Source organism: Engystomops pustulosus, chromosome 6, assembly GCF_040894005.1.
Source record: "Engystomops pustulosus chromosome 6, aEngPut4.maternal, whole genome shotgun sequence".
NCBI classification, from domain to species: Eukaryota; Metazoa; Chordata; class Amphibia; order Anura; family Leptodactylidae; genus Engystomops; species Engystomops pustulosus.
The window spans coordinates 31,222,140-31,283,283 of NC_092416.1; the positions used below are offsets into that span (position 1 = coordinate 31,222,140).

At 41.5% G+C, this 61,144-nt stretch overlaps 1 protein-coding gene across 5 annotated transcripts; it reads right to left on the minus strand.

Annotated features, from left to right (window-relative positions):
- Positions 1–11,228: 11,228 nt before the first annotated feature.
- LOC140134812 (serine/threonine-protein kinase SBK1-like) lies at positions 11,229–33,847 on the minus strand. 5 transcript variants are annotated; one of them, XM_072155464.1, is made up of 4 exons: positions 26,131–26,580; positions 23,796–24,011; positions 20,132–20,331; positions 11,229–13,605 (listed from the first exon to the last, which is right to left on the minus strand). In XM_072155464.1, exons 1-4 carry the CDS (start codon positions 26,270–26,272, stop codon positions 13,036–13,038), a joined length of 1,128 nt encoding a protein of 375 aa, XP_072011565.1. In that variant the 5' UTR covers positions 26,273–26,580; the 3' UTR covers positions 11,229–13,035. The 5 variants fall into 5 exon arrangements, with proteins under 5 accessions (XP_072011565.1, XP_072011568.1, XP_072011569.1 ...); XM_072155467.1 differs by lacking the exon at positions 26,131–26,580 and adding an exon at positions 33,348–33,847 and having other exon boundaries at positions 11,236–13,605; positions 23,796–24,008; XM_072155468.1 differs by lacking the exon at positions 26,131–26,580 and adding an exon at positions 26,627–26,857 and having other exon boundaries at positions 11,236–13,605; positions 23,796–24,008.
- Positions 33,848–61,144: the final 27,297 nt, after the last annotated feature.

The following is a 61,144-nucleotide window of genomic DNA, read 5'->3' on the forward strand; positions in this document are numbered from 1 at the left end:
CCGATCCACTGAATTTATTTATAATATTCAGGTATAGATTAGAAGTCTATGAAAAAACAAAGACAACCGTTTTTAAAGGAAGCTGTCTCGGAGATTTGGGGCGCTAAACCACCTACAGGTTCTTATGGTCCATAAGGCAAAAAAAACTTCTATACTTACCTTATGCCGTAAAGAAGAAAGTGCTCCAGCACACGGAGGTCCAGGATAAAAATTTTAATGTCCTTTATTGCTATTCCAAAAAAAGGAGGGCAATGTTCACCAGACACAGTGGGGGTCATTTACTAAGGGCCCGATTTGCGTTTTCTCGACATGTTACCCGAATATTTACAATTTGCGCCGATTTTCCCTGTATTGCCCCGGAATCTTGGCGCACGCGATCGGATTGTGGAGCATCGGCATGTATGCAACGGAAATCGGGGGGCGTGGCTGAACGAAAACCCGACGAATTCGGAAAAACCACCGCATTTAAAAAAAAGTGTCGCTGGACACGCGCTTACATTCACCAAGAATAGGCCGATGAACTTCAGTGCATACCGATGCTCTTCAGCGCAGCAGCAACACATGGTGGACGGCGGAGGAACTGCCTTAGTGAATCCCAGCCGGACCCGAATCCACCGCAGAGAACGCGCCGCTGGATCGCGAATGGACCTGATAAGTAAATCTGCCCCAGAGACTCCTGACCTGCATGTTTCAGGTTTAAAAAGCCTTACTCATGGTCATGGTCATGGTCATGATCCTAACAGAAATCACTTTGAGAACAGTTATTCTCAGCATTTGTAGAGGTCATTTAGTGTCTGAAATCGTCCTGTTAGAGTTCTCTCTGTGAAAGCTTACAAAAAAAATCTTTATACTTATCTAGAGAAGAGTCTGATAAGGTGCATCAGACTCAACTGTGGTGTTCCCCACACCAATGCAGTGGTGCAGCGAAGTATCTTCACTATGCATGATTCATAGTGTGAGACACTGAAGGGGTTAACTGTGGATGGGCGGTATGTTTCCCCTAGGTTTTGCTTCTATGCAAGGCCTTAGTGCTGAGGTGGGTTTGTCCAGCACCTTGGACACAGGTGATGGGAACAGCCTAATTAGCCTGGATAAAATGACTCAGCAGAGTTGAGTGGGTTGTCTCTCTGTGGAAGGAGGCTGAGAGGACACAGCTCTGACCTGTGTGTCTGGAGCAGCCACGTGATCTTTTTGTTTAGTGTGAGCTAGTGGACTAATTGTATAGTTAGCACCCTGACGGGTAGGTTTTCTTTTGTTTATTCAAATACCTGTATGTAAAGGCTGGTTTTATTTTGCTGCAATAAACGCAGGCGAGACCTGTTTGGACTGTACCCTGGTGTCCCTGTCTTGAACTGCATCCTGAAGGGATAGCAGATAAGGAACACAACAGCGCTCATAGGGTGATATCGTTTTGGTTCAGGGTATATGACGTGGTTGGACAGTCGCTTACCTGATGGAGTTGTGCTTCAAAGTAAGGCACAACTCTCTTGTTGACATGAAAGGGTTGTTTTTTAGGTCAAGGTGCAGCCGGCGTCTTATTGTTTTCCAGACACGAGTTGCTAATTCGGCTGGAGTCAGAAGGTAGGTGCAGGGAAGTCAAGAGCGGGTGGCGCACAACAAGACCAGGTAATGGTTCCAATAGGTTTTCTTTAGGTTTTCTTTTTATTTAAATCATAAAAGGTACACAGAAGACACACAACGCGTTTCGGGGATCAGTGGTCCCCTTTTTCAAGTGGATTAGTGATCTGTTAATTGACGAAGAACAAAGGTGTATACACAAGAATGAGAATTGGTATAATGGGTTATTGGTAGATGTCGGTAAAAGGAGAAGCAGAGGGATATAAGTGAGTATAAAACATTATTAAAAAATATATATCAGTATAGATAAGGATATGATATGATAGCACAAAGGGACTAATAGGTGTAAGGTTAAGAATTCGGATCACAAAATATCTGTGACCTGATGTCAATAAGGCATCATTGGTGAATGAGGTATATGTAAAAGATGTAATATATATATAAATATAAAAAATAGATACATAAAAAGATACATAAAAATACATGGGAAGAAAAAAGAAAAAAAAAAACATAAATTGTGGGATATAAATTCATTATTTAATTCATTATTAGTTGGTAATGGATAATAGACAAGTTGATGTGTGTGACAGTATAAAGCATAATAAATCACAGATGGATAGTAGGTGATGGATAGTGAATGATATAAGATACAATGGTATTTAAGGATAAAATAGGAACAGTGAAATCAGAGATGATGATTCAAAAAAACTGAATAGAAGGATAATTTCCTTCTGATAATTTCATAGATATATTATCAATAACGATTTTATAAATAAATAAATAATTAATAAAATAAATAAATAAATAAATAAATGAATGAATGGTTGATTGAAAGATCATGGCTAGAGGTAAGTAGTTTGAAAATGTGCCAGAGGAGACTAATCTTGTGATAAGGGGTCCCTCTTTGAGTGTAGATTAAGGTAAGGAGATATGACTTACCGAGCTCTGGAGATGCGTGCTGATCGCTCCAGTGCGTGTGCGCGCGAGCGCTCACATGCTGGTATATATGGCAGCGAGTCAGTGTTGGCGGGTGAATGTGCGCGGTGCGCATGCGCACTCACCTGCGGGGAGCCAAAAAGATGGCGTCCCGCATAGCGGCGTCAATATAGGATCGAAGAGCACGGGGCGATTCACTGAGATGTTAGTGAATCGGGTGCCGGTACAAGAGGGAGGTTATGGGGTCTAAAAAGTTCGGGATATGTGTTCCTACAGAAATTTAGTGGATAAACATGAGCAAATACAACATAAGTGGATGAACATTAGAATGGGATATAAACCAATTACAATTGGATAGATGAGTATATAATGATTCACAATAGATACATCAATAGATACATTATTTGGTGGCCGATATGTTATGGATATATCTATATATACTTATAAACATGAATATAAACATGATTATAAATGTGAATATAAACAAGCTCATAGTGTGAATTAAAATGAAGGAAATATAGTAATTAATCCCATATGTTCCAGTATAGGGATATACACAGACATATACGTATAAAAGGGTGGGAGGGGGGGGGGTGGTATGTTAGAAATTTTCCTCAAACATTTCGTTGAGCCCTGCTGGGTGGAGGCTGTTTAATTTAAAAATCCAATACATTTCACGTTTACGTAATTTTTGGAAACGGTCCCCGCCATCTTTTGGTATGTGTTCAATCGGTGTAAGTGTAAAAGCTGACATATTTTTATCGTGGCAAACTAGAGCATGTTTAGAAACACTGTGTTTGGTGTATCCATTTGTTATTTTGCTTCTGTGCCCGTTCATTCTAGTACGTAGAGTAAGGCAGGTACGACCTACATACTGTAGGCCGCATGTACATTCCATCAGATAGATGACATATATAGATGAACAGTTGAGAAATTGGTGAATTTTAAAAGTTTCTCCGGTTTGGTTGCTAGTGAAGGAGTTTTTTCGGTGTTGAATGCTCATACAGCATTTACAGTTCACCTGGCCACATCTATAACTTCCCGTTGTTTGTGGAAAGAATGATGTTGTTATTGTCGGATTTTTCTTTGCCCGTAATTTCGTTGGGGCTAGTATGCCTTTTAGTGTCTGTGATCGTCTGTAAATGATTTTTGGTTGTTTAGGTAGATCTTTATTGAGAAAAGGATCATTCTGAAGTATAGGCCAGTGTTTTCTAAGGATATTTACAAGAGTTGAATGGTTATTATTGTAAGTGGTGATGAATATTGGACAGTTGTTGGACGGGGGTTTCTGATTGGATTTTAGCTTTGAATTTGATGGTTGTAAGCATTCAGCTTGTGTGAGGTTATGTGCTCTGTCAAAGGCTGCTTCAACTAATGGTTTTGGAAATCCTTTTTCTTTAAATCTCTTTTTTAGAATTGAGCTCTGTTTTTTAAAAGTGTTGGTATTGGTACAGTTTTTCCGTATCCTCCTAAATTGGCTGAAGGGGATATTTCTTTTCCATTTATTATGGTGTGCGCTGCTGTAGTCAATACCTGTACCAATACCTGATCATCAAATACCTGAACAACAACAATCTGGGCTTATCCTTTACTGCCACCCACTCCTCAACTGAACTCGAATTTTTGGACCTACATTTGTCCATAGAAAACAACCAGATTGTCACCAGCACTCATTTCAAACCAGTAGACACCAATAGCTACCTTGACTACAGCAGCGCACACCATAATAAATGGAAAAGAAATATCCCCTTCAGCCAATTTAGGAGGATACGGAAAAACTGTACCAATACCAACACTTTTAAAAAACAGAGCTCAATTCTAAAAAAGAGATTTAAAGAAAAAGGATTTCCAAAACCATTAGTTGAAGCAGCCTTTGACAGAGCACATAACCTCACACAAGCTGAATGCTTACAACCATCAAATTCAAAGCTAAAATCCAATCAGAAACCCCCGTCCAACAACTGTCCAATATTCATCACCACTTACAATAATAACCATTCAACTCTTGTAAATATCCTTAGAAAACACTGGCCTATACTTCAGAATGATCCTTTTCTCAATAAAGATCTACCTAAACAACCAAAAATCATTTACAGACGATCACAGACACTAAAAGGCATACTAGCCCCAACGAAATTACGGGCAAAGAAAAATCCGACAATAACAACATCATTCTTTCCACAAACAACGGGAAGTTATAGATGTGGCCAGGTGAACTGTAAATGCTGTATGAGCATTCAACACCGAAAAAACTCCTTCACTAGCAACCAAACCGGAGAAACTTTTAAAATTCACCAATTTCTCAACTGTTCATCTATATATGTCATCTATCTGATGGAATGTACATGCGGCCTACAGTATGTAGGTCGTACCTGCCTTACTCTACGTACTAGAATGAACGGGCACAGAAGCAAAATAACAAATGGATACACCAAACACAGTGTTTCTAAACATGCTCTAGTTTGCCACGATAAAAATATGTCAGCTTTTACACTTACACCGATTGAACACATACCAAAAGATGGCGGGGACCGTTTCCAAAAATTACGTAAACGTGAAATGTATTGGATTTTTAAATTAAACAGCCTCCACCCAGCAGGGCTCAACGAAATGTTTGAGGAAAATTTCTAACATACCACCCCCCCCCCTCCCACCCTTTTATACGTATATGTCTGTGTATATCCCTATACTGGAACATATGGGATTAATTACTATATTTCCTTCATTTTAATTCACACTATGAGCTTGTTTATATTCACATTTATAATCATGTTTATATTCATGTTTATAAGTATATATAGATATATCCATAACATATCGGCCACCAAATAATGTATCTATTGATGTATCTATTGTGAATCATTATATACTCATCTATCCAATTGTAATTGGTTTATATCCCATTCTAATGTTCATCCACTTATGTTGTATTTGCTCATGTTTATCCACTAAATTTCTGTAGGAACACATATCCCGAACTTTTTAGACCCCATAACCTCCCTCTTGTACCGGCACCCGATTCACTAACATCTCAGTGAATCGCCCCGTGCTCTTCGATCCTATATTGACGCCGCTATGCGGGACGCCATCTTTTTGGCTCCCCGCAGGTGAGTGCGCATGCGCACCGCGCACATTCACCCGCCAACACTGACTCGCTGCCATATATACCAGCATGTGAGCGCTCGCGCGCACACGCACTGGAGCGATCAGCACGCATCTCCAGAGCTCGGTAAGTCATATCTCCTTACCTTAATCTACACTCAAAGAGGGACCCCTTATCACAAGATTAGTCTCCTCTGGCACATTTTCAAACTACTTACCTCTAGCCATGATCTTTCAATCAACCATTCATTCATTTATTTATTTATTTATTTATTTTATTAATTATTTATTTATTTATAAAATCGTTATTGATAATATATCTATGAAATTATCAGAAGGAAATTATCCTTCTATTCAGTTTTTTTGAATCATCATCTCTGATTTCACTGTTCCTATTTTATCCTTAAATACCATTGTATCTTATATCATTCACTATCCATCACCTACTATCCATCTGTGATTTATTATGCTTTATACTGTCACACACATCAACTTGTCTATTATCCATTACCAACTAATAATGAATTAAATAATGAATTTATATCCCACAATTTATGTTTTTTTTTTTCTTTTTTCTTCCCATGTATTTTTATGTATCTTTTTATGTATCTATTTTTTATATTTATATATATATTACATCTTTTACATATACCTCATTCACCAATGATGCCTTATTGACATCAGGTCACAGATATTTTGTGATCCGAATTCTTAACCTTACACCTATTAGTCCCTTTGTGCTATCATATCATATCCTTATCTATACTGATATATATTTTTTAATAATGTTTTATACTCACTTATATCCCTCTGCTTCTCCTTTTACCGACATCTACCAATAACCCATTATACCAATTCTCATTCTTGTGTATACACCTTTGTTCTTCGTCAATTAACAGATCACTAATCCACTTGAAAAAGGGGACCACTGATCCCCGAAACGCGTTGTGTGTCTTCTGTGTACCTTTTATGATTTAAATAAAAAGAAAACCTAAAGAAAACCTATTGGAACCATTACCTGGTCTTGTTGTGCGCCACCCGCTCTTGACTTCCCTGCACCTACCTTGAACTGCATCCTAGCACCCCGCTCCCACGGTCTCTACTGGGCCAAATCCCCACATATGGTGCTTCGGATTGCGGGCAGTTCAAAAAGACATACACCCGAAAGGCTCGCTACATCCTGCAACATTGCATGGCCTGGGTGAAAGCAGCAGGCAAATTGCAGGATACAGCCAAGATGGAGGACTTTATTAAAGCCATGCTCCAGCAGCAGGAGGAGAGATCCCGCCAGCAGCAGGAGGAGGCCAGAGCTAATCGGCAGCAGCAGCAGGAAGAGTCCCTGGCTAATCGGCAGCTGCAGCAAACCATGCTCCAGCAGCAGGAGGAGAGGTCCCGCCAGCAGCAAGCCATGTTTCAGCTGCAGGAGGAGAGGTCCCGCCAGCAGCAGGAAGAATCCCGAGCCATGTTCCAGCTGATGATGGAGAAGTTTTCTGGCATGATGGCAGCACCGCAAGCGACGACTACTGAGGGGTTCCGTACTGGTCTGCAAGGGTACCCGGTTGTCCAGCATTCCGCACGGGCTGCAGTACAAAAGGCTTTACAAAAAATGGCGACGACCGACGACGTGGAGGCGTATCTCACGGTGTTCGAACGAGTAGCTGAGCGAGAGGAGTTACCGGCTGAGCAGTGGGCAGATGTCCTGGCACCGTTCCTGACCGGCGAGTCGCAGAAGGCTTACTACGACCTGAGTGAAACGGAGGCCCGTGAGTACCCCCAGCTAAAGGCGGAGATTCTGGCTCGTCTTGGGGTCACCGTTCAGGTTCGCTCCAGCCGGGTCCACCAGTGGGCTTACTCAGAAAAATTACCCCCACGCTCCCAAATGCATGACCTGATCCATCTTGTCCGGAAGTGGCTGCAACCAGAGGACCAGATGGTAGAGAGAGTGGTCCTCGACAAATTCACCCGTTCTCTGCCCTCTCGGCTCCAGCGGTGGGTTGGACAGGCCGGTCCCACAAAAGCTGAGGATCTTGTGTCCCTTGTAGAGAGGTATCGGGCTACGGAGGACCTTCTACTTACCTCTCCGACACGAAGCAGTGCCAGTGACAGGGTCACCAAACCAGCTGGTAAGACTGCTACTGCGGAAAAGGGGAGACATGTCAGGTTGGGAGGGGGTTCATTGGGGGGCGTGGATACCCAGAAACCCAGTGAGGCTCGTGACAGAGGTCATGGCCGTATCCAGTGCTGGCGGTGCCATGAAATGGGCCATATTGCTGCCAACTGTCCACTGTCAGTGGAGCCAATGGACTGCAACCAGACCCGGCGAGTGTCACTGTTTGCCCGGCCAGTTCTGTCGGCAGAGTCAGTCACGGATGCAGAACCCCAAGTATGCATGGTCACAATCGGTGGTCACACAGTGGAAGCCTTGCTAGACTCAGGGAGTCTGGTCACCCTGGTGCGGGGAACTTTGGTTGATCCTGGACTGTACAGCGGGCGGAAAGTGGGAGTGTTGTGTATACATGGGGACACTCGCGAATATCCCACTGCTGTCATCAACCTACATACCCCTTGTGGTTCTGTTACCCATGAAGTGGGGGTGGTGGGGACCCTTTTTCATGAGGCTATTATCGGCAGAGACTTACCGGTGTTTTGGGACCTCTGGAGACGAAGACCCACCTCAGGTGCTGTTGCAGATAATGGACAACAGGTATGTCCGGCCTTGGCCCCTGAACCCTTTGAGGCCGATGTACCCACACCAGCAGTAGGGGTGACCCCATGTGATGAATTCTCTCCCCTAGAGGTCCTAGCTGGTGAGGTCGAGGGCCACGAGGAGGTGGCTGACATGCTGGACCTTGAGATTTCCCGTGACAATTTTGGGGCTGCACAGCTACAGGACCCTACCTTGGTTAAAGCACGGGAGAATGTCAAGGTGATAAATGGGGTACTCCAAATACCAGGGGCTGATAAAATATACCCCCGAATGGCGATTATTGGGGAACTGTTGTACAGGGTCGACCAGATACGGGGTGAGGAGGTTGAGCAACTTGTAGTACCCCAATCTCACCGTAGGCTGGTGCTAGAGTTGGCGCACAAACATGTGCTGGGAGGGCACTTAGGGGCTGAGAAGACCCGAGAGAGGATCCTGCAGCGATTTTTCTGGCCCGGGGTATGGGAGGAGGTAAACCGGTATTGTAGCTCCTGCCCTGAGTGTCAACTTACTGCCCCGCTCTCCCACTTCAGGAGTCCTTTGGTCCCGCTACCGATCATAGAAGTGCCCTTTGAACGGATTGCAATGGATCTGGTTGGCCCCATAGTCAAATCCTCCAGGGGGCACCAATACATCCTAGTTATCCTGGACTACGCTACGCGGTACCCCGAGGCGGTTCCACTAAGGAACACCTCCTCCAAAAATATTGCTAGGGAGCTGTTCCAGGTGTTCTCACGCACAGGCCTCCCCAAGGAAATCTTGACTGACCAGGGTACCCCATTCATGTCTAGGGTAATGAAGGAGATGTGCAAGTTACTACAGGTAAAACAGCTCCGCACCTCTGTGTATCATCCTCAGACAGATGGCCTGGTCGAGAGGTTTAATAAGACCTTGAAGGGGATGCTTAAGAGGGTGGTCAGCAAAGATGGGAAGGACTGGGATTGTTTGTTGCCCTATTTGATGTTTGCCATACGTGAAGTTCCCCAGTCCTCCACGGGTTTCTCACCCTTTGAGCTGTTATATGGCCGTTCTCCACGTGGGCTTTTGGATGTAGCCAAGGAGACCTGGGAGCAGGAGAGGACCCCCCACCGTAGTGTGATAGAACACGTCTCCCTTATGCAGGACCGCATAGCGGCGGTAATGCCCCTGGTAAAGGAGCACATGACAAGGGCACAAGAGGCCCAGTCTAGGGTCTACAATAGGTCAGCCAGACTCAGGACCTTTAACCCAGGCGACAGAGTGCTAGTTCTAGTGCCCACCGTGGAGAGCAAATTCTTGGCCAAATGGCAAGGGCCATATGAGGTCATGGAGAGAGTGGGGAAGGTAACCTACAGGGTATCTCAGCCGGGGAGGAGGAAACCCGAACAGATATACCACGTGAACCTCCTAAAGCCATGGAGGGAAAGAGAGTCCCTGATGGCCATGGGAGTAGAGAAGGCGTCTGTCTCCAAGAAGGGGACACCGGAGGTAGGTGTACCCGTTGCCAAGGTGCCTGAAGTACGGATCTCGGAGTCCCTCTCCAGGGCCCAGATTCAGGAAGCGAAGGAGTTTGTGCTCCGAAATATGGATGTGTTCTCTAAGTTACCGGGACGTACTTCAGTCATCAAGCATGACATCATAACCGAACCCCACATCCGGGTACACCAAAAACCTTACCGGGTCCCTGAAGCGCGCCGGCTTGCCATATCCGAAGAAGTCAGGCAGATGTTAGACCTGGGGGTTATCGAGGAGTCTAAAAGTGACTGGTCGAGTCCTATTGTGTTGATTCCCAAACCGGATGGTTCCCTACGGTTCTGCAATGATTTTAGGAAGTTGAACGAGGTGTCCAAATTTGATTCCTATCCCATGCCCAGGGTTGACGAGTTGATAGAACGACTTGGACAGGCTAGGTTCTTCTCCACCCTTGACCTGACGAAAGGGTATTGGCAGGTACCCCTGACTGACAGGGCTAAAGAGAAGACCGCTTTTGTTACCCCTGATGGGCTTTTTCAGTACGTGGTACTCCCCTTTGGGCTACATGGGGCTCCCGCCACATTCCAGAGGTTAATGGATCTCGTGCTAAAACCTCACCGGAGTTATGCCTCGGCCTACTTAGATGATATTATAGTCTATAGTAACGACTGGGAGAGTCATCTAGCCAAAGTACAAGCAGTGGTAGACTCCCTGAGGGCAGCAGGGCTGACAGCGAACCCCCAAAAGTGTGCACTGGGTCTGGAAGAGGCCCGTTACCTGGGGTACCGTATTGGGCGAGGGGTCATCAAACCCCAAGTAAACAAAGTAGAGGCGATCCAGCAGTGGCCACGACCTTTGAGCAAGAAGCAAGTGAGGGCTTTTTTGGGCATAGTGGGCTATTATCGCCGATTTATCCCCGATTTTGCGACAATAGCGGCACCTCTGACTGACCTGACTAAGGGTAGCAGGGCGGTGATGGTAAAGTGGAGTGAAGAGGCTGAGGGGGCGTTTCAGCGACTTAAGACGGTTTTGTGTGAGGGACCGATACTGATCACCCCTAACTTCACCAAGACCTTTATTGTGCAGACTGACGCTTCTGACGTGGGCTTGGGGGCTGTCCTGTCCCAAGTAGTGGAGGGTGAGGAACATCCTGTAACATTCCTGAGCCGCAAGCTCACACCTCCTGAAAAGAACTATAGTATAGTTGAGAGGGAGTGCTTGGCGATCAAATGGGCTCTGGAATCCCTGAGGTATTATTTGGTAGGGCGGCAGTTTACACTGGTGACCGATCACTCTCCCCTAACCTGGATGAGTCAGGCCAAGGAGAGGAACGCCAGGGTCACAAGGTGGTTCCTAATGCTCCAGAATTTTAAATTCACGGTGGAACATCGAGCAGGAAAATTGCATGGGAATGCCGATGCCCTATCCCGTACCCACTGTCTGATGGCCAAAAGTGTTCGTCCCCACAGGGTCAAACAGAGGGGGAGGGTATGTGAGACACTGAAGGGGTTAACTGTGGATGGGCGGTATGTTTCCCCTAGGTTTTGCTTCTATGCAAGGCCTTAGTGCTGAGGTGGGTTTGTCCAGCACCTTGGACACAGGTGATGGGAACAGCCTAATTAGCCTGGATAAAATGACTCAGCAGAGTTGAGTGGGTTGTCTCTCTGTGGAAGGAGGCTGAGAGGACACAGCTCTGACCTGTGTGTCTGGAGCAGCCACGTGATCTTTTTGTTTAGTGTGAGCTAGTGGACTAATTGTATAGTTAGCACCCTGACGGGTAGGTTTTCTTTTGTTTATTCAAATACCTGTATGTAAAGGCTGGTTTTATTTTGCTGCAATAAACGCAGGCGAGACCTGTTTGGACTGTACCCTGGTGTCCCTGTCTTGAACTGCATCCTAGCACCCCGCTCCCACGGTCTCTACTGGGCCAAATCCCCACAATAGGTACAGCTAAACACAATAACGGTATGGACCTGCATGTTTTTATTAAAAAATAAAAATGTCTTTAGAAAAAAAACATGGCAGCGAGTAGTTTTGTCCGTTTGTCAAAATTTGCTACATTTTTGATCTGTTTAAATTTTTTTATGCATTTTTACATTGCTGTCTAAAATTAACTTTTTTACATTTTTCTTTTACCTAAAAAATTTTTTCAAAGTGTTAGACAGAAATTAGACAGGTCAGTGCAGTTGCGACTATTTAAAAAGTCCCGGTTGTTTAGTCCAAACAGCTTGTTAGAGAAATACAACGAATCCATTGAAAAACAGTGCACCACGAGTTTTGGTGCAAATGTGGAAAAGTCACCAAAAAAGATTGTGCAAAAACGGCATTGCACAACTTTTTTGTTCTTACATTTAGAAGAAAGGTATTGACAAATCTCCCCTATTGTTTACCCCTAATATGTAAACTAGAGCCAAAATGAACATGCCACATCAATGACAAAAGTAGAATCTTTTGTGGCCCATGAAGACCACAGAAAGACCACATCTGTGAAAAAAATGGAAGTGTGAATAAGGCCTTATGCTAGGGTTTCTCAGCAACGCAGGATCAGCTGTGATACATAGTAAAATTGTGCAGTTATAAGTCATTTTAAAATTTTCCCTATATAAAAAGTTGCAAGGAAATTTTTATATGGTCAATTGGAACTTTTTTTTCTCCAAAAGTTTGAAGTCATGATTTTACCATCGTAAGTAAATCATGTGTTGCTGTGAAGCTCTAGCCTGAGCACTGATTTTCTTAAAGGGGATATTCCAAGTTAAAAAAAAAAAGATCCATAGGATGGGTGATCAATATCAGAATGTTGAGGGTCCAACAACCGGCATTCCCGCAAATGTGCTGCGGTCATGGTGCTCCTATAAGTGATGCTTCTACTTCACAGGCCGGTGAAGTCACCAGTATTCTTCACATAGTCTGTGTCCATCTCAGTCCCATTCAAGTGAACGGGGCTGATCTACAATATCAAGTATAACCGCTACACAATGTACAGTGCTGTGTTTGGTAGGAAGTGAAGAGGCCGCAACGTTCTTCCGAGCTATGAGGTCTCTTCACTGTAGTGATCCCGGAATACCCTTTTAAGTATCTTGCAAAGTAACTTATAATGTGCAAGTTAGTGGTGGTATTAGAGACAGAAGCTATCTACCTGGACAAGCTTCACTATGTTACTGGGGTATTTTAGTCTGAGAGCTGAAGAACTGGTTGGCATACTTTTCAACGCTAGTTTTCACCTTCAGAAAGTTCATGCTATCATCACACTCCTCTGGATTATTTCAGTTATCTTGTAAGTTGCTGTTATCTTTCAAGCTGTTAATTTTCCACGGGTCACTCAGATATTTTTGGACTTCAATAGCCGGGCTCCGAGTCATGGCGTTTATTGCTAGTAACTTCTGAAACATGTCTAGTGCCCGCCATGTAAACTGCTTCCATTCAGAAGGAATCTTCTGGTAGTTTCCGGTGGTTTGCCACACGACAAATTTCTCGTAATCACTGTCTTGACATATTGCTGTTTCCCAAGGGAAGTATCCAGTTGAGATACAAAATAGAAGAATACCAAATGCCCAGATGTCGAGGCTGGAGTCAAGTTCAAGAGTATCAGTTTCTTCCAAAGTACATAGTTCTGGAGGGGAATACGGAACGGTGCCTTTCAGAGGAGAAATGTGGAAACCCTCAAGCCTTGTTAATCCAAAATCAGCAAGTTTTATATGATGACAGTCTTGATCAAAAATCAGAATATTGTCTAATTTGAAATCTCGGTGAACGAGGGCTTTACTGTGCATAAAGTCCAGGGCTTCGGCCAACTGCATGGCGCATCGCTTTACTATTATATCAGGCAGACCATCCTAGAAAGTTAAAAAAACATGATATGATTTATTAATCTTGGTGAAATGTGAGATTATGCAATTAAAATTTTTTATTAAGTAGAAATAGTCCCTAGAAATATAGGCAGCATCAACTTGGAAATCGATTCTGTAATGTTGAATGAAGCTGAAAGCCCGAACTATATCCTTAAGGGCTTTTCCCATGAAGACAAGTTAGGCCCTATCCACGGGATAGGAACTAACTTACTGATCAGTGGGGGTCTCAGTGCTGAAACTCCCACAGATCGCAAAAACGAGGGGTCCGACCAACCCCTCATCAATCCATAAGAGTAATGGAGTCCGTCGGACCCCTCATTTTCGTGATCTGCAGGGATCTCAGCACTAAGACCCCACTGATCAACAAGTTAGGCCCTATCCTGTGGATAAGGCCAAACTTGTCTTCGTGGGAAAACCTCTTTAATAAAGACCTTTCACTACCTTCACCCAACTCTTTGTATCCATTAATTTGCATTGTTACACTGTTTACGGCACAGTGGAAATTTTCTCTTTAGCCTCTCTGTTCCTGAGTAATCAAATTATGATTATTTTAAGATCTCTACTGTCTGATGGGTGAAGTCAGGCTGTCTGTTTTAAGATCTCTACTGAAGGGTGGAGCCAGACTGTCTACTCCAGCCCAGGATCACCCATTTGGCTCTCTACTGTCAGATGAGAGTGGCCTTAGACTAAAGCAGGTAGCCCGGATTTCCCCATCTGACAGAAGAGATCTGAAAATAATGGCATTAGTTACTCAGGATCAGTGTAGTCTATTGAAAAAAGTTTAACTACACCGGAATCATTTTGACCCAATGGTTGGTTCCCATAGGTTGTTTGATACTAATTATCAATCTTGTATACAGGCAGTCCCCGGGTTACGTACACGATAGGTTCTGCAGGCTTGTTCTTAAGTTGAATTTGTATGCAAGTTGGAACTGTATACTTTATAATTTTAACCCCAAGAAAAAATGTTTTGGTCTCTATGACTAGTGGGTTTTAAAAATGTTGGGTTGTCATAAGAACCCGAATTAACAATAAATTTTAATTGCAGACACCTTTGATAACTGTTATAGCTATTTATTTTAGCTATAGTTATTTTAGCTTTAGTAACTAGGGGTCCTCTGTAAGTAGGGTGTTCTTAAGTAGGGGACCACCTGTAATAAGCATACTTAGTTCCATTCAGTTTTAAAAGTATAAAAAACATTATCTGGCTCCCTACCAGCAAAGAGGATTGAGTCCCGTATTATCACTGCTCTCTCAGCTCTCCCCCTTCTTTCTGCTCCCTCTTCCCACTCCCAAATGCACATGTGAGCTAAATGAAATTTGCTTGGGGTCCAGTTTCCTTCTGCATGAGGGAGGATGAGGAGAGAGGAGGACATAGATAGCTAGGAGAGCAATGATGACACACAGATTTGCAGCTTTGCACAGATGCCCCTATTACTCGATCTTCTATGCTGACTGTGAGCCAGGTAAACTTTTATAAACTTTTAAATTTGAATGGAACTAAAAATGTTGAATATAAAAATAATATTGGGAATAAGTGTTAAACAGCCTATGGGTTCTTGCATTAGATCAAAATGTAAAATCTTGATGACAGATTCCCTTAGTAACCCTGGGTTACATGTATTGATACTTGTGCAACAACCACAGGTTCTACTAAAATGTTGCCTGTTAAGGCCCGTTCCACACTTGCGAGTGTGATGCGATAAACTCGCATCACACTCGCAACGCAAGCTGCCAGGAACGCACGGCCCGAACGCTGCACCGCGGGAGTGAACTCAGCATGTCAGTTCACTCCCGCGGTGCAGCGTTCGGGCCGTGCGTTCCCGGCAGCTTGCGTTGCGAATGTGATGCGAGTTCATCGCATCACACTCGCAAGTGTGGAACGGGCCTAACAGTCTGTGTGTTCATGTTTAAATGTTACTTTAGCAATGTTTCCCAATTGGGAAAATTTTGGAAAATAAAATCTGAAATAATAAAAAAAAATGTACTTCACACCAAGTTTACTAGTGATATTTAAAGGACATCTAACCACCAGGATCAAGGATTGTAAACCAAGTACACTGACATACTGGTGTGTGACCCCTCTGGCAGGATCCACTCTTCTTTTAGCTTTTAATTCCCTTGTTTTTAAGAAAAAAAAGGCTTCAAATGAGCCTGAGGGGCTCCAGGCTCCATTAACACCTCCATTTTCATTGGTGCATGAGCAGAGCTCACCCATTGATGACGCACTGGACCAGTGGTTCTCAACCTTTCTAATGCTGTGACCCCACAATACAGTTCCTCATGTTGTGGTGACCCCAAACCATGCAACTGGCAGTAAAAACACAATAAAATTGCGTCTCCGATGGCTTTAGGCGACCGCCGGTTTTGGTTGCTCGACCCCCGCTGGGGTCCCGACCCACAGGTTGAGAACCACTGCACTGGACCATTGTTTGCGACCCGTATAAATCTGCTCTTGTGTGCAGGAAGCCTTAGAAAGTCAGAGGAGAGTGGTTTCTGGTTACAGGGGACACTAGTCCTCCTAAATCCAGCAGTAGTATCAGAGATGGTGTCACATTGGCACATAGAGGTTAACCATTGGGACAACATGGCAAGTAAGAGTTGGTGGCTGCCCCCATGACCAGCTAGGGCTAACTTGCATCTCCTGCAAGAATAGCTTTATAGGTTGCAAAAAGTTGCCTCAAATGTTTACCCAGATGTCCACAACTATGTCAGATAAGGCCTTGTCTACTAGTTGGGTTTAATACTTTAATAGAAAGTCTATTGATGACTGTGTAGGGGGTTTCAGAATAAATCCAAGGATTTGCAGATGATACTAAACTGTACAATTAACACAGAAGAAGGCAGTTTCTTATTACAGAAAGGATTTGAAGAAGTTCAAGACTTGGAAAGAGAAACGGCAAATGAAGATTAACACTTTATTAGATGTAGGGTTATGTACTGGGGACAGGAAAACAAAAGTCTTTATTACATGCTAAATGGCACAACCCTGGATAAAACTGATACCGAGATGGGACTTGGGGATATTAGAGGATAGTAAGATGAACTATAGCGACTCTGTGCCAGGTGAAAGCTGCCAATTCGAGAGGGCCATGATGGACGCGACAGAGCATTTTTTGAAATAGTTGTACTAGTTATACACAATTGGGAATTAGTAAAACAGGTCTGTTGTCAGCAAAAACATATGAATTTTTATTTTTGTGCTCTGAAACTTTTTGAAAGGTGGGTGTGGTTTAGGAAGGGCTTTTGTTACAATCCACATAGAAACTGCAGGATCGGAGTGAGTTGCGTGTAGTGGTAACTGGGAGAAATTTTGTCAGAAGTGTACGATGCAGTTCAGATTTGGGGTGGAGGTAATAGAACAAGAATGTTTGGAGGAGACAGTTCTCAAGAGCAGGAGACTGAAACAAGAGCAATGTTCCGGTTTCCATATGGATTCAAGTAGACCCAAACAGGAAACAAGGTGGCTTATATACAACACACAACCTCCATCTTTGTTAGTGAAGCATTTGAGGGGAAACACAGCAATGCTCCAGTTCTGATGAGTGGAGGTACAGCACATACAAAAACAGCCACCACTAGTTATTAGTGGGATCCTGGATGGTGTGTTCTCCCATAGTTATGAAGGATAGGATGAGCCTGTCCAACACAAAGAGATTCAGGATAGGCAAATAAAAACCCTAGTCTTGATCAATTTCATTAATGAGAACATTCTAATTCAATATTCACCAATATTTTCTAGGATTATTTTGTTTTTGGAAATATAAAATCATAGTGACCGTATAACAATGTATAAATAATAAGGTCAATACTGAAGATTGTCTAATGATGTTTTCATAGCAGCATGTAAATATAGCAAGGTGGCATATAGCTAATGGAAAAGAGCTTATCCATCGGCGTAGAGTGTAAGCCTGTGCGTATACAGAGAGGTCTGCGGACATATTACATTATATATATACAGGCAGTCCCCGGGTTACATACAAGATAGGGTCCGGAAGTTTGTTCTTAAGTTTAATTTGTATGTAAGTCGAAACTGTATATTTTGTAATTGTAGATCCTGACAAAGAAAAAATTGGCCCCAGTGACAATTGGAGTTTAAACATTTTTTGCTGTAATGGGACCAAGGATTATCAGTAAAGCTTCATTACAGACACTTTACAGCTGATTATCGCAATCTGGGATTATAGTAAAGCATTCAGAGACTTCACCAGAGGTCAGAGGGGTCTGTCTGTAACTATGGGTTGTCTGTAAGTCGGGTGTCCTTAAGTAGGGGACCGCCTGTATTATAAATATGTAAATTTATATTAGATGTAATATATATAACTAAGTATAGAAATTTTGAAGTTCTTTTACTATACATTTGCTCTTAGTCTCAATGGAGATAACATGGAGTAAACATTTTTGTGTTTTTTTATCTATGCATTCAAAGTTTCAAAACTTTTGATTTTAAACCATCAAAGTACCATTTTGGTTTAAAAAATGTTTCTTATTTATCTTTTATACAATATGTGAATTGAATAAAAAAAAAAATATATATATATATATATACCGTACACTCACCGGCCACTTTATTAGGTACACCTGTCCAACTGCTCGTTAACACTTAATTTCTAATCAGCCAATCACATGGCGGCAACTCAGTGCATTTAGGCATGTAGACATGGTCAAGACAATCTCCTGCAGTTCAAACCGAGCATCAGTATGGGGAAGAAAGGTGATTTGAGTGCCTTTGAACGTGGCATGGTTGTTGGTGCCAGAAGGGCTGGTCTGAGTATTTCATAAACTGCTGATCTACTGGGATTTTCACGCACAACCATCTCTAGGGTTTACAGAGAATGGTCCGAAAAAGAAAAAACATCCAGTGAGCGGCAGTTCTGTGGGCGGTAATGCCTTGTTGATGCCAGAGGTCAGAGGAGAATGGGCAGACTTGTTCGAGCTGATAGAAAGGCAACAGTGACTCAAATCGCCACCCGTTACAACCAAGGTAGGCAGAAGAGCATCTCTGAACGCACAGTACGTCGAACTTTGAGGCAGATGGGCTACAGCAGCAGAAGACCACACCGGGTGCCACTCCTTTCAGCTAAGAACAGGAAACTGAGGCTACAATTTGCACAAGCTCATCGAAATTGGACAGTAGAAGATTGGAAAAACCTTGCCTGGTCTGATGAGTCTCGATTTCTGCTGCGACATTCGGATGGTAGGGTCAGAATTTGGCGTCAACAACATGAAAGCATGGATCCATCCTGCCTTGTATCAACGGTTCAGGCCGGTGGTGGTGGTGTCATGGTGTGGGGAATATTTTCTTGGCACTCTTTGGGCCCCTTGGTACCAATTGAGCATCGTTGCAACGCCACAGCCTACCTGAGTATTGTTGCTGACCATGTCCATCCCTTTATGAGCACAATGTAAAGTCTTATGGCTACTTTCAGCAGGATAATGCGCCATGTCATAAAGCTGGAATCATCTCAGACTGGTTTCTTGAACATGACAATGAGGTCACTGGACTCAAATGGCCTCCACAGTCACCAGATCTCAATCCAATAGAGCATCTTTGGGATGTGGTGGAACGGGAGATTCGCATCATGGATGTGCAGCCGACAAATCTGCGGCAACTGTGTGATGCCATCATGTCAATATGGACCAAAATCTCTGAGGAATGCTTCCAGCACCTTGTTGTATCTATGCCACGAAGAATTGAGGCAGTTCTGAAGGCAAAAGGGGGTCCAACCCGTTACTAGCATGGTGTACCTAATAAAGTGGCCGGTGAGTGTATATACTCAAGTATAAGCCGAGTTTCTAGCACAAAAAAAATGTGCTGAAAAACCCTAACTCGGCTTTTACTCGAGTCAAGAAAAAAATGAAAAGTTGTGGATCGGCCTTCAGTTTACAGACCACTTTTAACACCCACAATCGCTGCTGGCATTTATGTGGTTCAATAAACTTTATTGCAAGTGAGCGAGAAGCCTACAAGTCAGGCACATGTTCGGGTCGCAGCCCCATATTTAGCTATGACAAGGAATCATAATCAAGTAGGACTCAAGCTCAACCAAGCAAATATAAACGTATCTAACATTAACTACGCTGCTGGCATTTAAATGCTGTGACATCATCGGGGAGCACCGATCCACTGGAATGTAATGGTATGCATGCACTGCTGGCATTTAAATACCGGTGGTGGTTTTGCCGACAACATCTAAATGGTAACACCCATAATTGGTATCAGCAACAATCGTGGGTTGTTTCAGTACACAGTCCCAAACTGAACCTTTGGTCGAACCTGTATGCTAACAGGTCAGATCATCGCTAGTTATTACTTTTTCTTATAGAATCTTTAAACTTATTTTTTTCTAAACACATTCCAACTCTGAGGTTAGGGTATAACCACATGTGAAATTTATTATACAGAAATTATTAGATTTGACTCCATGCAATCCCTTTTTTGTTTAGTAACTGATCCCCTGTTGGTGTTCTCTATGATATAGTCCATTGGGCTATTTCATATAGGACTTACCTGTGGTACAATGATGGAGTGCAGATCACCTATGGCCTGCTCCTGAGCAAATAAAAAATATCTATCGGTTTCAAAGGCCACTGGTAAAGTTTTAATAATATTCGGGTGTGATGACAGACACAGGGACACACAGTATTCCATGAGAAAATTCTCCTTCTTTGTTGTTTTTTTCTTCATTAGTTTTAGAGCCATAACTTTACCTAAAAAATTACCAAAAAAATGAAAAATATTACTATACAAACAAATAAAATACTGTAACGGTGGCTGGGTTGTGGACATTTTGAGATTTTTACACATATGGCATTTTAAAGAGTAACTGTAAAGTCCCTGACAAAAAATACCCTTAGCACAGCTGGAGAGAGCCTTTGACAACAATTTCAAGCATATATCATGTATCATGCTGCTGACTTCTTCCTAGCCTTAGTTACAGCCTGGTATATTTATCCGCCTTTCTTATAAAATCATATTCAGCTATTCCTGAAGTGGGCGGCACTTCCTAGTAGTGACATCAGCTAAGGGCACTGAGGCCCGAGCACTGAGGGCATTTGTATTAATCAGGACAACGAGGCAGATTTACTTACCCGGTCCATTCGCGATCCAGCGGCGCGTTCTCTGCGGTGGATTCGGGTCCGGCCGGGATTTATTAAGGTAGTTCCTCTGCCGTCCACCAGGTAGCGCTGCTGCGCTGAAGAGCATCGGAATGCACTGGAGTTCACCGAGCCAGGCTGAGTGAAGGTAAGTGCAAGTTCCGCGACAGATTTTTTTTTTTAAATGCGGCGGTTTTTCCGAATCCGTCGGGTCTTCGTTCGGCCACGCCCCCGATTTCCGTCGTGTGCATGCCAGCGCCGATGCGGCACAATACGATCGCGTGCGCCAAAATCCCGGGGCAATTCAGGGGAAATCGGCGCAAATCGGAAATATTCGGGTAACACGTCGGGAAACCGCAAATCGGGCCCTTAGTAAATGACCCCCAACATGTTTGTAATTGGCCAACCTAAAGCATGTGATGAGTCACATCCTTGTTACATCACTGAAGGTCCATATAATATGGTTCAGAGGAACCTTACATTATCATTGTCTACAGTTTTCTTAAATTGAAGCTTTTATTAGCCTAATAGTCTCAATAGTGATGTTATTCTTACAATCTAAAATATTCACAAGCATCTCAGGAGCAGTGTGAGAGTGCTGGAAGGTGACAAATGATAGTAGGACATCTCCAATTGTGTGGAACAAAAGCAAAAATCTATCTATTCCCTTAGTTAATACACTTTTAGAAAAGTAAGTTTACCCTCATACCTTAATAAGTCTTATTACTGCTCAACTTAACTTGACTTTGTGTGCACAATAAATGTTTTTGAAAGATTGTATTTACATTTGTGTCCAAATATCTGAAACTGCTTATTGCTCACCCCTATATGACAGGAGCAATGAGACCAGATCTGCAGCAACAGGTGTTCAACTTCTTCTACCAATCCATCAAAATTACATGTACTGAATTACTGGAGATTATTGGGGTCATTTATCCATGGAATTTTTCTAATTGCATTTTTGAAGGAAAATTGGCTTCTACCAAAGAAAGTAACAAGTTATCTGGGGCCCCTATAGCTAATATATATTATGGGGGGGTCACACTCCAGTATGATCATTCTAGACAACAAGACTATAACAACCTTCTGTGGCATAGAGTTCAATAGTCTCACAGCTCTTGCAGTAAGGAATCCCTGTCTATGACGATGGTAGAACCGCCTCTCCTCTAGGTGTAGAGGATGTCTCCTGTCTATGACGATGGTAGAATCTCCTGTCCTCTAGGTGTAGAGGATGCCCCCTGTCTATGGTGATGGTAGAACCGCCTCTCCTCTAGGTGTAGTGGATGCCCCCTGTCTATGACGATGGTAGAATCTCCTGTCCTCTAGGTGTAGAGGCTGCCCCCTGTCTATGGTGATGGAAGAATCGCCTATCCTCTAGGTGTAGAGGATGCCCCCTGTCTATGGTGATGGAAGAATCACCTCTCGTCTAGGTATAGAGGATGTCTCCTGTCTATGACGATGGTAGAACCGCCTCTCCTCTAGGTGTAGAGGATGCCCCCTGTCTATGGTGATGGTAGAACTGGATCTCCTCTAGGTGTAGGCGATGCCCCCTGTCTATGGCGATGGTAGAATCTCCTCTCCTCTAGGTGTAGGCGATGCCCCGTGTCTATGGTGATGGTAGAATCTCCTCTCCTCTAGGTGTAGAGGATGCCCCCTGTCTATGGTGATGGTAGAACCTCCTCTCCTCTAGGTGTAGAGGATGCCCCCTGTCTATGTGATGGTAGAACCACCTCTCCTCTAGGTGTAGAGGATGCCCCCTGTCTATGGTGATGGTAGAACCTCCTCTCCTCTAGGTGTAGAGGATGCCCCCTGTCTATGGTGATGGTAGAACCTCCTCTCCTCTAGGTGTAGAGGATGCCCCCTGTCTATGGTGATGGTAGAACCTCCTCTCCTCTAGGTGTAGAGGATGCCCCCTGTCTATGGTGATGGTAGAATCCCCTCTCCTCTAGGTGTAGAGGATGCCCCTGTCTATGGTGATGGTAGAACCACCTCTCCTCTAGGTGTAGAGGATGCCCTGTCTATGGTGATGGTAGAATCCCCTCTCCTCTAGGTGTAGAGGATGCCCCCTGTCTATGGTGATGGTAGAACCTCCTCTCCTCTAGGTGTAGAGGATGCCCCCTGTCTATGGTGATGGTAGAATCCCCTCTCCTCTAGGTGTAGAGGATGCCCCCTGTCTATGGTGATGGTAGAATCCCCTCTCCTCTAGGTGTAGAGGATGCCTCTGTCTATGGTGATGGTAGAACCACCTCTCCTCTAGGTGTAGAGGATGCCCTGTCTATGGTGATGGTAGAATAACCTCTCCTCTAGGTGTAGAGGATGTCCCCTGTCTATGGTGATGGTAGAACCTTCTCTCCTCTAGGTGTAGAGGATGTCCCCTGTCTATGGTGATGGTAGAATAACCTCTCCTCTAGGTGTAGAGGATGTCCCCTGTCTATGGTGATGGTAGAACCACCTCTCCTCTAGGCGTAGAAAATGCCCCCTTGCCCTGCTAACAGGCCTTAGTATAAGGCCTTTGTAGGCTTGATTGTGGGATTGGATTGTACTGGCATCACATTGTTTCTTGAAATCAAGGCAGATTTTTATGATCTACAATTTGTCAGACACTTCCATTATTTTAGTCTCTTTTATACACACGGTTATATAATGGCACATGAATGATGTGGAGACAGTATGTGGAATACTGCAGATGTAGCTGTGGTAATCTAAGGTGGGAAAACATTAAATTTAAACTTTGACACATTTTGTTGTTTGCTAACTACATTTATATTTCAATGGAAGAAGACCCCGTAGTGTCTTTTTTTCTGCTAACCTGCTTTGCTAGTTATGGCCATGTTTTTATCCCATGGCCTCTTGTATATTCTTGTTCCCTACTGGCTTCTTTAAGGGCTGATGAGTGTGTCCAGCATTCTCTCCCAGTTAATTCTAGGCAGCTCATCTTTTTAAGGCACCTCCCACCAACAGTTTCTAACCTCCTAATTTTCCTGCAAAATGTGCATTCCACAGATAGTTTGCATACTTTTTATGTCTAAATCATATTCACCATTGGTAATAGGCTCATATATATTAGCACATCCTACCTTGTAATTTGTGCTCAGCTAGTACGACAGATCCATAAGTACCACTGCCCAGTCTCTTGAGAACATTGTACTGGTCTTTCAGTTTTATATGCGGCATCCTCCTTGACATCAGATTCATCATTCCTTTTAGAATCTCCTCATTTTCATTTTCATCCATCTCATCTATGTTCTGGTCTTGGGATGGAGTCTTGTATTTTGATAGGTTTGTCTTGTCTACTAATATATAGGGAATAGAGAAAACTTTATTAATCCATAAAATGAACTGGAGATGTAACAACTGCCCCACAAGTAATATAATATAATACACTAATACACACACTTAGCCCATTAAATACAAAATAAAACATAACATCAAAAACCAATGACACTTCTTCCTACTTAACCGATCTATAAGGGCAATGGCAAATAGAATAGAAGAACACCAATACTTAGAGAGCAGTCCGGCATTTGTAATGAACAGCAGTGTTGGTTAGCGCTATCTGAGGTTTCCGATAATGCTATCATTGTAGCAGCTCCTAGTGCCGGTTTTCAGGGTGGCAGGTCTTCTTTAAACGGAAGAAGTGTGGGATGACCACTACTATTCCACAACCTGGCCATCCAGCCAAACTAAACAATCATGGGAGAGGAGCCTTTGTGAGAGAGGTAAAGTAGAACCCCAAGATCACTGTTGCTGAGCTCTAAAGATGCAGTAGGAAGATGGAAGAAAGTTCCACAAAGTCAACGATCACTGCAGCCTCCACCAGTCGGGGCTTTATGGCAGAGTTTGCCGATGGAAGCCTCTCCACTGGGCAAGACATATGAAAGCCTCATACAGTGTGCAAAACCCATGGAGGACTCCCAGACTATGAGAAATAAGATTCTCTGCTCTGATGAGATGAATAGTGAACTTTTTAATGTTAATTCCAAGCCGTATATCTGGAGAAAACAAGGCTCTGCTCATCACCTGCCAAATAGTGAAACATGACATCATCATGCTGTTTTTCAGCTGCAGGGACAAGATGACTGGTTGCAATTGAAGGAACGATGAATGTGTCCAAAAACAGAGATATTTTGGATGAAAACCTCTTCCAGAGTGCTCTGGACCTCAGACTTGGCCGAAGGTTCACCTTTCAACAAGACAATGGGGCACATTTACTTACCTGGTCCTGCACGTTCCCCGATCCGGAGTGTCCTACGAGAATGAATGCTGCCGCCATTCACGTAGATCGCGCGCCCTATTTCCTGCATATGACATTTCCCCAATCAGGTCAGCCGGATTTCCCCTTCTTCTTCCCAGGGTGTATGTAAGTGCTTGATCTTGCGACACAAATTTAAAGTTAAATTCTGCTGTTATTCCAAATCCGTAGGATCGTCCGACGACCCGTCCCCCCCGATTTGTGTTGAATGAAAGCCGGCGCACAATCCAATCGCGTGTGACACAATGCGACCCGTCAGCGCAATCCCCAAAAAGTCGGAAAACCCGGCAGAAATGCGACCGCCAGACCCTTGGTAAATAAGCCCCAATGACTCTAAGCTCACAGCTAAAATAAAGCAGAGACTTCAGAACATCTCTCTGACCATTTCTGACTGGCCTAGCCAGAGCCCGGACCTAAACCCAATTTAGCTTTTTCGGAGAGATTTGAAAATGGCTTCCATCAATGTTCACCAACCTAAGGGACCTGGAGAGGATCTGCAAGGAAGAGACAGAGGTTCTGCAAATCCAGGTGTGAGAAACTTGTAGGATCATTACATAAAATTACATAATATCCAACATAAAATTATAAATGCTAAAATTCCTGAAAAATTATTATCAATAGGCTCATGAGGCTGGTGGTGCACTCAGGGTATTGACACTGTTATGCCTATATCTGCTCCATTCAACTCAAAGTAATTTTTTTGTCATAATTACCAGGGAGTATAAAGATATGATGGGAATCACTGTTCCAAGCAATTGTAATATGCTAGCATTTTCAATTATTTCAGGACTTTGACGTCACATTTGCGGTGTAGGAATACTGATACATACCCCCCAATGGGTCTAACTTAGCAACATGGATAGGCATAGGAAGGTCTACATTTTGTTGACCAGTAATTTTAAAATTTAGATCCATTTTTATTACGAGCCATTTTATGAACTAATGATGTCCTACTAGGGTCACTTTTTGATGTAGGTAGAATAGGAGAAATCCACATCAACCCCATCATCATTGTAGCAGAAGACCAAAAAGTTGGGGATCAAATAAACTCACACAATAAAATTAAAACAAAGAAAACTGAAATATAATCTGTTTGGTTGAGGTAAAGTATTTGTAATTGTGATAAATATTTAGTCTACAAATTGATATGAAATTCATACCGCTTCTACAAGCCAGAACTGATAGCTGCATGGACATCTGTACATCTAAGTGGCTCCCTGGCGATACTTCATTTCCCCCTGCAGTAGCCCCAGCTTGGCTCGATTCAGCTTCCCTAGCAAAATCAGCTGTTCCGGCTTCCATATTAAAGCGGCTGCCTGTCGTAAGACAACCCCTTTAATTAACATATCATATATCATAGCCCGTAGCTGAAAGGATCAGGATATGTCAACAATGTGTTATATTAAATCAACATTAACACCCTAAGTACGTGGCATTGTTATTCGAGATAGGCGATATTCACTTCCAATCGAGTCTATAAGTTCTTATGTAACACAGTACACAGCATAATTGCTCAATAACTTGTGTTGATGAGAGACGTGTAACAACGCTACCCATGAAACTTAATTCACGTGTAAGTAATGGGGTATTTTTTAAAAAGTTTTTAAAAAGCACAAAATATAGAATAACAGCGAACCCACATGAAGTTTTACTCACGGTCTTTGTTCTGTGATGCATAGTAAGCTCCCCACGTCTCCGGTAGCTTATCACACCGAGGTTCTTACGTTAATGTAAGTCCATCATAGTGTCACTTTCTCTTTAAGCTGATCTCAGAGCCCGGAGTTCTATACAAATCCGTTACTTAACTAATTAGCCAGCCTCTCTCTCCACCCTGGCTCCAAACACTGGCGGCTGTGTTCTCGTCACTATGTGTAGATAGTCCCAACTCTATTTATAACATTGCATTATCTTCATTTCAAATTAGGAGATCACCACAACTTGTCATATAATAGTGGAATAGTCACGATTTTTCCTAATTTAGTACCGAAACCATAAAGTAAAATTGAAATCTTTACATATTTAATAGTCCCTGTCTTCTTTTGTTAAAAGCTACAGTAGGGTGATTTATTGTCTCGAGACTTTTGCTTAGGAGGGCAGTAAACTGCTGAACTGACATTTCTTTACTATTTCTGTTCATGCTTAACATGGCTCTGACTTCTGGAGACTTCTGCAATATATCATTGTCTAAAGAGCAAGAAGAAAGCATAGTTCAGAATGATGGGTAGTCTCAATTGTCAATAGTTATCGGAGGGATTTGGGGTGGGGCATATGAAGTCCACCATCGGCAGAGGTTGATCAGAAGGAATAGGTTCCACCATTAACAACACTGCCCCCTGTGGAATTAGTGCTCCCTAAATAAACCCCCAGGGTAATAAATATGAAATATAAAGAAAAAAAAGACCTCATTCCTATTTTAGCCTCTGTCTGCAATGAGGAGCTAGCCTCAAACCTCTACCAGCTTTGGCCTGAACTATTGGGGCCCAGCTGAGGTGACAGAATGACATCTGATCTGATCCATCAGGGGTTTCAACCCTTAAGTTGTAAACTATGGATAAGGTAAAATTGTGGGGTAGAGAGCTATGGACTCACATTCGACATCACAAATTATAAACTGTACATGCCCCTGCTGAAGGTGGTAAAATTGAGTCTAAAAATGTGGTCCTCAACCCTTCTTATGCCTAAAATCAGTAGATTACGTGTTCATTTTTCCAGGGACTGGGGGAGGAGCTGAATGGTTTTGTGGGGGATGGGGGACTTATTGGTGCATTTGTGTATCGGTTCAAATAGCTGAGGACCATAACATTCACAACTTTTTAAATAGCCCTATTACATATCCTAATCTATCTTTTGACCCCTTCTATATTATTGCCTATAACTTCAACCCTTCATTCAATACCATCCCCTCACTCCTTGAACCCTCAATTATTTAGCATCTCTGTATATACACAAATGCTAGTTGGATAACAAAATTTTTCAAAGTATCGGTTCACAATTGTACAAAACAATTACTTATATTTTTCTGTCAACTATATTTTTAGTACTTTACTTGTGCCACTTAAGGTAACGTGACATCAAATGCAAGTAGAAAGAGGACACTCATCAATCATCTATATGGCAAATCTGATTAGATAGCATTGTAAGTGCATAATCTACACTGGTCGCCATCACCGATCCAACACCATCAAGGACAAGAGATATGAAAGCCATATATACTCTATGAATACCTTAAGGCACACAAAGGTGACATGTTTGAAATTTCAGCCGCTCGTGTTGTAGTGTCAAAGGTAGCAATGGATTACTAGAAAAAATGTCCTGCTGTTGCAGATGGTGTCGAATTGTCCGCGTTGACACAATTTGTTGTGGAACATGCGATAATTCTTCATATTGCAGCATGAGCCATGATATCCATGTACTCAACTAACCCCTGCTCTCACTTGGAGGTTGTTGCAATTATTGACGTTGATCCCTCTTGCATCCACCAATGCCATTTTACATCAATGTGCCTTGAAGTCCAACCCAAGCACCAATTGTGATAAAGATAATGTGATGTCTCGAAAAGCCATAAATCAAAGTATGCTTTTTTATATATATAGTTCCAGAACAGCCATGGCTGGGTTTTCTTTGGAGTTCCTTCTCCACGCCTTTTCAATGGCCCTAGCACATAAACCTGATGTGTTGCTATGGAGCCAATGTGACCCTTGGCATAATTGAGTTTGACACGTCCGCTATATACAAGAACGGCAAGAAAGCATAATTTTAAGTGGTGAAACCATATCAGGTTGTCGGGAGAGCTGCTTCTACCTTATTGCAGTTAATTTTTTAATTTTTTTTCTCCATTTTTATGCTATGCACAGTGTGCATTACAGTCACACATGTTTTTCATGCGACTTTGCATGCTACATGATCTATGCATTGTGCAAATTTCAAAGCTATTGGATGGTGTTTAATTTTCGAAGGGCATTTGCATTTAATCTTTTCACAGAAAAAGTTCTGCTCCGCTCTCATGATATGTAAAGTGAATCCTCCTATATTTTATCTCATCAGACAATATGTTTTCTAAGATATTTGCATATTTCCCCTAGTGGAGCATCAATGGTTATAAGTGTATATTTGGCAAGAGAACTCTTACTCCCTGAACCACTTCAGCCAGACATCCTGACCATAAAATGGCTGCAGATCTGATCTGTCCATGAATTGCCCTGCCAGGGGCCTGGTATAGTGATTGTTTGTGGACAGATAAGATCTTATTAAAGGCCTTAATATTCCCCCACTGGTGCAGGGCATGCTAGATCGACTAAAAGGCTCCATCCAGCCGCCTAGTAGATCCAGAAGAACACGACCTCCAGATCTACTTAGGTTTGACTTGGTGGAAATTTAAGCTATAGTCTGCTCAGTTTTCCACAGAGACCATAATGTGACCATAAAATTCCAAAAATAAGGTAAGAGAAATTTTTGTGTAAGGCTATCATTGGCATATGACAGGCTACAAAAATGTATCCTTCATGAGCATCCTTCATAAGGACTTCAAATGTTTTTTTTATCTTATTTACATGACTTTTGCTTTTTTAGATTCAAGTTTCTGCCAAAATATTCAATTCTCTCTAGTCTTGGCTAGAACATCAGTTGAAAGGATTCCGCAGAAAGAACAAATGGTACACATGGGACTTGCCTGTATCCCAGGTCTGTCTTCATTAATCATTCATAGTTTTGTGTAGATATGTTTTCTTTTCATGTACATTATTCATGGAATTATTTATGATATAGTTATAGACTTTAGAGATGGGAAACTTTGCTTTGTAAAAACTTCTATTTTTCTCAGAAGTCCATTTATGCCTTCAAACCATGCATTATATTATCATGTAATTAAATAATGATATTGTTAATATGGTAGCTGAAGAATCGGTTTATGATCAGATATACACTACTGTACATAGCAGACTATAGGATGCCAATCAAAAATAGTAGAAGGAGAGTCCAGCATCCAGGCAAAAGTGTTAAGAGATAAAAATCCAGTTTATATATAACATATATAACATAGTTCTGACGAGTTTCGGACCACACATGGTCCTTAGTTGTAGCCATATAGTCATAGGATGCCATTCACTAGTAAAATTATCAACCTGGATGCTTGATAGCTTGGTCTCCTTACCAAACCATGAGGAGGCCATTTTGAAGGAGTCTCCAATAAACAGTAATATGCAGCCTGCTATGTAATAATATGTAAGCCTCATTCCACAACAAGTTTTTGTGTCAAATCAGTTTGGTTAGACATAGACCAACACCTCGGCCAGTGATGACCCATCAGAGCTGAGCAGTTTGCCCATTTTGGCTTCAAATGACTTGGTCGTTTGTCTGAAGTAGGCTCAAAAAATGTTCCAAATAACTACTTTCTGTTACCTTTTTTTTGCAGTGAACCGTGTAACTAACTAAAAGTGACCCAAAACCAAACATTGGAAAAGGGGCTATAGTTAAACCTAGTTGCAAATTTGCACAAATCTATTTTAGCCCAAAAAAATATCAAACTAGTAGAATGTAAAATGTTAGAAATTATACTATCTGACTATATAGGCCAGATGCTAATTAGAATGTAATAGCTACATAATCTAGCCATAACACCATAATTTAGCCCTTCACAACTGATCTAAATAAATTATACAAATATTATAAATTCTAATGTATCATCCTCTAGCAATGGCTTGGATCCAATTCAATGTAACTTCCACCACTGTGTTCTATTCTCCTTTAACCCAGACACATTTAGTCGACGATTAGACCACAAAAACACTTCTCGTGAAGGGGTCTAAATAGATGGAATTCCAGTGATGATAGTAGCTAGGGACAACACCATGACAGTGCAAACTTTACAACATACTATAATGACTCGACAATCACAACCCAATAAGACAATATTATGGCTCCCAATGGAGAATACGCAGAGGTGAAATAAATCTGTTATCGCAGAGTCATCCAATCCTGGCCAACAGCAATGACCCAGGATAGAATGTTCCTGCGATAACAGATTTATAACACAAAGTTGAAATATAATTTTAGAGAGAAATATTAGGATATTCCAGAATTTCAAATACTTTAAGACAACTGCTTATTTCAATGCTTAGTTGTAAGGACCCCCCAAGTGATAATCCCTATTTGTTGGCAGGTTCTCTGTACCTGCTCCTGGGCTCCTGCTAATGTCACCCTCCATCCTGGGTCCTGTCCAGTAGCTTCTGTTCTCTGTGACCACTGCTGGAACTCTGATTGACATGTATCTCTTCAACAAGTTTAAAGGGGGAGTGCTCAAGTAGCCTAAATGTGCCAGCCAATGGTTTCTTATGACTATTCCTAAATCTTTTGGCACAATCCACCACTTTCGTACCTGAGTAATGAAGCTTGCGTTTGAAAAATCTCTAATCTATCAGAGATCTGTCCAATTATATGTCCTTTCTTTTGTTCTCCATCTGACCTGACCTGTTCCACATACCAGCCTTAGAGCCAATGCCAACTCTAATTTATATACACTGGTTCTAACAAAGTGGTCCCAATGTCAACCTTCTCATGACTCATAATAAGCAAACCTTAAGAAACCAAATTTCAGCTTCATTTCGGTTTAACATTTAAATATACAATCTTAACTTTTCATAAAAATTTTTTTTAAATATTAAAATTTTTTACTGTAATAAATTTATTTTGATGGTATTTTCTATCGTGAGAAGGCTAAACTCATGAAAGTTTAAGGATGGACACAGTGTAAGGGTTCTCAAAGGCAAAAAATATTGATACCTTAGCCATAGAATTGCTACCAAATATCAGATTGGTTGGGGTCCAATACCCACCCCCACATATCAGCTGATCTCAGCAGGTGTCAAACAGAAAATAAGACAGGAAGCAGACAGCTACAATCTAGGTGTAGTGGTAGGTCCTGGTTACTGCAGATCAGCTCCTATTCATTTAAATAGGAGCTAAGCGGAAGTGCTTTGGAACAGCCACTACACAGAGAACGGCGCTAACTGCTTCCTGTTCTATCTCTATTATTCATCGGCTGAGAACAGATTACCTGTGGGAGTTCGACCCCCTCCAACTGATATTAAAGACCATTTCTAAGAATAAATGGATAAGTTATTAATATTTTTAGTCAAAAAGACCCCCTTTGACCATTGAACAGTTGCACCAGATGCCATCCTCCTTTTTCCGTAATTGGGGATTGAAAGTACCACTGGTGCATATAGCCCCTCAATTCAATATGGGTAACATTACAAGACCACGAAAGAATTATAGTTTAGCAAGTCTTTCAGATAAGAAAAATCCCCCCAAAAACTCCAGTTTTTACCATAAAAGGGAACTTCCACTAAACTATTACAATAAAGCCAGTTATTATCTACATGGCTTCTGACATTCATTGGAAAGCCGGAGCGTCGGTCCATCACCATTTGTTCATCTATACAGGCTCACAATTTATTTACTAAACTGGTAATAAATGCTACATTAGATTTCCCTTAAAATCCTCTCCTCTTCATCCACGTGACTGTAGGAGAAATGTGCATAAAGTAGTCACACCTGTTCCTCTAAATCTTCAATCCCTAACAAATGACTATGGAAAAGGAAATTAGATTAACTCTAGTTGCCCGAAAGTTTTCAATATCTTTTTGACATTGTCCAACACATCTGCTGAAGGCTTAGCACCCTTGAGGACAAAGGATTGGTCATGTTGACATTCCACACGTCCAATCCTCTTTAGCTCCATCATATGTTAAACAAAGGTCAACTCAACATTTCATGCAAATTAGACAGTCAACTGGTCCCACTCTAATTGGTGGGCTTGGTCGTATATTTATGGCTCCTTTGGGCCTTTTTGGGAGAAATAGTTATAGGGGAGTAGGTTATCCAAACATCACAAACCCTATCTTCTAGCTCTATCCACAACATTTTAGGAAGGTTGCATGCATAGAAAACGAGGAAACGATTTGTCATATATATATTTTTTTTTTTTTTTATTTTTTTTTTTTTAATAAAATTTGTTTTGTAATACAGAATATAAATACTATCACCAGTGGTGAGAAATTAAGGTCTGGTAGATACCTACACCATGAATGATGAGTATAAAACAGTTTAAAGAGTATGATCACTATTGTTATTACATAACAGCTTTATGTCTATTGTGGTATGTAGCTTTTGGGCAATTGTCTATTGTTGTATGTAGCTTTTGGGCAAAACAGATGTTGAGATTATTATTATTATCCTGATGTTAACACACAAGAGAATGGTACAGAGTATGATGCACAAGACATCCTCAACATATAGCAAAAAGTCACATAACTAGACAGAGAATCAAGATTGATGCACAACATTTCCATGTAATCCTTCACATGCAATAGTTGCTTACCTTTACAGAGGAGGACTGTATCCACAGTAGTTTTGCTTCCAGGTCTTAGCTGGAGTAAGTTTCCGAATGTTTAACTGTTCAAGTGGAAAGAGTTATAAAAAGGAGCTGCAGCTGTATTAGCGTCTTGCTGATTTCAGCATTATCATTGGTGGTGCTGACTTTGCTATTGTATGAGAAACTGTCTCTCTGTGCAGCTATATCAATCACTCACAAGTGCCGGAGAGGGTTTTACACTACCTGCCTTCCTAAAGTGAAGTAACAGCAGCTGAGAGCAGCAGAGTTAGCATATAGCACGAGTCCAGCACATCCAACGTGTCTCTGTATGTTGCTAGAACCTTTGACATTGTCTTTTGCTCAGAATATAAAGTCATTTCTCGTTTATTCTCTGTCTTTCTATCTCTTCTTGTGGCTTGTGTTTTTTGTCTATTTGTGTTCTGTGAGTGCATACATAAGTCATTCTGGCAAGTTGTTCTCTTCTGTTTCAGTCACACACTCTTTTCCTTGGGTCATGTCATTCACACATCAATTCTCGTTGATTTCTAAAATTAGCCGGTGGAACAGTACATCAACCCTGTTGTGCCATGTCAACGGACAACAAAGAAAAAATGTGAACTATCCCTTGCGTCTATTTCCAGCAATACAAAAGGAACTACTTGACTAAGTACAAAAGAGAGATAATGTGTAATGGGTACAACGTGAACTAGCAGTTACAGAGAGCACTTGAAGAGTGGTAATTGTCTTGACGTAATATCTTACGCACATTGATCTTATCTCGTTTCTAAAACAAAAAAACACAACATTTTCTTAATAATATTTCTTCTACTTATGGCACCTACTAATCTAATGTCCTTTTTAATCAACCACCCTCAAAACTCTCAAACCCATTCATACCTTATAAAGTTGACCACTGAACTTGGTTTAGCTGAACATGGAGTTTGATATTGAAAAAATAGAGGTTATCTCCTGCTGAAACCAAAAATCGGGACTGACAACATACATAAGGCTCGATACAAATGAGCCACATCCGACCACATCATGGACTTCAGATAGACAGTCGGTTCCATTGAAATTTGCAGCTTTCTAATGTGTGTTGCCCCCTTCAAGAAATATTGGTAAAAAGATATTGGTGAAAACATCTTGAAAAGACTCATTGACATTAATCTACTTTCGTCCAGTACAGACTCTACATGCCAACTAGTATATATACCAAGGACTTCTTAGCTCGTAGAAAATTCAAGTTAGCAGTAAGATAAAAATTATTTTCAGAATCAGCATATTTTCCAGCTTATATAGACATTTTGGTATATATTACACATAGGGGTAGTAGAAGAGGAACTTGTCTGAGTTGAGGCTGAGAAAGCTTGAAGAAACCGTTTTTATCGGAAAGCATTAGGTAGGTTTTGGCAATGGACTGAATGTGAAGAAGGGATAGATCAGAAATAAAAACACTAAGACATTGGGAGGAATTTATCAAGACTGGGGTCTCCACCCCTCTCCGCAGAAATGCACTACATACGGGCCATGCACATGGGGAAAGGATAGGACATGTTCTATCTTTTCCCCGTGTACGGAGCACATGCAACATGGGCCATTGCCATCCATGGGGGACATATGTACGGCCGCAAGCTTGCGGCTCTACATGCATCGCCCATATGGTCATGTAAATACGGCCTTAGTTATATATAGGGAAGTGGTGTTGTGGACTAGAGATACCAGGTAAATGTTTCATAGGTAAAGGCCGTGGATAGATCATAGAAGAAGTCAAGGGTGGTCAGTTTTAGAAAAAAATATGAGGTGAGAAATAGAGATGTCAAAAAAGTAGAAAAACCAAATGACAGGATTTTCCTGCGACAACAGCAGAAGCTTCCCGGTGGTATGTATGTTGTTAGTTTTATGTTAAGTCATAAATATAAAGAGGGTACTAAATCCCAAACTGGCTGATTAAGTAGAGAAAAAAAAACAGAAGGATCACTAATACTCCACCATGAGGAGACCATGAGGAGCCCCCATCCGAGTGAGAAATTGGAAAGGCATCAGAAGACACACTCAAGGTGTTTGGATGGATTTGGGTGGTAAACCAGAATAGAACAGTATCCTACCCTAAATTAGAATTGAACATTGACCTTGGCTGAGGAGAGATCATTACTTTGGTTACTGGTTTCAATGAACTTAACAGCACAGAAACCAGATGTAGAGGTCGTAGAGGTAACTAGCATGAATTCTCAAAGAGGGGGCTAGAAACAGGGCAATATTTAGCAGGAGACGAGGGGTCCTGAGTGGGTTTTCTGAGATTGGAGTGACAAGAGCATGCTTAAAAGATGAAGGGAAAGCTCCAGATGAGAGAGGGAGAGATTACTCATTTGGCTCAAGTAAGAAATGACAGCTGTTGACACAACACGGACAAGATGTGAGGGACTAGGATCAGGATGACAGGTGCTTATAGTGATAGATAGAGATAAAGACCACCGAGTACACCAATTAGGGTGAAAAATGTGCAGTGTAGGTGATATACTTGTGTATTAATGTAAAAATAGGGTGCAAGGTTATGGCATGTGGGATAACATTTTGGGTATTTTATGATAAAAAAATTTCTCACCATTCTTTTTGTTGTAAGTCTTATAGGAGGATTGGTCATGAACACTAAGATTGGTGGCTTCCCTTGCCATCTTATTCACAATTACCTGTGGGACTAGACAGTTCCCACTTATTTTTGCCCTCCAGACTGATACCCTTGAGTGATGTGGGTCTGGCCCAGGTATGCAGGGGCTCAAAGTAAAATGTGTAAAATGTGTTGAACAGCATACTGGTTTATTTGAAGGGGATATGATTGTGGCCTGCTCAAACCTCATTCCTCACTTCCTGTGTTGACCCACATCCTAATTGAATTTGAGGAATCATTCAACTACAAAGTAAATGTGTCCAAATCCAAAATCTAGTCTCCTCAAAGTTACGGTCTTCTGCATTCTACTACCTAAGTATACAGCTGTCACTCCTCCACCATCTTACCTTTTTCAGACAAAAACGTCTTTGTCCTTTTTCCAGACTTGTGGTCTAGATGTTTTTTTTGTCCAAAACGTGTAGGTAATTTCATCCTGTTTTCAAATGTATACAGGCTTGAATTTTTTGGTTCAGAATTTTTTCCTGTAAAATGTTATAAAACTATGAAATAAAGGATCGTTTTTTACCTACGAGTTTTGGGTCTTCCACTTAGCATGTTATGGATCAATGGCAACTTTGTCTCCTTTAATCTTCTTCAATCAACTTAAGATGTTCCAAACCATTACAAAACTCAGTCAAGAGATTCCCTGCCCTCTGGGACCCATGGTTGTCCAATGGTACTTTGTCTGTTTCCATATGACCTTCATGTTCTCCTCATTCTTGCTTCCCTACCCCCCCAGCTGGCAGAATCACCAAATCTCATTACACCAGTGACTTTTTTTTACTTTGCTTTACCGATCACATGGATCTTTGTATTGGTTGTTTGTTTCACTGTTTTTGATTGCATTCATTTTTACTTGAAAAGTCTCCAACCCGAGGCACCTTCCCATTTACAATATTAATTAGGACATTGCTAATGTTTGATACTATTTAACATTGCAAACTGTTGTATGCAAATGTTGCAGTAACACTGAAATGTGTAAGGGGGGGGGGCTTTCGATGTCTATAAAATATATAAGAAAACTTCTGCAAGGCAAGGCTTTTTGCAGCTACCAAAGCTCTCCCTGCTGCAGTCATGTCATATACAGTACAGTATGTGACACTCACTGGACTAACACAACAGGTGGCTGGAATGTCCGCTATGATTAAAGAGCTTAAAGCTGATTATGTACGGCTACAATGAGACATCGAAAGCTCTCCATGGCAACACCATGGCCTCTACCTTTGGTATCAGCAGACCTTGGTCACGCTGTTCCACAACCTCTAACCCGAGCATAGAAACTTCTGGAGCACAATAGTCCTGAATGAAGCTTTTCTGGAGGCATTACAATGAATTATCTGGATCCTCAGTGTTTCCAAAGTTTTCCATTACATCTTTACATTAGGTCATTGGAATTTTGGAAGTCTATAGTATAAATGTAAAATGAAAAAGGTCAACGCTGATGTTTGGAGTTGGTATTTATTTAAGTAAATTCCAAAATTTACTGATTCTCGGACTCTTTTTTCTCATAACTATTTGATGTGCTTTAATTATTAATAACCTAATTTAGAAGACTATAAAAATCCATACATCCAACTAACATCATACCCTGCAAGGATAATCCAGAGGAATCGCGAACCTTCACGGGGTCCAACCTTATTCCCTCCTGTGGCCAAAATTCATTCCTGACAATCGGAAAAAATACCTAAATTTCCACAATTCTATTAACTAGAATCTGAGATATTATTTCCCATTAACCCGCTCCCATTCCCACTCAACCAACTTAAGTGATTTCCTCATAGACTGTAGAGTTCCATAGTCTTATTGTTCTTTTACAGTAAATAGCTTACATCTATCTCAGTGGTGGGACCAGGATATGAATTCTTCATTTGAGAAATCTCTGTATTGAACTTTCATATATTAATGCATAGTTTAAAAAAAGTAAAATTGTATGGCGAGAGTTTTTACTGGCCCATTATTAGTGGTGGTCCACTGTTATTCAATGACAGATTATACATACTCATTTAATATACAGAAGTACAGTGCAAACATAAATTAAAGACTTACTTTGATGCACTGTAGATATGGAGTTAAAAATAACTATGGGAGGACTTGTTTTTTGCAGGACAAGTTGTATTTGTTAGTGATTAATATACTGTATGAATAAATTGAAAAAGAAAATATTTGAGGGGGGGGTGGGATGGAAAAAATGTTTTCACAATTTTGTTGTAGTTGTAGAAATACATTTTTATGGCAATAACTGTAAGATTTATTTAGTTAGTATTATTTCATAGATACCAAAAGTATATATAGTTGTATTTTTTTTTAGTCTACATCTTTTTCATAGTATCATATATATATAACTGGAAAAAGACGCAAGTCCATCATCCTTTAAGAACTAAACAAATGTTTTTACCCATAACCTGTGATATTCTTGCTCTCCGGAAAGTCATCTAGGTCTCTGGATTACAGCTGATTTTTTAAAGATTGACCAAAATTTTATGGTGCCATTTTTGGGTGACTTCTTGAACATGTTTTATTACATTTTTGCCATGGGAAGGATATTTTACTAGACTGGGATCCAGTTTATCCTAAGGTTAAATAGCATATATTGGGTAAAAACAAAACTAGCTTGAGGAGTCAATAAATGACTAGTTCAGATATCTGACGCCAAAACTATTTTTGAAGTAGACTATTTAGGTGTTGTAACAACACATAAATCCTTGGAAAATGTAGTCTTGTGTTAAGTATGTCAAACTTGAGCTGGAGCTAAGTATTTCATCACCTGGGGTGGCAAAGAGTCAGTAAATATACACCCCTAAGACATAACTAAATGTAATGCTTGCTGATGTTGGGAGGATGCATAGAGGTTTCCCAACGACAGCACAGCAGGAGGCCGTAAGGGAATATGATTAAGCGACTGTACCAGAAACCCACCTGTTCACTGTATATTATGAAGCATCTAAAGGAGCATCCATGTCCATGTATGAGGAAAAGGGGAGTGAGCAGAGACCAGAGTGGAGAGTAAGAAAAGACGAGTGAACAAGAAGAAAGTGTTTAGTCAGTGGAAGGACTATGGCCCTCAGCCTGTTACGTGACCTAGAGAGCCCAACTACAGCCTAGAATGTGACTGACCACTATCTACAAGTACAGCCACAAGTACAGAGATTGTTGGGTGACACCTCTGACTCTGTGTAATATACTGTATACTCAAGTATGGGAAAATTCTCTAAGTTTTCTTTTGGCAGCTTAGCAAGATCTACCATAGACTACTTGGGAGGAGTGGGGATAAAGAAAACCGGTGTGAGGTACGTATGATTGACTTGGTGGAAAGAAGTTCTGTAAGGGAACATAGTCCTCCTTAATTTTTAGAGAAACATTGAGCCCAGAAGGCTGAACAAATTCTTTTGCTTCTTCTTGAGCTGTTCAGCTTCTTGAGAATCAAAGATGAGGGGACAGAACTATTCCCCTTACCCCCTCCCACATTTACTACCCCTTCTTTCTTGTTTTTTTTTCTGTTTTTTTTTTTGTCTGTTGTGTTCTGTCTTTGCATAGATTTGACCAGATTATGTAAATGATGGCTGGATTAATCCCTCATTGACTTTCTTGTTTTTTATTTATGTGATGGTCTCCTTGTAGAATGTGGACTTCTCTAGGACACTTTTATCAGTGTTGTATGGTTTTTATTATGCACTCATATCCTCCACTTTGGGTGGGATTTGTGATGAACAAAATGTCCAACACCACCACTTGTGTTTCATTTTCTGTATTATTTTTTGTTAAAAATTATTGGAAATTCAATAAAGGTATAGTTTAGTTTAAAAAGAAACAATGATGGAGTAAAAAGGTGTATCTAGGCTACACATAGGATTTGGGCTAAACTTTGGTGCGGGAGTCTAATGACCAGCTACTCAATCTTAAAGGGGTTGGGCATTTTACATTATGTTTTTGTAATGTGTGTGTAAGTGTGGGGGGGGGGCAGGATATTAGGTAATTTACCAATATACATTTTTTAATAGTTCTGCTCCGCTTCATTGATATGTAAAGTGAAGATCATGTGATCTGTATCTGTCCATGAACAATCGCCCTGCCAGGACCTTATGATAGTATTAATCAATATAAGATCAAGGTCCTGGTAGGGCGTTTGTTCATGGACACATGACCCTCCATCTGCAGCCATTTTATGGACAGGAATCTCTGGCTAATGATATAATAAACAGGAGGCTTCATTTTACATATCAAGAAAGCAGTGAGGAACTTTTAATAGATGTATATTGGAAAATTACCTAATTTCCTGACACCCCCCCCCCCCCACACACACACACACACTTACAAACACATTACACAAAACATGAGGTAAAGTGGCCAATCCTTTTAAATATTTAATAAAAATGTAAAGTTTAAAAAAAATTTAATAAAACAACATATCAATCAATGATTTCCGTTTCCCTGCAAAGTGGGAAGTGTTGCAATAGTTACTCATTCTCCACCCCCAAAAGGTTTTTTTACACATTCTAAGGGGTGTCTCATGTTTAATAGTTTACCCAATCCACAGCATTGGATTGGAATTGGTCACGGTAAAAGGGGCGGATTCTCTTACCGATTGGGGCAACAGTACCAGCATGCAGTTTACCGCTCTATTCAAAATGTATAAGACTGACAAAAATAGCCAAGCACAGCCCTCAGATGATACCACCATTCTCATAGAGAATGCAGAAGGACACATTCTAGTTCTGATAGACTGGAACCTCCATGAATCAAAAGGTTTACAGATCCTGTGGAAAATATGAAAAATAAACCTGTTTCAAAACCTTTAACTACGGCTTAAGAAAATGACTTGCATGTAACCCCCCCCCCCTTCCCCAACATAACACAAAACATATAAATGTTGTGTTATATTAAAAGGCCATTTCAAATCCCTACGAGACAAGAGAGTCTGGGAATAGAGATTTATGACAGTTGTTGACACATCGGACACAGGACTAAATATGTTACAGGATTTATGTCATGTTACAGCATCTAAGGAATCTGCGACGGAGGTCCTATGGTGGGGGGGCATCAGGTCTCTGAACCAACATCAGTTTAGATAATCACTTATCTGTGATCTACTGTAATTGGGGATTTACTGCCTAAGCTCACATTGTTGTTTATAATGTCTATTTATTGTATAGTGAAAAGCTTCTAATCTGTTGTGAATATCTATCTATCTATCATGAACTTGGGGTCTAGGTGACCTTGGGGTCTAGGTGATCGATCCATGAACTTGGGGTCTAGGTGACCTTGGGGTCTAGGTGATCGATCCATGAACTTGGGGTCTAGGTGATCAATCCATGAACTTGGGGTCTAGGTGACCTTGGGGTCTAGGTGATCGATCCATGAACTAATTTTTTTTTCTTAAACAAAAGATCCTCTTGTCCTTTAATGATTGAGGCTTTATTTACATGCTTCTTTCTGATGATGGTAATTCTAAGCAAACATTAGGACATCCACAATTTTAAAATGTAATAAAATACCATATGAGAAACAAAAATTTGCCAAAAAAGTACGATATAAGATTTCCAGTTCAAATTTAGAAAAGTCACCCAAAAGTGCCAAAGAGAAGTTTCCAGGAATTGCTATGGAAAAAATAATAATAATAATAATAATAAACCATTAACATAAAGAAAAGTGTTGTAACAATAAAACGTTAAATGTTGCCGAGTGTACCAAATCGTAATCCATCGTTCAATGATGTCAAATACCTAATCTTACACAAGAATTTTGGTGAAGTGAAAAACGTAACTGATATTGTAATAAACAGTGAGATTTATACAAGGACCCTCCATCAGTCCCCTTGGAATGTGTGGGCCTGTGTATCTGTTCATAGAATCTTCCAGTTCTTTATACCATTCAGTGCAACCCACCAAATTCTTATCTACAGTATCTACTGGCGTGAAGGTGGCAGATTGGAGCAAATAATCAGATTTCTGCAAACATTTGCGATTATTTCATGTCCTGATAAATATGCCCCAAAATGTTTACCGTGTTTTCTTTTTAATAATATAAAATTAAAAAAAATATTGATCAATTTACATTCATTTTTATCAAGGATGTTAAAAAATAAATCCCAATTTATGACTTGATCAACTTCTTTCCAGAAGTAGATGGTGTTTTGTTTGATGTTGAAGGGCTATTCCTATTTCAGCAAATTAATGTTATTGTTTGTATCATGATAAGTTATACAATTTTCTAATACAGATTATGCATCAATTCCTCATGGTTTTCTAGATCTCTACTTGCTGTCCTTCTATACAAAGCTTCTGTGTTTACTACCAGTAGATAAATATCTGACCATGGTCACACAGGTGCACGGCTCGTTAGTATTATAGAGCGTAATCAGAGCTGTGTGATATAACGAGCCGTGCACCTGTGTGACCAGGGTCAGATTTCTGTCCATTGGAAGTAAACACAGAAGCTTCCTATAGCAGGACAGCCAGCCGAGATCTAGAAAACCACGAGGAATTGATACAGAAAGTATATTGGAAAACTGTATAACTTTTCATTAAACAAACAAAAATATTTGCTCCAATGGGATTATCCCTTTATGTTTTTACCAAAATAATTTATTGGAGCACATTTACTAAAAACAGTGCAGTCTGTACTAGGTGCAGTTTGTCTGTGTAGTGTGCAGGGGGCGCCACATTTGAGATTTCTGGTGCCCGTTCTTCATTATTCTGTGTGTGCCAATATTTTTTTGGTGCACCGTTAACATGAGGCATACGACACACTCCTGTAGGACTTTGCATGTGAAATGTGGAGTACGGTCCGACTGAGCACCGGAACGCCCCTTTCAGTGCAGAAATTTGAGTCGCGTAAGGAGTAGTGTAGCCGCGATACAAAAGGTTATTGTGCTACACATATGTGTCTTGGACACTTCTTACATACCTGTAAGACATACCATGCATTTCCGACAGAAAACTGAAGCACGCCCCTTAGTAAATGTGCCCCAATGTGATTTAAATTTTTTACTTTGGTGTAATATGTATTTTCCATGTATTGAAAATATACAAAGCAAATAAATGGTTAAGGGGAATGAGGGAGCAGAAAGAAGACCACAGCACCGCACAGATGAGGTGAGATCATTGGGGAGTTTTATCACCACTACACAACATTTCAACTACCATAACTTATTATAAAGTGACAATGACTACAATGTAGACAAAACATTGTATTGTGGTGAATAAAAACTATCCAATGCTTTTCACCTCATCTGTGCAGTGCTGCGGTCTTCTTTCTGCTTATTGGATTTTATAGGACCCTCAATCAAGGCAGCCGGTGGTCAGATGAAGACCTCCATGTCTGCCATGTATGGTGGCAAACATTGACAGATTGACAGAAGTACTGCAATGTATTGTATGATGGACCAAGGTATCCCCAGTGTAAGTCCCCTATTGGGACAGTAAAAAAAAAGTTGAATAAAAAATGTAAAAAAACACAAAAATCAACCCATTTTGATATATACATCATATTTCGTGCCATAAATTACCCCCCCCCCCACACACACACACACACAAAATTGGTATTGTCTCCTCCGTAGCAACCTTAGCCAAGCAGATATTACATTATTATACCTGCATTGTGAGTGGTACAAAAAAAATTAAAATGAAAAATTAACAACTTGCAATTTTAGTGCTTCCTAACTCCCAAAAATATGTTATAGAAAAAGATCAAAAAGTCAGATGCACCCTATAATAGCACCAATCTAACCGTTACCTTTTTAAGCATTAAACGAGCCCTAATAGTACGCATTTGCTTGAGGAATAAAAATGTTATGGCAACAAATCGGCAAATGCAGTTTCCTTAAAAAAAGTGTTTTATTTGGTAAAGAAGTAAAACATATGACAACTTGTGAATGTTGGTGTCATCTTAATTGTACTAACCTACAGAAAAGTTTTATCATGATTATTATACTCTTCAGCAAACTGCATAAAATTTTTAATTAGAAAACAAGGAAAGAGTCAATAAATTTGAATCATTATGTTATTTTTACCATAAAAATTAGCGAGTTAAAAAATACAAATCTTACCACAAAAAACAAGCCCCAGTCGTATAAAAAAAAAAAGTTATGTCTTTTGGAATTTGAGCAGAGGAAAAAAAAAAAGTGTTGTGTCCTAAAGGCAATTTTAGGCAGTGTCCTTAAAGTGTTAAATTATTCATTTTAAGTATAGATCTTAATAAATCTAAATAAATAAATATATAATCAATGAAAACCTGTTCTATGATCAGTCTCTATTGCATTAATCCTTTATATTTTTTTCTCTTTATATAGATTATGGATTAGGAAAAAATTTAGGAAATTTAGAAAGACGACCTATATAAATAAAATACTAAAGAAAAAAAGGTTTAGCTTTTAAAGATGAGATGGGGAGGAAAGAAATGGAAATGCCTAAATCAAAAAGGGCAAGGTCATTAAATTGCTCCTAAAACCACAGCAAAACTGAATGCAATTCTCAACAAGTTTTTTTTCCTTCAGTTCTTTTTCAAAAACTTGAATACAAACTTTGACTCTGTAGAAAGGTATCCAACGACGTCTGCAGCTGAAACCGGGAGCACACTTCCTGGACAACAACCAATGCACAAGGGTCCGGTTGAGTAACACTATTTTCGTGTTCCGTCAAGGAATCAAAGTGTGCTCCCGGGATTAGACCCACATCCTTTCCTTGCCGTGGAACTGTGTACAGCAGGTGGAGTGGTTTTAAATGAGAGGGAAGAGAGAAAAGCAAGGGGATAGTGGGAGGTATTTTGGAACAGCGAGTGTCTGGAGTGGTGATTTGTGGTGATTATACTGATCTGTAGAATGATAGTAACATGTTTTCTGTGCTATGCAATAAAAGGCAAAAAATTTTTTTTGCATCATCCCAAAGAAAGGGTTAATACATTTTCAGTAATGAGGTATTACCACCCCACAATGGTATACCAGTAAAGTTCATCTCATCCCAAAAAAGTAAGCCCTTATATGTTAATATTGACAAAAATTTTTTAAAGAGAACCTACCACCACGAATCTACCTATAAAGGTAGATCGGGTGGTAGGTGGATGTAAGGGACATGAGGATAGCTCTTTTTAGAGCTAATCCTCACGTCCCTGCTAACTTTATGTAGACTTAATTCCCCTAATATGTAAATTTCGTTATGCGGCTACTGGGGCGTGGAGTAGCCGGCACGAGGCTACACAGCGCGGCTACTCCACGCCCCAGTAGCCACATTACTCCTCCTACCCGGTTGCGTGCGGCGCGCAGCTCCTCGTAGCTGCGCGCCCTCGTTCGTCATGATGAGCCTTGTGCCGGCTACTCCACGCCCCAGTAGCCGCATAACGAAATCTACATATTAGGGGAATAAAGTGTACCTAAAGTTAGCGGGGACGTGAGGATTAGCTCTAAAAAGAGCTATCCTCACGTCCCTTACATCCACCTACCACCCGATCTACCTTTATAGGTAGATTCGTGGTGGTAGGTTCCCTTTAAATGTTACAGTACTCAAGAGAAATTAAACAACACATTTTGAGATTTGTTTTCTCCTTTCATGCGGCGTAATATGTAAATTTGGGGGCTAAATAAGTCTTTTATTGTCAAATTTGAAACATTCCAAATAGAACTTCCCTTTCACTTTAAATCATGTGAGATGCTTAAAGGTTTTACAAGCTTACCGAAAGCTGTTTTGAATAGTGTCAGGGGTTCGGTTTTAAACATGGATGCTTTGGGAAGGTTGGGAAGGGGTTGATATTCAATGGGACTTTCCAAACCTCTATTAAAATAAATTACTGTCAAAAATTATTCTGAAATTTCCTTAAAAATTGTATAAGTGCTTTACGCTTTGTAAGCCTCCTATCTTCCTTGAAAAATAAACTAACATAAAAAACTACACCAATACACCAATAAAAAATTGGTTAATTTAAGTTAGTTACTCATCTGGATGGTAGCACTATCTGTCTTAGAAAAACATTTAGAATTATGAAAACGGCAAGGTTTTCCAAAATTTCACCAATTTCTTTACATTTAAATGCAAAATGTGTCGACCAAAATTTCCTACTAACGTGAAGAACAACATGTTATATAAAAAAATCTCAAAATCACTTGGTTAAGTAAATTGTTCTTAAGTTATTACCTCATATAGTGACATTTTGGAGAAATTGGACTTGGTTCTCAAGGTGAACATGAGCTTGGTCCTTAAAGGAAACCTACCACTTGAAGTGGCAGGTTTCCGATGGCAATACCGAGCACCAGCTCAGGGTGAGCTGGTGCCGGCGCTTATTTTTGTTAGTGTTTTAAACCGCTGTATCACGGTTTAAAACACTTTTTAAACTTTATAGCCGGCGCAGGGAGGTATGCGCTCGGCGCTTACCATGCGCGCGGCTCTCCTTCACTACCTATGTAGCCGCGCGCACGGTAAGCGCCGAGAGCGTACCTGCCTGCGCCGGCTATAAAGTTTAAAAAGTGTTTTAAACCGCGATACCGCGGTTTAAAACACTAACAAAAATAAGCTCCGGCACCAGCTCAGCCTGAGCTGGTGCTCGGTATTGCCATCGGAAACCTGCCACTACAAGTGGTAGGTTTCCTTTAAGGGATTAAGGAGAATGTCAACAATGAACATTTTTGAAGACCTTTTAAGGTCCATCAATCTACATGAAAAATGGAAGAGTGGAAAACATTCAAGACAGTTAACAATCTGCCCAAGAGTGGATGGTCCAGCAAATTTAGACCACGCAATGCTCAGAAAAAAAGGAAACAAACCGGTACCTACATCTCGGACTCTAAAAACCTAAGAAAGTTAAATATGACCTATTCAAATTACATGTATTATAGTAGAGTAAGTCAAGGCAAAACATCTCTCCAGTTTCCACCAAACTCTTCCTTTATAATCAAGTCTTATTCTAGAAGTTAGAAACTGATATTGTTTTTGTCAGAAATAAAAATAACATTTTACATAACTTTTTGAAAAACTGAAATAAGTAATTAAGTCAAGTTTCCATATGACTTAAACTCCAGTGTTCCAAGATATTGTCTTACATATCAATTTTTCACATCTAAGGGCAAATAGCGAGTGATATGTATTTCTGTAAGAGGCCAACTATCGCACTTTCTCAATTTCTGGCTAGCAGCCATCACAGGACCTTGGCTATTGATTCCTTACGGATGGAGCTAATTTTGGCCATAGAGAGGAATTCCTTAACTATGCAAATATCGTCTTGAATGGAAACATTTAGAAATATGTTGTGTTTCAGTTCATCTTCATGTTATAGATACTCGTTTTCTGTCAATGAATGAGAATGCTCTTGTTTAAGTGGTAAGTCCTGCAGACAGCTGACACAGTGGGGTATATTTACTAAGGGTCCGCAGCCGCGAATCCGTCGGTTTTTTCCCGAATATTTCCATTTTGCGCTGTATTTCACGGGATTGTGGCGCATGTGAAAATTTTTTGGTGCAATCGCGCGACAGAAATCGGGGGGCGTGGCCGCCAGACAACCCGAAGGATTCGGAAAAAAACGCAGAATTTAAAAAGCCATTTGTGTCGCAAGATCAAGCACTCACATACACCAGAAAAAAGCAAGTGAACTCCGGCGGACCTCAGCGGAGCAGCGACACCTGGTGAATATCGGCGCACGGACTTTAGTGAATCCCGGCAGAACCCGAATCAGCGTCGGAGAACCCGCCGCTGGATCGCGAATGGACCGGGTAAGTAAATGTGCCCCATTGATAGAGACACTGTTGAGGAGCATGACAATGACAGTGATGATGACACCATCAGCTACAATCATACACAATCATCACAATGGGAGGTTGCCATGTTGCCATGAACTAGCTCCTTGACCATGCTGGCCAAGATGGCGCTACTTTACAGGTAGCATATGGCCATTTTCATACATTCGTGTTAAAGAGGCCTAACATGGGGGACTGTTTTCCTCCTGAAGAAAGAGACAATAAATTAGCTTGTGAAAAAGGAGCAAAAAAAAACCACACAAGGTGTCGATTCAGCTCACCCCTTCCAGTTGCTCCATCTCTGATACTGTGCAGGTGCTCGCGGATCAGTGTGAAGGCTGGAACACGAAGACTCGCAAGACATTCGTAGTAAAGATTCTCTTTTATTGAATACACAATATAAAACTGAGAACACCTATCCAAAGAGTCCAATACACAGACCTACGCGTTTCGGCGGTCATGCCTTATTCATGGTCTACTACTCAGTGGTAAATACATGCTATTTAAAATAAACCATCATGTCATGTGACACTAGGTAACTTCCCTTCCCAGATCACGTGATAGCCGGTAACGCTCACTAATCACATGATCTAGGAGGACACCAAAACAATACCTCCGGATGATCGTAAGTATACAAATTATAAAATGGGTATAAAATAAAATTAGCTTATTACAACAAAAACTATGATAAACTATGATTGCCTGATAGGGAGGTCCTTTTTTGGCACAAGCAGAGTCACCCACCTCCTGCCAGAAGTGCAACCGCAGCTAGTTCAGCCTAATGACATGATGAAGTAGTTTTATAATGTCCTAAAACATGCTCAGTCAGCAAGGCCAGTCCAACTATCTCAACCGGCTGGTTTAGGTCCTTCTGAAATCACAAATCCAGTTGACTTTTGGGCAGGTAAACTGACCTACTTTTTTCCTCAGCAGCCTCCAGTGTCATGTCGGATAGGGTTTTTAGTGCTCTGGGGGGTAACAGCCAAAAGGACCAATTTGTCTTCTGGCAGGGTACATCGATTTGATTTTTTTGATGACAGTGTACAATCTTTCCTCTCTAGTCTGCCTTTAAACCATCATGTTCCTCATGTGTAGGACTGCTGCTGCTCTCATGCCATGGCCACAATCATAGCACATAAAAGCCGCTGTTGATGCTGCAACCACCACAAATATTCTTGCTACTGAAGCCCTACTGCCACCACTACTAACACTATTATGCATTCCCCTCTACTACTATTAAAACCACCCATAAACATCAACTCTACTGCCATGACTGGTTGCTACCACTTCTACTTTTAGGGAAGCCACATTCCTCTTATACCTTACCGGGCCTTAATCCACTTAATTAAGTATTTTTTTTACACTTGGTCCAAACATTCAAGCCAATTCTGACAATACTATGGGTTTTAGCCTTTGGAAAATTCAATTCAAATTTCTATAGGGCAAGCAGTGCTGACTGCACAAACCTTTTAAAAGCTTGTACTTTACTGATTGAGTGTGAGTATACTGATTAAAAATAAAACCTTAAATAATTAAATAATTTTAATATCACAAAACCTGGTTACACTATTGCGATCCTTTCCTCGCTCTGGAGGAACAATTGGAACTAACTAATCTTTGAGCTCCAATCCGACACCTTTTCACTCTTTGGACAGGACCAAGCAGCATAGGATGGGTCACTTTACAATAGCAGGGCACTACTTGGACTACCTGAGACTGCAGGAAGATGCCATGTCTGGCAAACTCTGTGCCTGGGAGACAGCCGTGTGCCCACAGAGAGGTCTTGGAGTGCCATCTCTGGCACCAGTGCCATAGGTTCGCCACCACTGCTTAACACGTACACCGCAACACTCCTCAAGCTGAGGAACGGTGAGCTACTCCAAGAGGACGAACGCCATACTGTGAAAATCCCCCATGTGATAGCTTTCTGCTTGGACTGAAGCTTCTAGAGGTACTGGTTTTATCCTATTAAGTTGATGAAAGAGATGTAGAAGCAGAGGAAGATTTTTGTATCTTTAAATTTCTATAGTGTTCTGTCACCATAAGAGGAAATTTTTGTCTATAGTAAATTTATCAGAAAGAAAGTCGATGGGGGCTCTCAAGTTATTTGCTGAACCCCCTTCTTTAAACTGCATCCTTCTGCTGCAAGAATCTTTCCTCAACTATTTTGTCCCTGTATTTATATTTTTGCTCATTGCCTAGGTTGGTTACATCCATTGCAGCAAACTTCTGCCCACCGCAGCTGAAATCTCAGTGTTAGAACTCCCACATGAACTTTGTTTCAAAGAATTGCGCAGCAGTAATGGACTGCAGTGAGCAATTGATAAACTTGGGTACAGTGGGGAGCCAGAAATAGTAGAAGAGGCGTCTGGCCGGCCTGCAGACTCATGCATAAGCCAAAAAAATAGACGAAAAAAGGGAAATCCATGCCAATAATAATCTTAGAAAATAGAGAATCTTTATTGATAACAAATTACAAATTAATTCTTTAAAATGTACTAAAAGAAATGATATTGTCTTTGTATGGGGGGGGGGGGGGAGTCAGCAGGATTGGAAAGCTTTCATTGACAAGTTGAATCACAACACTCGGAATAACGTGACATTCGAATGTAACACTCATTCCTTTAATTTTATGGATGTACGGATTACTCGTGATACAAATGGCCTTTTACATACAGATGTATTTAGGAAGGAAACATCCGTTAAAGGGGTTCTCTGGAGGTTGAAAAACATGGCTGCAGTCTTCCAAAAACAGCACCTCACCTGACCATGGGTAGTGTGTGGTATTGCAACTAAGCTCCATTCATTTCTATACAGCTGAGCTTCAGTACTGGCAGTAACCATGGTCGGGTGTGGTGCTGTTTTTGGATGACTGCAGCCATGTTTTTCCACCTCCTGAGAACCCGTTCAATGCATATCTTCATTATTCCTCAGCTCATCCTCGACGTGTGGTAAATGCCATTCCAACTGGACAATTTCTCAGGATAAGGAGGATCTGCTCCACTGAATTTGAAAATCAAGCATCGGAGCTACAACAACATTTTCTCGATCGGGGGTTACAGTAGACGCTCTATCAAAAAGGCTACAGGTTACAGTAGACGCTCTATCAAAAAGGCTTATAGAAGTGCTAGATATACAGATCGTTCTTATCTCCTTTATCCAAGACAAAAAGATTCTACTGTACAACCACCACGTTTTGTAACTCCGTTCCATAACCAATGGGATGAGATGACCGCCATCCTGAAGAAATATTGGCCAATTTTGACATCGGACCCAATCTTTAAACAAATACTTACTGAATATCCAGCCACTGCCCCGAAAAAAGCCCAGAACTTTCGTGATTTATTGGTAAGAAGCTATTTTCCTCCGATTAAATCCCAACCAAGTATTTTTGGAGCCCCAAGACCTAGATGGGGTAGCAAACCATGCGGCCATTGCATATCTTGTCCAAATATGGAAAGTGCAACAACCTTTTCTGATCTTCGAGGGAGCCATGAATACAAAATTTCTTGGACCATTTCCTGTGATACAAAGGGCATCGTTTACTTTGCCCACTGCCCGTGTCCTAAAATTTATATTGGCATGATGCATTAATGCACCTTAGTGCGCATGTCATGTTTGCCGCTGCTGCTCCGTCCGTGGCGGGCGGCGTGTCCGGTCGGTCACATAGGACGGACTTCAGCTCCGCCTCCTGTGACGTCACGGGCCCAGCCTCGCTGTTGACGTGACTCCATGGGGGCAGATTTATCAAGCAGTCTGAAAGTCAGAATATTTCTAGTTGCCCATGGCAACCAATCACAGCTCAGCTTTCATTTCACCAGTGCTCATGAATATTTTAAAGGGGAGCTGTGATTGGTTGCCATGGGCAATTGGAAATATTCTGACTTTCAGACAGCTTGATAAATCTGCCCCCATGTTTCCAAACAAGCGCCTGTTACACAGGTGTTTCCCGCATAGACAAATAGTGCTCCAGCACCATTGGTGGGGAGGAGTTTATATGCCTGGCTTGTGTTAGTGAGCGTTACCCCTTGAGAAAGACCGGCGGGTTGAAACGCGCGTCGGGGGCTGAACACCAGGTACTGTGGTCCACGGGATTTCCCTTTCACAGATTTTCATCCTTGTTTGGGTCTGATACTTTTTCAAATAACAGCATGTTTATTTGTAGTATTTATTTGCTTAACTTCTGTGTCTGGGCATGAGTTTTTGTTGTGTGGTGCAGTACACATTACTGCCATTAGGAGCTGCGCTCCCTTTGCACTACTCTATTTACAGCTGTGTACCCTTACCTGGGTTGTTCAGGCATTGTCTCTCCTGGAATTTTTTAGTACATTTTAAAGAATTAATTTGTTATCAATAAAATTTCTCTATTTTATAAGATTATTATTGGCATGGATTTCCCTTTTTTCGTCTATTTTTTTGGTATTTATTCAATTATTGTGAGGGCCACCTCTGACCACTCTGGCATAGTGGAGTTACCTTTATGATTAGGTCTTAAGTGACCTCTGTTATTGTTAGTACTGTTAATCGTTGTTGTGTTGTTCTGTTATTTTGAGTTCATGCATAAGCCAGACCACTCTTTTGAAAGTTTAGTCGATCAGACAGTTATGATACGATTTGTGTATTCAGCAAGCATGGTGTGATCACTGGCAATTTGAACGCCCCTGCCCGACTTCCGCCCCCCTACTCCCCCCTGCTCTCCGCCTCAACACAAAGTGGCGTGCAGGTCAGAGAGGAATGAAAACTGGTGGAGGAGATTACTTTATTTGCTCCACCAGACAGAAGTGGAGAAAGCCTAGTGAAACTCCACCAATATAAAGGTGTATGGTAAGTTGCCGGATAGACTAATATAGATGGTTGATGAAATATGGGCTTTAATTTTGGTTGACAGGTGTCCTTTTAGGCAGAAAGGTGTTATTCAGTGGGGCACATGTCTTTCTGTTTTGGGGACTTTTCTTGGCTTCTCTGCTGGTTGGATGTATCTTGGTGGTTTTTCCTTATTAATGCATGTGGCGCTTGGTCTTTAGTGAAGTCTCAAAAAGTTGCAATCAGTTACAAGCTAATTTTTATGCTGGGTCAGGGGCAGCCGGAGAATTGTGGCAAAATTTGTGACTTTTTTTACAACTTTTTAGAAAAGTCGCAACTTTCACATCTGGACTCAGGGGATGACTCAGGGAACAATTCAGAAAACTAGATAATAACAAACTTTGAAAGGAGACAGTTTTAGGTGCAAAAAAGTCGCAAATGAGCACAAGCAGCATAAAAAGTCTCAAAAATTACAGAAAAAGGCAGGCTAAAAGTTTAATACATGTGTCCCTCTGTATTCATTTACACTATACACTACAGAGTTATCACGTCTGATTAACGGGATAAGCCAGGCATGTTTATCAGTGCTACTTATGTGGGAAAAAGCATGGATTTCCACACCTCCAAACTTGCCTTTATCCAAAGCTATGTGTGTTAGTGTCAATCCAGTCCATGATGTTTTTCTACTGCTGTCACTCTTCCCCGAGCTGGGGGGGGGGGGGCGGTCAAGGGAAAATGAAAAAAAAATTAACAAAATGAGATCGGACCTCTTCATGAAAAGCTTGTGCTTTAGAGGACTGGAGAGGTTGTACACCAATTCCTCGGACAACTAGAGCAATATCTGTTTGGACTGAATAGATTCCGACCCAAAATGAATCTTTTGAAAAATTTGGTAAAGCTTTAGCCAAATGAATATTGGTTGATTCATTCTGCTCACAACCCCTTTCAAGCCAGTGACCTTTTGTTTGGGAATCAACCTAATAACACAATGGGGCTCATTTACTTAGGGTCACGTGCTGCACTTTTTTTTTTTGGATGGTGCACGTTCGTCATGGCTAAAACGGCTTGCACAGGTATTTAAGAAGTGTCTGCACTGCAATTGTGGCGCACGCAAATGTTTTGTGACGTGGCTGCGCAGGCTTTCATGCGACACAAATTAGGGGACGTGCCGTCGGATGGTCCAACTGAATCGGACCGAGCGCCTTATTTAACTTTTAAATTGTGTTGCACGCCCTATGATAAAGATGCACCACAAAAAAGATGGTGAACTCTTGTCGGACCTGAGGGGGAAGCGACACATTGAGGCTCATTTGCATACAGTCTTTCATCCTGTTGGTAGATGGCCTTTAAGTTCACTGAATTAGGCATCTCAAAAGTAAATCAAAATACATTCCCTTTCACCTGGTGGTAATATCCATCTTGCTGTAATTTCCTTGTAAATCCGTTTCTCTTCTCCCACTCGATCATAGGTGGAAAGGTGCCTCATCTTCCTCCATATATCTTTCTGTTACTTGCACGGTGGCAGTCTGGCCTCTCGGTGTGGCATGGTTACAGCACCATGTTCTGCCCTGATCTGGTATCTAGTCTTCACCTGCCTCTTATGTCTTATTCCCTGCTGCCCGTTGTCTCACATTTTGTCATCTGTGTTTATTTTCTTGGTCACAACTTCCCTGTCGATTATCACTCATCCCCCGTCAGGGACTTTTTCTAGACTTGGTCATCTAAGGCCACTTAAGTCAGCAGTAGTCTACATTAATTGATTGCATTTGCACATGTTTGATCTTCTGAAGATGGATCATTTGGTGCTTTTCCTGAAAGCCCCTCCTCCTATTGGACATGTGGGCCCATTCCCAGAGGGTAATATTTTTTGTGGTGCTCCTCTAATGGCTGGGTCATATAACATCACATCCCTTCTTTTCACAAAGCTGGTTTCTAGCCCAATTATTATTATTTTTGTGTTGTGTCTCCCTTGGGGTTACCAACAATGACCTTACACTCTATCATATGGGGAAATGGAGCCTCCTCCTCCTTCCATGTTGTCATCGGCCTAATAGCAGCGCCTAATAATTCCCCTGGTTTCAAAGTGGAGATAACCTCCTCCAATTAACTATCTACAGGTCGCCCTCCTTCTTTTTGGACAACCCTGGCCAGATGTAGCCCACCTTTTTTTTTTATGTCACTCCATTTTGTCTTGTGTCTGAAGTCTCCGAAGGCTTCTTTAAGAGAGAAATAAAGCAGAAAATTCAAGATGGCCGTCCCCTTCAACATCTACAGATAACGATTAAAAATCTACTTACAGACTATAAAAACATCCAAATATCAGTGTCTTATTTTACGAAGTGTAAAAGACTATAACCAGTCCAATCCCTGTGTGGGTATTATCCTTGTTGATGGCTTGATGTGCCTGCACAGTTTGCATAGTGTACATAATATACTGATGACAGAATAGACTTTCCTTCGCGTATAAATTATGTCACCAAGTCCATAAAACAATTCCTGGACAGAATAAAGTTCATCTGCCATGATCTGACTAAAGTAACTCCAACTCATCTTTATGATCTTACTGCTCCCCTTTAATGGAAATCTACCATCAAAATACATCAGGATAAACCAGTGACACTTACTCATAGATCCAGACCCCGTGACTGTGGTAATCTTCAAATAACTGCAAAATGATGCTGAGACACAAGTGCTCTAAGGGGCATTACCAGAGCCTCTCTGTAATGTTGCTTCACAGGCTGTTACACTGTGCAGGAGCACATTTCATCCCCCCCCCCCCTGCTCCTACAGCACTTCCCCTCCCTCTGCCTGATGTAATCTCAAGGCAGCAGAAGAATTTACAGAACACAGTGGAAGGTGGCGAGTGTACAGTATAGAACTTGTTGTAGAACTGAATGGAATGTGCTCTGTTGTATCCGGTGCTAGAACTGGTAATCAGAATTTATTGCAATTGTAACCCTAATGTATTTTATAGCTATAGTTACCAACACAATAAATTGCCCCCTCTGAAATTTTATTTTGTGATGCGATCAAATATTAGCTTGTTCTGCACAATGGTACCAACACAAAGTGCAGCTACTCCTCCAAAAAATAAACCCAGCTCCAGAACCAGAGCTTAATTTAACTTGAATATTAAATGTAATTGTTAATAATGGTAAAATATTTAACTGCACTATATTTAAATATACTTCCATGCATAAGTATTGTTCTATATTATATAAGCAAACTGCAAAAATCTAATAAAATTAAAAAATATTAAATTCATGCCCCTTTTTTTACTAGAATAGGATTAAAAATAAACATAAAATATAACTCTCGGATATTTCTGCTTCTCTCCTAATATAGAAATGTTGCCCCCCAAAAAAATAAACCAAATTAGCCATTTTTTTTTCATAGAAAAGCTTAAAATGTAGAGTTCTACTAGACTGTGCGTTGCTGTAATTTGTGCCAGAATTATTGATAATACACATTGGGGCAGATTTATAAAAAGTGTGTAAGGTTAGATAGCGCAGAGTAAGAATGACAGTTTTATTCTGCACCAGATTTGTCTAATGCTGGATGATAAATCTGTCCTAGTATGAGACCTCCTATTAGTTGGCTTACTTTACACCAAAAAGTTAGGACAAAATTTTGCCCTGGCGATAAGCCATGCCCCTTTTCTTAGACCACGCCCCTTTTGCCGAGCTCGTCGTTGGAGGGTGAGAAATCTGTCTAAAACCCTTTGTAAATGCAGACACTTTTTTTAGTGCAAACTATGGCAAAATTCTGTTGTAGACAGATTAATAAATCCCCCCCCCCATGGTTTGATAAATGTGGCACCTCTCACCACTGCACATACTCACACCTAAATTTAAACACAATGGGGGTCATTTACTAAGGGCGCGATTCACGTTTTCCCGACGTGTTATCCGAATATTTCCGATTTGCGCCGATTGTACCTGAATTGCCCCGGGATTTTGGCGCACGCGATCGGATTGTGGCGCATCGGCGCCGGCATGCACGCGACGGAAATCGGGGGCGTGGCCGGACGAAAACCCGACGGATTCGGAAAAACCGCCGCATTTTTTTAAAAAATTGTGTCGCAAAAATTTCACTCACCTTCATCCAGGATAGGCCGGTGTATTTCAAGGCATTCCAGCGGACTTCAGCGCAGCAGCGCCACCTGGTGGACGGCGGAGAAACTACCATCATAAATCCCGACCGGACCCGAATCCAGCGCAGAGAACGCGCCGCTGGATCACGAATGGGCCGGGTAAGTAAATCTGCCCCAATGGGGCTCATTTACTAAGTGCTCCGCGGCCGCACTTTCGTTGGGTTTCCTGAGGATTTCCGATTTGCCCTGAATTGCCCCGGGATTTTGGCACACGTGATCAGATTGTGGCGCATCGGCGCCGGCTTTCACGCGACAGAAATCGGGGCGGCGTGGCCGTCGGAAAACCCGACGGATTCGGAAAAAACGCGGAATTTAAAAATACATTTGCGTCACGATAATAGCACTCACATACACCGAGACGGAGAAGGTGAACTCCGGCGGACCTCGGTGCAGCAGCGACACCTAGTGGACATCGGGCGCACGACCTTAGTGAATCCCCGGCAGATCCCGAATCCTCGTCGGACAACGTGCCGCGGGATTGCGACTGGACCGGGTAAGTAAATGAGCCCCAATGAATAGCCAAAACCACCCAAATGCACCACATAACATGTATGGCATTCTCGTAATTCCAGCTAATGGCAGATTTGGGGGATTAACAGGTTGCATTTAGCTGGCCTGTGGTGAAAAAAAATATACATCTGTGTTTTGGTTATATATATGTTACCCTGGGTTTGGTTTCTGACCGAATATAATGCTGTTACGGACCAGGCTTATATCAAGCAAGAATTTGGTGGCAGTCTACCGTACTGATAAGATTCTGTTTCCCTGAGACCAATGAAAGGGGTCTTTCAGCTCTTCAGGGTTGTGGGCGAGTGTTGTGCCATACTGGAGTTTGTGTGGAGAACTATCCGGAAACGTCAGCGGTCCGGAAACGTCAAATCCCTTTTATGTCACTGTTTATTTTGCATAGTATGTTTATTCTGCTTTATTTTATGCATGCTTTTTTATATGATGCCCCTTTATTTGTAAGCACTTTCCTTTTTTAAAGTAAAACTTCGATTTAATAAGAGACTTCTTGTGTTCTAATGATTCTATGAATACAGAAGAGACATTGGGGCACAATTACTTACCCGTCGCGTTGACGCCGTCGATCCGGAATGTCCGACGAGGATTCGGAGCTGTCGTGATTCACTAAGATCATGTGTCCAATTTCCTGCATGTGTTGCTTCCCCGCTGAGGTCCACCGGAGTTCACCTTCTTCTTCCTGGTGTATGTGAGGGCTGATCTTGTGACACAATTTGATTTTTTAATTCCAAGGTTTGTCCGAATCAGTCGGGTTGTCCGAAGGCCACGCCCCCCCGATTTGTGTCACATGAAAGCCGGGGCTGGTGCGCCACAATCCGATCGTGTGCGCAAAAAACCTGGAGCAATTCAGCACAAAACTGAAAAATCCGGGAAACCCGACGGAAATGCGTTCGACGGACACTTAGTAAATGTACCCCATTATTTAACCCCTTCCCCATTTGCATGAGTTGGCACATCTGGAATAGAAGATAAATGTGTATTACTGACGATAAACTAATGTCCGGAGGACATTTTGAAATGTTGCTAAGAAGGTGCCAAAATTGCAATGCGCCAAAAAGGTCTCAAAAATTAAAGAAAAAACAGGAAGAAAAATGACCCCCTATATCTTTCCCAGGGATAAGTAATAGTTAAGCCCCTAATTTTAAAATTGTTTTTCTAAGTAAACCAAATGTAAAAAAAAATCTAATTAAAAGTGACCTTATTTTTCTCCAAACAATCCAGGGCTGCAGCTCTCAAAGTGCTACCTACTGGTCTTTGTGAATGGTCAGACACCACAACAACCAATCTTGATGTTCCAAAGCCACCAACATGATGCCAGTGATTAAAGAAATTTACTGCTTAGACAGTGGAGGGATGAGAGGGTAATATGTTAAGTTGTTGAAAAGTGTGGGTCCAATTAATGTCTGTTGTGCCTAAATAAAAATGCTTATTGCAAGTATCCCCTGTATATTAAAGCTCAGTTATCCAGGCACATACAACATGACTTGGACTTGGACCACAACGTCCATAACGTAGCTTGGCCAGAATAAAATCAAAATATCCTCGTTAAGACAGAGGCAACATAAACCCTGCACATATAGGGAAGGCCAAACCTCCTGGAGCCCTGCACCTTTCAAAGTGGTGGCCATGATCCTGAGAGGTGAAGAAACCCATGCAGCTCTAGAAAGTATCTTATTAAGTGTCCTATAGAAGAAGTACACAGGGATGACCACAGGGATTATTTGAAACACATATAGGAAGGACATAAATCTTTGAAGAATTAGGCTACATTCACACTGCCGTTGCCCGCCCGTACTGTACTGTAGCGGGCAACGGCAGTGCACGGGGAGAGGAGGAGGTGAGTGCAGCACGGCGCCGTATTACGGGTAAAGATAGGACAGGTCCTATCTTTTTCCCGGGTACGGAGTGGTACAGTGCCGCACGTGTGCTGCACCGTACCGCTCCCGTAGGGCGCCGTGCGCCCTTTGCCATCTATGGAGGGCGTATATCGGCCGTATATACGTCGGCCGTATATACGTCCTCCATACGGTCGTGTGAATGTAGCCTTAATCCTATCCAAACAGTAGATTTCCCTATTTCCCTACTAGTATCTGCCTTTAGGGTCCACAGGAAGGGAATGTTATTATGACAATAGGAATCTGAGACATCAGTGGGTATGTGGTTATGCAGGTAAAGAAGTACCACAAATGTAGGGCTCCCGCAACATCTAACCATATATTAAGGGCCATGCCAACATTTTTGGAGATATTTATCTTCTAATTATTGAAATAGATGAAGGTCTTAATGGCTGTGTGACATTTCTGGATGCTGGAAGGGTATGCAAGGTCTATTAATTATCCTTTTTATAGACACTATGTTAACGCGATGGTTCTGGTGGGAACAGGAAGTGAATTAGAGTTATCCACGCAACCTGTGGTATGGCACCAGTTGACAGCCTGTACAGTAGACTGCCCTCAACTCTCATTTCATATAAGCCCAGTCCATAACAAGATTGTATCGGGTTAGAGTCAACCTGGTAGTGTGTATATAACTGAAACAAGGACATGGGAATTCATAGATTGTGATAAAAGAGCAACACAGGTTAAATTTTTAACCCACACTTGTTGATCTTTCTTGCTCTTGAAGGCGGTAAAAGTTCCCTCAGGCAAAAGACAATGGACACAAGGGAAGAGGTGCCTTGTTATATTAGTCCAGACACACCCCTTCACACCCATAGGAAGGCTCTAGGAACCCTCCTACGTTGGATCCGATCCAGGATCTTAGGAGAAGTTCTAGCTTCTCAATTGGAAGTCATAGGGTCAGGGTTGTGGTCTGATCAGATCTGAACGAATTGAGACACAGGTATGAGCCATGGGTATGCATTTCCCTTGTGGTCCAGAACACAAATATGCATTTGGCCTTGAGCTGGAAGGGATCATAACTCCATAACTGTCCATAACTGACATATTGGTCATACAAGCACAGGGGTTTTTATGATTCTTTGTCTAAAAAGTGGAGGAAACTCTGGAGTCGCTAAGACTAAGGAGATGTTAGTTGATGACTACGACCTACAGAGCCAGAGATCCTCTTCAACCTGTGAAATGTGTCTTTCAGAGATTACATTAGTTCTTCAAGATAAGGCTAGGGGGAAGTAAGAGACCTGTGAGATGCATTGATGAACAAGACAAAACCTAACATGTGACCCCCCACCCCCTACCTTGTGTATGTATATTCATCAACGAGGGAAGATTTTTGATAGGTTCGGTAATATACAGGACCACGTGATCTACAAATGCATAGTTATGTTGGAACCACTCTGTACCTTCATATCCGAAATTATTCAGATCACCATACACCATTGTGTATCCCATCATGAGAGATTGAGTAAGCATGCTGTTAATACTTGTATATGTCTCAATATGGCTCCGCCTCCCTCAACCCATTTTGTTTTGGCTAGTTAAAAATTTCTGGCTAGTTTCTTTAAATAATGAAATTAGGACAAAATTCTCTCAGGTTTTTTGCAGGATTTTTTAGGCAAACTTTTTGGGACCACGCCCCTTTTTACAGGCCACGCTCCTATGTCCAGCTACTCATAGGAGAGGCAGAAAACTATCTTAAACCCTTTATAAATGTGGTGCAGATAGTGTGTGTTTTTTTTTTCTTTTTATGCAAACTATGACAGAATTCTGTCATGGACAGATTAGTAAATCTCCTTACTAGAGCATATAGAGACAAAGGGGGATATTTATCAGGACCTCTGCGCACCTCTGCGATTATTTTCCCCAATCCGCCACCTTCACGCCAGTGGGGCGTGAAGGGGCGTGAAGGGGGGGGCGCGGCCGGCCGAGCGGGGGACGCGGCCGGATGGGAGTGGGCTGGCGCGGGGCGTTACTGTCCCCGCGCCTGCGCACTCGCTGCTGCCGGCGACTTTTCAAACGTGAAAAGTCGCCGGTTGCGTTTTTTCT

Coding starts and splice junctions, on each gene's coding strand:
- LOC140134812 (XM_072155464.1), bottom strand. CDS start 26,272: ATGGAAGCCGGAACAGCTGATTTTGCTAGGGAAGCTGAATCGAGCCAA. Junction 24,012..26,130: donor AGTTCTGGCTTGTAGAAGCG/GTATGAATTTCA, acceptor CCTATATATTAG/TAGACAAGACAAACCTATCA. Junction 13,606..20,131: donor ACTCCATCATTGTACCACAG/GTAAGTCCTATA, acceptor TTAACTTTCTAG/GATGGTCTGCCTGATATAAT.